General features: G+C 40.9%; 1 protein-coding gene across 1 annotated transcript; it reads left to right on the forward strand.

The window, feature by feature from the left end:
• The first annotated feature begins 11,710 nt into the window (after window positions 1-11,710).
• On the forward strand, window positions 11,711-48,062 carry LOC147898799 (equilibrative nucleotide transporter 3-like). Its single transcript, XM_087378888.1, has 9 exons — window positions 11,711-11,848; window positions 12,018-12,122; window positions 21,582-21,737; window positions 21,912-22,055; window positions 22,148-22,253; window positions 37,174-37,349; window positions 46,467-46,627; window positions 46,873-47,131; window positions 47,678-48,062. Exons 1-9 carry the CDS (start codon window positions 11,813-11,815, stop codon window positions 47,783-47,785), a joined length of 1,251 nt encoding a protein of 416 aa, XP_087235014.1. The 5' UTR covers window positions 11,711-11,812; the 3' UTR covers window positions 47,786-48,062.
• Window positions 48,063-71,687: the final 23,625 nt, after the last annotated feature.

Genomic DNA, 71,687 nt, shown 5'->3' on the forward strand with positions numbered 1-71,687 from the left:
ACGCGTGCTACACACATACACACACACCCCCCACTTTTAAGATATTCAAATTGTTCGACACATCCAGTGTTTCTATATGGTTGCCATTCGTAGATATACGTCAATATATATAAATCTATGTCCTATACCCATCTATGTCTATCTAACCCATTGGAGACATGTCATGCTACTCGATGAGGCAAAACGATTTCTTGCAAGTTTACTCAATGAGTTAAAAAATGCATTGTAGGTTTTCCTTTAATTTCAAGAAACAACATTTTACATTTCACTATGAAGCTCAATATCTAAATTCTCTTTAGGAAATTTTGAATAAGACCTCAGTTAAGCCTAAGCATTTCTTTTAGTCAAAAAAAAGGTTTTATGGATGTTTAAAAAGAAAAGTTAAAAAAGGAAATATACATGTGTGTTGTACAATCAAGGCCACATATGCAAATATAGACATGTCTATATTTACTTATATTCTTTTATTAGGGAAGCATATGTGGATCAAAGGGGAGAGCGAGCTTAAGTTTGAGTGTTGGTGTGTGTATATGTGCATGTCTCCTAAGTTTGGATGTTTGTGTGTGCATGTGTGTCTGTGTGTGTGAGGAGAATACTTTCAACAGAGAATTTGTTTGTGTATGAGCGTGAGAGGGCCTATAATAAGGATCTGTGCATGTATTTCTATGCAGGTGTACATGAGAAAGTGCAAGGGGGAGGAGGGTTCAAGCCCATGTTTGAGTGTCTGTGTGTATATGCATCTCAAGAAGTCACTCAAGGGAGAGAGAAATATTATATGTGCACTAAGAGAGAGTGTGTTTGTGATAAGCACAGAGAGAGAGAGAGAGAGAGAGAGAGAGAAAGAGAGGGAGAGACACTCTAAATGTGAGAGGTTCTCAAGATAAAATATTCATGCATATATGTATCTACCATAAAGAGAGAGAAAGAGAGAGAGAGAGAGGTTTTAGTGCCTCCCTTGTGTGTGTATGTGTGTGCGCGCGCATGTGTGCATGATGTAGACAGTCAAAGGAGGAGAGAGAGAGAGAGAGAGAGGAGAGGTTTTAGTGCCTCCCCTGTGTGTGTATGTGTGTGCGCGCGCATGTGTGCACAATGTAGATAGTCAAAGGAGGAGAGAGAGAGAGAGAGAGAGAGAGAGAGAGAGAGAGTGGGGGGGGTGAGAGAAGAGTGGGAAGGGGGGGGTGAATGCTTCGCCCCTTAATCAATATCACAGGTTCTTATAATCAAGCCCCAAAAGATAAGAATTTAAGACTCTATGATAGGTTAGGGGGCCACCTTCACCAGATGTCATGTTATGAATGAGATTTTAGGTTGTATTTGTAAATCTCAATATTTTATTGACTTTTTGAGCATTGAAATTGGATCTCCACACTAATCATCCCCATGAGTACATTAGGTTTTACTTCATTGGTTGGTTGAGGCTATGATCTTAGTGGGAAATCCATACATGCATGCCTAACTCCACACTCTCTGCACACAGGTTGAAATGTAATGGGGCTTACCCTTATGTGGGTATTCTGCAATGTGGTGGCTTTCCCCACAACCAAAACACTTGATGGGTGTTCGATATGTGGTTGGCCTTACTTGATTTGCATATACAGGAATGAGTCCTTATGTACTTCCATGTAGTACATTGGGTACTCATGTTCATACTCATATTGTGGTTCTAGATCTTCAAGTTGGAGTTGTTGCACTGGAACTACTGGAGCAAGATTGGTGGCTCGAGGATACTACGGAGGATTAGGATTTCTCCATAGTTGAGGGACTTGTGTCCTCACTGGAATGGGATTGAGGCGTGGCACTTGTGCATTGGGTGCCATTGTTGGCTTCCTATATACTGGGATCCGGCACCTGTTGGTACTGTTGCAGTTGGGGTTGTGCAATCCTCATATTGTAAAAGTAGCTGTTTACCTCATGGCCCCCAACATTGCAATGACATGAGATACATACATATACATACATACAAGAATATATAGATATAAATAAATAAATAATATATATACATATATGTATGTATGCATGCATGCACACACACACAGACACACACAAACACACATATGTGTGTGTGCATACATACATACATACATACATATATACAAATATATATATATATGTGTGTGTGTGTGTGTGTGTGTGTGTGTGTGTGTGTGTGTGTATGCATACATACATACATACATACATACATACATACATACATACATACATATATATATATATATATATATATATATATATATACATACATACATACATATGTATATGTATATGTATATGCATACATATATGTATACGTATATGTATATGTATATGAATACGTATATGTGTATGTATATGTATATGAATATGTGTATGTATATGTATATATACATACATACATACATATCTCTCTTGAGCGATCTACAAATTCTTAAGAATAGCTGAGCAGATGATGGGTTGAACCTTTTGCAAATACTCAAACCACTAAAATGCGTCTTTGTATTGGCCCAATATGTTGAGCTGTGGAACTTTTGGAGGTAAATTGGGTCTCGTCCATACAATGCACAGAATGGGCATATTCTTGTCGAACTCTATATTGATGTTTTGTATGCATGTAGGACATACAAGAGGATTTCATCCCAATGCTGGTGTAGGGGGTCGATAACATCCTTTTGATCTTTTTGTTGAGTCATGCTGTGAGTCTGTTGGTTTGTGGGTGGTACATGCTTGTAAAAGTTACCTTTACGCGGAGTGCTTTTGTGATGATTTGCATCACTTTTGACTTCAATTTTGCGCCTTGGTCCAAAAGGATGGTGTCGGGATATCCATGTCATGGAATGATCCCGTTCAAGAGGAAATCTGTAAAAGTTAGCTTTGTGTGGAGTGCTTTTGTGATGATTTGCATCACTTTTGTCTTCAATTTTGCACCTTGGTCTAAGAGGATGGTGTGAGGATAACCGTGGCATGGAATGATCTCGTTCAAGAGGAAATCTTCATTGAAATTTGCTGCCACACCTAGCAAGGCTTTAGCTTACACCGATGAGTGAGATATTATGTAAACACTATAATGTATTTGTTGCCACTTGTGGATTCTAGAAATACATATCTCTCTTGAGTGATCTACAAATTCTTACGAATAGCTGAGGAGATGATGGGGTTGAACCTTTTGCTAATGGTCAAACAACTGGATTGCGCCTTTGTATTAGGTTGATATGTTGAGCTGTGGAACTTTTGGTGGGAAAATTGGGTCTCATCCATACAATGCACAGTACAAACCTATTCTTGTCGAGCTATGTACTGACGTTTTGTATGCATGCATAACATATGGGAGGATTTCATCCCAATGCTGGTGTAGGGGATCGATGAACATCGGCAACATCCTTTGATCTTTTAATCTATAACAAATAAATACACATCACAAAGTACATCTTATTAAAAATTTTGGTTGATAAATTATCAAGTATTTTAAAATTACCTCTTTCGTTTAAGAGATTTCATTTTAAGAATCAATTATTTTTTAATTTTAGATTTTTTAAAATTATCCCCAAAGCAAAAATGTATATAAAACTATTATGTTTTTAAATGGATAGGTTAAACTTTACCTCAATTTCAAAATTTAGTTTAAATCTGGTACTATTTTAAGGGAATCATAAAAGTTGGTAACACGCAATAGCTCTCACTTAATACACAATAGTGTTGGGGTAGTATGCAAATTTGTTTGTGTTCAAGTTTAGAAGGAATAAGAGCCCAAGTACTCCCACAAACAAAATATCATGAATGTGAGTGAAGAGATACATACATATACATACATACATACATACATACATACATACAAGAATATATAGATATAGATATACATAAATAAATAATATAGATACATATATGTATGTATGTATGCATGCATGCATGTATGTATGTATGCATGCATCCATGCACATGCACACAGACACACACACACACGTGTGTGTGTATACATACATACATACATACATACATACACACACACACACACACACACACACACACACACACACACTCACACACATATATGTATATGTATATGTATATGGGTTAAACCTTTTGCAAATGGCCAAACCACTAGATTGCGTCTTTGTATTGGCCCGATATGTTGAGTTGTGGAACTTCTGGAAGAAAATTGGGTCTCGTCCATACAATGCACACAGCAGACATATTCTTGTCAAACTTCGTATTGATGTTTTGTATGTATGTAGGACAAATGGGAGGATTTCATCCAATGCTGGTGTAGGGGGTTGATAACATCCTTTTGATCTTTTTGTTGAGTGATCTTTGATGATGTGGCACTCGTCGCCCTTGCTGATGTCACCCTATGTAATTGCCATGTGTCATGGTCTATTGACTACCATGTGTTAGTCTACTAGTTGCCATGTCACTCCAATTGTCTACCACGTGTCAGTTTGCTATTTGTTGCCATGTGTCACTCTCGCCAACTGCCACGTGTTGGTTGCATCCTTCTGATGTGGCATTGTTCAAGGCTTTGAGGGATTTGAATGCTTGACCTGTCTTTTAGCAAAAAGGATTCGTTACCACTAAGCTAATTACTTTTCATATAGTAACTTGAAAAAATAGAAATATATTGTTATTTAGGGGAAGTTTAGAAGGGCTATAACTTTTAACTGAGGTGGAATTTGAACATGCTATAAAAAGGCAAAGTGTTCAGCTTTCAGAGCTCTACAGATCCAGATTGTCAAAACTAGGAAGTGGGTTAGTGTTGCATGATCATTGTGATGACGGTCAATGGCACATCCCATGGGCTTCAACAACTCGTATCTTGTGAAGCATTCCTCGGTTTCTGGTGTTGTAAAAAGGAAAAGTGCTCAATTTTCTGAGCTCTACAAACCTATTTAGTTAGAACATGAAATTGGGTTGATGGTGTAGTACATTTTGAGGATGGTTAAAGTTTGAAGTACTTCATGAAGCAAGATTTAGGACGTCCCCAATAGAGACGAACCAACCGCATGTGAGTCATATATTGTAATTATTGTGGGGCATGTGGCCACTGCGAAACAAAGTATCCCAACTACATCATTGAGGTCCTTTGGCTTAAGGCCATCATTCAGAAAGTACTCCATCAACTTGCCCAAAAGAAGAAGAAGTTGCAATGCCAGACCGCATGCCGCTAGCAGAAATCTCTTGGAGATTGCAAGAGCTAGAGGAAGTTGAAGGTGATGTGCAGGATTTGCATCTTCTTGCCTTGGTAATGGCTCTCCTCTTTGCTTTGATGAACAATTTGATGCAACATTGTGTACCCCGGCAATAAGCATCCTTGTATAAATTTTTCTTTCCCTTTGGTTTCAATCTCTCTCTTTTCAAGCTATGGCAGATATTCCTATGTTTTGTGTTCAAATGGATGAGAATCCAAAAGAACACCTGGTCTCTTTCAAACGTCAATGTGTGTCTTTGAACTTCCTTATGGAGGATCAATGGTTGTTGGTGCTTCCTACCTTCTTAGATGGTTTTGCAAAGGTGTGGTATGAAAAGTAGACTGATGTAGTTCGACAAAGCTGACCACGTTTGACTGCAGCACTGGTCGAGTATTTTAGCAAGAGTGAGGAGCCTGAGAATGTTCATATGTTGATAGCAAGGTTGAGGCAAGAAGAAGGAGAGACAGCATGTCGATATGTGGATTGAGCGGTCGGGCTCTTGGATTGCCTAGTTGCTATGCAACCAGATAACGAGGGGTTCATTGCTAGAATGACTCACATTGTCTTGAGCCATATGGTGATTGGTGCAATGGATGCGTTCCGTCTGAAGTTAAAATGGAAGATTCTAACAACCATGGAGCATGCAAAGGTAATTGCAGTAAAGTTTGACAGAATGTCCAATGATTGAGTCATCATTCCCTCTTTCTTAAATGTCAAGGTGGTTCATGGTGGTTCTACCTTGATAAAACCTCTTCCGTCCCTGTCTCCTCCTCCTCCTCCACAATAATCCTTGTTGGTTTTTCACAAGTGCAATCAAAAGAAGCACTACCACCCGGAGTATCCAAACATTCCTGAAGTTCATCTCATAGAGACTTCTACTACAATGATCAAGGGGTCTAATCATGATGAGACTGAATATGGCAATGGTTGTGAATCACCTCTCCCTGAAAGTTGTAATGGGTCTATCAATAATGATGATGAGCAACATACTGCATTCACCCCTTCAGGTGTTCTTTCTCCTTCCTCATATATTTCTTATGACAAAGAGTTCGAAGGTCTTGATGGATTGTTTGATGAAGAAAGCATCGATGAGCTTGAAGTCTTGGTTACGGGCATTGATGCCAATGAAATCCCTGTCCCTCCTTCTCCACTTGATGTCATGAGTCCTCTAGAACCTAATGAGGTGGTGTGTGATGATAGCTTTCCAAATATGTTTGAATGTTCTTAGAAGATGCTATGATGAACATTGAAGAAGAATGTAACCAGTTATGGGCTAAGCTAGTTGATGGATGAAGTCATTGTTCTAGATAAAGTATTGTGCACTGACCATGATGTTGAGGTCGAGAAGTTGATCAATGTGATTCCTGTTGAGGATGTTTTGAAGGTATCCCTTGATGATTCCACAAGGTGTGATCCCATGATTGATTTGGAGATTAGCTTGCAACAATTCTTACAGGAGTCAATGTGGGATGATGTTTTCAAGGAAATGACACATTCCCCTACATACGGGAGGGAGGATGATTTGGAGGTCTTTTCCTCTCTAACTGGGGGGAATGACCAACTTTTGTACCTTTTGATGCAGCATTCGGGTTTTGTGGCCCTTTTGAGTAGTAAACGATTTGTAATGGATCAAGTGTGTGTAGATATGGCATCGACATCGTGCATTGTTTTTAATCGAGGCAAGAACCTAGACTGTTGGGTCTGTTGAACACATGGAAAGAAGGTGTTCAAAAAGCAACATCTCAAACTCTTCTTTGTGCTTGGTTGTCCCAGGCATGAATGTAAATAAAATAAGTGGAAGTATTTTGTGTACATGTGGCATTTGTCATATGAAATATTGAGTAGCCAAGGCCCCATGGTTGAGGTGGCAAGAGAGTCCATGTGCCACCCTTCCATGTAGGAGGCATCTTGGAAAATGATGCCATATAGTCCATATTACTAGCCATATTTTATGTGTATATTGGCTGAGGTGGCAAGGCACCCCCATGTGCCATGCCACCACCTAAGTAACATTAAATGCGGCATGGGACAAAGCCAATGGGTACTAGAATATAAAATGTGTGAGAGGTAGAGGTGGCAAAGAATCTTTGACCAACCCCTCCATGTAGAATGGACCCATGTGGGGGGGGGGGGGGCTTGTAGATAGTCCAAGGGATATTAGTAAAATAAAGGAAAAGTAGGATGAGGTGGCAAGCCTCTTTGTGCCAGCCCTCCACTTGTCCTCCTAGATGCTTGAACATATTATAAAATTGAGAAGGGACCAAGGGGGTATCTTAGACTTGGGATATGGGGTTTGATTTATGTGGAAAAATTAGGCAAAGGGCTGTCGCACACAATTGAGAGTGCGTACCCACCTAGCCCACATGAGAGATTCCTCCACACACACCATGCATGTGGGGGGAGAGCCCCCTCCTCTTGGTTATAAAAACAGGGGGCTACTGCTTGATGCAACACGCTCATTCTTATATAGCCACCATGCTCTAGCCTCTAATATATATCTCCATATTTTCCATGAGTCTCTCCCTTTGTTGTCTATACTATCATGCCTCCTCCTCCTCCTCCTCCTCTTTTCTCCACACTCACCTCCTATTGATGTTCATACCCTTCCCATTCTCTCTCCTCCTTCTCCTTCTTATTTTTCCTCTACTCATGTTGCCACTCCCACATCCTCTTCTCCTCTTTCCATTTTAGTCCTCCCATGTCGCTGTTTCATCCTCTTCTTCTCTCCCTCTCCCAGTTGTGGGCGTTGAAGGCCTTTGACGAGTGTTGATTGATGGAGCTCAAAATCCCACAACAACAACACACACACACACACACACACACACACACACACACACAGACGTGGTTGAAGTAGCACTGCCTGTTTAGCAGTGCTATAGTGGATGATTGGAACTCTTTTATCATGTAATTTTTATGGTAGGTAGCCTAGGGAAATGTTTGGGTTCTCTCACACCTCCTTGATCCACGTGTCATTGATATAGGCCCTTGATTTAGTTTGATCTTTGGTTTGACTTTAAGGCTTGATTTGGATTTGCTTTAAAAGCTAAGTTTTTCACTAAAGCATGAAAAGCATATACGTGCTTTTCAAATGAAAACTATATAAACACTTGAAGCTTCATTGCAAGAGGCATAAGTAAAGAGTGACTCAATTTCCATCTTTGGGCTTACAAGTGCAGACATCTATTTGCAGCATCTTGGAGTGTCTTTAATCGAACTATTTTTTTTGGCTGTTTTGTTGAGAATTAAATAATGATTCTTATTTTGGATGTTTCATAGAGAATTATGCTGTGTATTCATTATAGAGGTTGGTAGTCGCCATATTTGAGAAGTTTGTAGAGCTTGCTTATAAGAGTTTTTGGATTCAAGGAAACAAATAAATATTCAATTGCTGTGTTCATTTCTCTCTCCCTTCCTACAATGATCAAATCTACAGTGATGTTCATCATTTTCCCTGTACCATAATTATTTCCCCCTATGCTAGAGTGATGCAATCCGAAGCTAAGCTTGTCGTTCTCCCTATACCGTGTTCCTCGCTATCATAGGGGCTTCCTTAGTTAGTGGTGTTGTGTAGGGGTGTTGTATTTGGTCGCTTGGTTCCTCTAGCTCTGGGCTCTAGATTCGTTTGACCTTGAGAGTAACCAAAGATGAGGTCCTCTAATACAAGCTCAGATCTCCTCAAGAAATAGACTTGGGGTATTTAAGATTATGGCTTTGGAGCTTCGAAGGCTCAGGGATTTGGTGGAGTGCCGCTCTGCTTCTAATAATTCATCGGGAGCATCCAAAATTGTCCCTAGTCCTTGCTCTACTGGTGGGACAGATTATACAGCTCCACAGTATGTTGGAGTCATGTAGAGAGCTTCTAGATTGTGTTCCCAGGCGACGAGCTTCAAGGTAGAGAGGCATCAACAATCGATTGGGAGGTGGATTCGCACTGACATTACAATCCATCCATATAAAAATAATACCAGTTCCTATAAGGGATAGGCTTAACGTGATTGCATAATATATTGCATCAAATATATTGCATTAGGCATCTTCTCATCCCTTTAATCTAAATATTTTGCTGTCCGCCAGCTTCTCATTGTCTTGCATCAGGTGTAGACCATAAAGAAAAGAAACAATGATAAAGACTATGATCAAGATATTGACCCGCTGTTAAGATCGGTAACTCTTTCTACATACTTACCAACATGACATCTTCAAGAGGAGATTGTAAAGGCATGTTACAAATACCAAGATGATCTCATTTCTGATTGACCCGATGGGTCACAAAACATTTTTGTTTGACATAGAATTGAGAGATGCAGAGCTACCTCCATCCAGTTGTTAGCGTGCACCACCTCTTTAGCACTCCATTTCTCATGGACATTTACCAAATTGAATCAATCCAACAGTGAAAATTTTGTAGCCAAAGATTAAATGAAGGTTTCTTTTGGCTACGGCAGGCTGTCATGATTTCAGGTAGTACATACAAACTATTTTTCTTCCACAAAAGTCATAGAGGGCAGAGTGTTGGGAAACCTCTTTAGTGATTATCTAAATGCTTTCGAATTTGTTCACGAGCCTAGTCTTGTTGTCTAAAGTGGTACAATTGCATAGGAGTCCATTCGTTTCACGAGACTTACAACAGGAAGACTATATGGACCATCAAATTCATCGAAGAATATCTCACGAATCATGAGGATTACACTTGCGGGTGCGACTGTCCATGATATATATGGCAGCACAATTTCAGCGTGAAAGGAGTATTTTTGTAAGGCAAGTAGCTATGAAATAATTATAAATACAAAATGCCTATTGTGAAAGGCTAATGGCCTACATGTTACCCATTTATTCTTTATACTAATGTTGATGCTTATGACATGGTCTAGTATCAATTATCTTGTGGCCTATAGTTTAAACACTTGGGATATCATAGAGCATTCTTGGTTTAAAAAATTTGTAAGTATTTCATTGAAAGTAAAGAAAAAAAGAGAATAGATGCATGCTCTCAAACATAACGTTTTTGCACACGGTATCAACTTTGTATCTTGGAGTATTTTCGTAAGTTTTTGCTCATATGTTATATTGATCGACCATGTTTTCAACATTATAATATTTTCGTATTTGTTATGTTTACGACAAGCAGCCTAGGGAGAAGTTTTCATTTTTTGAGCTCTTGTTCAACCATGTGTCACAATGAGAGACGTTGATTTCATATAGATCTAAGGGTGTGAATTTGGCTTTCTTTTGTCTAGACTCTACTGAACGATCTGAGAATGTTGGAATCATCTCGCTCAAGGACACATGCAGAGCCTCTTAGCCTCACATTAGCAAGTTTTTGGGATATTGTCTCTAAGATCAAAGAAATTGCCAAAAGATGATGAGAAATTGAATTGCGCAGCTCATAGTGATTTTACCGGCATTCGACTACGATTACAACTATTGGCATTCAGGTAATATGCTAGTTTCTTATCCGTTCACGAGACTTATCCTCGATGCTAATATTCTCAACGTTTATATTCTCAGCATTATCTCGGCACCCAGGGAAGGGACCGTTCCCTTGGATTAAAACTCTTTGGGGAAGGAAGCGCGCTGCCTCCCCACCCACACTATGTGTTTATAATAATTCTATATTATATATTATCATATAAATATTTTCAATTACTCGTCCATTCAAAATTTTTTGTTTTCAATTTGAATTCTTACAACATTCCTCTCTTTTAATACATGTTATCGATGTAAGGGAGCAAGGAAATCCAAGATGGATGCAAGATCGAAGGATGGCGACACCTTTATTCATACGGTTATACTCCATGTAACAATATTGTACAGACTTCAATGAGGATCAGTTATTGTATCACTTTATTCATGTATTTAAAGTTGGACTTCAGCTTCCAAAATATGGACATCATGAAAATCAATAATAAATCACCACCCCTGACATTTGCAAGGAGGATCGGGCCCTAAAGGGTCTCATGTCCATATTTTTACTCGTTCGTTGTTTTCCTTTAAAATTTTGAAAAAATGCTAGGATTGAGGTTCAATTTCGACTTAGTAGTTACGTCTTCCATGAGGCCAGCTGCAACTGAAAAGCTACTTGAGGATTCGGTATAGGGAAGTCCCTTCACTACAAGGGAGAGGAATGTGCACACCACAATTTAGTGCAAACATTTGCGAAGGAGCGAAACTAAACCCAAGTTCATAGCGGCATGATGACGTGGAGAACGAAAAAAGCAAACAAGATGAATATCATTCATAAGGCTTGCCCGAGATCGAAAAAGAAGACGAATTGAATGTGCAGCATGGAAAAGGGGGAAGAAAGCTGAGAGAGAGAGAGAGAGAGAGAGAGGATTTGAAGGGAAGAAATTAGGAATGAGAGAGGGAGAAAGAGAGAGAGAGGATTTAAAGGGTTGGTGTGGCTCCACGCGGCGAGAATCCCACAAAAACATGAGCTTTGTGAAATGCCCAAGAAATTGACACGTGGGAAGCGTGCACTAAAGGGGCATGTCAGTGATGACGAGGTTGGAGTGTCTTGCAACAACAGTCTTGCACATGCATCATACATGCGTTGAAGTTGTCGTCCACAAGTCTACCTCCTTGATTGATATCTTCCATTCGACTACAGCTCGCCATTCCCTCCACCTCTTCCTCTTCTCACCTCCTCCCTATCGGCTATGCAGCCCCACGACCCGCCCCCTGCTAGTAAGAAGGTCAGTCCCCTCTTCCCTATTCGCCCACCTGCAATGGCTTTCCTCTGAATCAAGTTTGCTTTGCATGCAACAATCCATTACGCATAGTTGGAAAGTGGTAGTCGACTGAGTCTCTTGAGTCCTTGCATGCACCACTGAGCTCGAGAACTTATGAAAGCATTTCCAACAGGGGATCTACGCAGCTTATTTCGTTTGCTGGCTTCTTGGAAATGGCTGTCTTTTCTCTTGGAACAGCCTGCTTACAATTGAGGATTATTACTCGGCCATCTTTCCGGTATAGTGAACATCTTGCATCACCTCTCGTCGTGACAACTTTCAGCATTCTTTCTATGTTTAATGTCTAAAATTTATTATGGTAGAATCGGTTATTGACCATTTGAATGTACGTAACAGCCTCGAGTCAGTTTCTCTTTGTACATTCGTATCCTTCTAGAATGCAACACAATCAAGAGTTTCCACAATTCAAAGATGAAGGTATAATCCAGGGGAAACGAAAGTCTTCGTGTACAAGGTCTATATACGGGTTGGCTTTCCATTGAGCCATAACGTTCATACATATTTTGCGATCACATCTCAAGTTATGATATTTACCTTTCCATTGAGTCATACCTTTCGATTGGGCCTTATGTCTGTCCCTCGGCCATAAATCATAATATGATGCAGTTAAGGTCAGTTTGTAATAGACCACCTCAAAACAAAGTCCCGCCGCAATCAGCTCTCGTCTACGCCCTCAAAAAGGCCCGTTGGGATAGAAATGACATATGAATATTTGTATATTTCTTGAACACATAGCCATGCGTGTGTCTTGGCTGATATTTATGACTCTTTATGGCTCAATATAGCTTAGGCTGGTTTTAAGCGTTTCTTAGGACACGTATCATTGTATGATACTTAAGGCTCTATGGTATAGACATCAAGACTTAGCAATGTAGTAGAAGTCTTCGAAAGAACGAAGGATCTATGAGACAGAAAGAAACATGATACAATGAGCTGAAAGGGTGGAGCCTCTAATTGGGCATCATCACCCACAATAAATACAACATATGGATGAGGAAAAATCCATAGCCAACAAGGGGGGCCCGGCGATGAATGAGGCTGTGATGATAGAAAACCTGTGATAGAGCACTAATAGTGATCCATGCATGTGACCCCGCTATCGTCTCCTAGCGTTGGCCCTACGTCTGACAAGAGCCACTGTAACGGCAGTGTCCCCGATCTAGTGAACCTAGTGAACATGGAGGGAAGATCCCCAAGCGTGATCTGTGCGTCGACCCACTGCCGATGCTATCGTGTCATTGGCTCTAGATCTATGTCTCGCCGACCACTTGTGATCTGCTGGTCCGTACAGTCTAGCTAGAAAAACTCTATGATCATGCTCTAGGTAGAGTCTGGCTGTGTGCCCTGATCCCACGTCTATATCTTGAGCAAGTGCTCTCTGTGTTTGACAATCTCATGGATGAAGGCAACGAGGCATCTCTGATTTGGGTAAGATAAGAAGCTGGAGAGGGGTCCCAAACCGTCTTTCAATAGATGAGGATAACAACCTTAAATCTCATACAGGGCACTTGAAAGCAAAATGCTCCTGCAACTCAATCTCATGGCAATCACACAGGGTGTAGATGCTGCTCTCCCGAGGTATGCCCTCATCTCGTCCTCTCTCAATGAGGAGTCGGTGCGATGAGACAAGGAACTGCTTGATTGATATACTCAACAAATGTGGGTGGTGGATTCGAGGTGGATCAATGAAGCTCCTCCGAAGTAAGTAAATGGTGGTCTCTGTAGAAGCTGAGCTTCACTAGAAGCTCGTTGGATGCCAACCAAGTCCTGAATGTGTAGCTGTAGGAGGTCCTCTCGAATGACCTGGTTGACCTCGTGATACATGAGCAGACCGAAGGAGCCTCAATGCTATACTATAATCGATCCTGTAAACTCACAAACCACTTGCATGTATGCGCATACCAACATCTCTAATCACCTTGAGCTGCTAAGGCCATGGAGGAAGATAGGGCCAGCCATTGTAGTCTATGTCATCCTGAGGTGCAAGAGGCATAGTTCTTGACTTGGTAAAGGTATGTGATGACCTGACATGCCAACATCAAGCTGCAATGGAGATGCACCAAACTCAGCCAGCACAATCTGATGTGGGACCGATGGCTTGCTTTGCAGATCATCCATGATGACATCAAGAAAACCTGGAGTTGCTTTACTGGAGCCCAATTAGCCTCTAATAAATTAGACCTCCAACAAGCGCTGCCATACATACTTGCTAGGTGGACTAAGGAATAAAAAAGAAGACTTGGTCTAGGGTGTTAAAGTTGTTTGCATCTCTGATGGATTCTGTGTGGGTGTGCTTGCCCTATTAAGGATAGGTTTGATTGAGTATTTACACCTATTTATGGCCTGTTTGGTAGGGCACTATGGCCAAGTTTGTAGGGCAAGAGGGCTAGGTGTGACCCTAGTGAGGTCAACTGATCAATAGGTTGGGTCAAGTGACCCAGCGTGGGTTGGTTGGCTGGCCTTGGGGTCGGCTATGTGACAAGTCTATAAGTGGCCATGCCTTCCCTCATTGTACGACATCTTCATAGCTTGTTTGATGCAATCTTCTTGATGAAGTCTAAGGTTCTCCATGACCAACTTTTGTTTATGGGAGCTGCTTCAACATCCCTTGAGTTAGTAGCATTGATTCTCACCAAGCTAAAATTGGCATACGATTCTCACCAAGCTTCCACTCCCGAGCATTACAGTGCCAAGTCACGTCGAACCAGTTGGATTTTGATAACCTATGCTCCTTGTTGCTTGAGGATGAGTCAGTGTTATTGTCCTAGGGCAAGTTGCAGGTCACTCTAGGTGGCGGTGAGGCCCTTACATCTCAGCACAAGGCCAAGAAAAATAGGGGCAGGTGCTACAATTGTGGCAAAGAGGACATTTGGTGAGGGACTGCAAGTCCAAGGGTAAGTCTCCGGACCAAGACTCGTCATCGGACTCTGACCAATTAGGTGGATCCAATGCAGTAGCGGTTGCCAAGGATCCCAAGGCGGTACCGCCTTTCTAATAGCAAGAAGTTTCCCCCCATGGGTCACAGCTAGAGAGGGCATGTGGGCAAGAGAGAGGGCTTCTTTTGGCCCTAACTAGTTGAAAGTCTAGCAGGCAAGGTAACAGTGTGGAGCTATGGGCCAAATGCGTTCGAGGTTCATTGCTTAGGAGTTTGAGTTTATTGTATGGGATTCCTGAATGTGATGAGTTCACCGTCAACATACAGGACGTGGTGTGTTCTACAACTCCAACGGGAAGTGCGACTACCTTGGGAAATCACAGTTGAGTATGACTCTTTCATGGTTCGAGGTGGCACTTCTTCAAGGATCCAAGCCATTTGGAGCTATCTCCTCGGACACTCTTGTATGTGCTATGCTAAAGCGCCCATGGTGGCATCTTCATCAGCTTGCTTCTTTACTCATTTACTCACTTTGAGCTGCAGAGAGGGTGTTAAAGTTGTGTGCATCTCACAGTGAGTGAGGGATTCCGTGCCCACCCTGTTCAGCATAGGTTTGACTGAGTATGTATGGGCTGTTTGGCATGGCATTATGGTTTGTAGGACAGGAGGGCCAACCCATTTTTGGGCTTGACCTAGATAGGTCAACCAATCAACAAGTCAGGTCAACCAACCTAGCCTGGGTCCATTGATTGACCCAGGGGTTGGGCATGTGGCAGCCCTTGGGTCAGCCACTGCCAGGCCTATAAATGGCCATGCCTTCCCTCATTGTAGGGCATCTTCTGGAGCTTGTTCTATTCCTCTATTGGTCTTGCCAAGCTTGACCTTCAAATCGTGACTCCCAAAAGGTATGCATCACATCCAAGTGTCTCTAAAGGCCCTCTACTAAGGATGCACATCATCTGCATATAAGAGGATCTGAATCAAAATACTAGCGAGAGAGCATCCACACCCCGATAGTGTCTCCATGAAACTCTCAAGCTCGTGCTGGTATGAACCCTCCCTGAAAGCCTCTCATAGAGTGCCATAACGGCCGAGATGATCTCGTTATCATAACCCAGATCCTGCAAGCGTCTGATAAGGCGAGCTCTCAGTATCTTATCAAAAGCTTTGCAGAAGTCCACAAAGCAACAATATAGCCTCTGTCTTTGTGTCGTGGCCACCTCAACGACACACCTGAGTGTGAGTATGTGACCTAGAGTCCCATGATTGTACTGAAATCCAGCCTGCCCCTTTGCCTTGAGACCCTGCATCTCTGCAAATCGGCCGACCTTTGTATCAAGCTCCGATGCATAAATCTTGGACATTGACATGCCCAATCATAATGGTCCTGTAGTTTTCTGGACTCATGGGGGTCCCTTGCCTTTTGAATGGGACTGATGGTGTTAATGGTCCATGTGTGAGGGGATGTCATAGTAGCTAGTCCGTGCTATGCGTGATGAAGTTTATGGTTTTCAACCTTATGAGTGACTATCATGAGATTGAAACTGCACTATGTTGTGTTTTAAGAGGATGAGCTTGGTAATGTTCCTAGATTGATCTAGGTACATGTGTGAGGGAAGCCTAAGCAAACTTGCTAAGATCGGGGCCAAATTATCTATTCCATATGCAATAAATTTAGTGCATAAGCCCTCATGATCTTTCATTCGGCCATTTTGAATCTTCAGGGCTCCGTGCTTGACACCACCAGCTGTGAAAAGAGTGCCGGAGGTAGGACAAGGCCAGTGTGAGAGATCCAGAGATGGATGGTGGGGGATGTCATCGCATATGTGTACCATGTTTGGGTGTCTGTGAGAGGGGATGAAAGCTTGCTTCTTCCTGTGGCGAAGAGTGTTTCTGCCTACCAGAGTCACAACTATCAACACGTCATCTAAAGGAACTTATATAATGAATACAGAAGCATTATGTGAAAATGAATTTTTTGAGTATTAAGTGAATGCATTTCGAATTGTGATAAGTAGTGATAACATGTTACTTGGAATCCATAGCGTTTGCTTCTTACTGCAATAGAATTTCTTGCCTCGCATGTCACTTTTTAATTTTGCTGTAAAATTCCTTTAGTGTAGCTTTTGTCCTATCCTGTAGTCATGAGTAGTTGAACCTCTACATGGGCCCATGGGTGTCCCGCCCGACTAGTGCCCCATTTGACGTTAGTTTTGTCGCTAGCATCCTCGGCTCCTCTCCGTGGAGGATGACATGATGCATCAAGATGCTGCAATGATGGTGCCCTGGATTGGGCGGGTGCTTGTAGGACCTTTGTCTAGTCTTTTGTTGACCTGGCGTACCTCAAAACCAAGGTTTCAATCTTGGCATCTCGCGGCAGTCAGCTCTTCCTATAAAAAAGTATGAGATCTACTTTTATCTAGGCTTGTGCTGATTTCGACCTGTTTCAAGGCTGGTCGACCTTTTTTTACTGTTTCCAGCTGGTTTTTGGCTCCAAAACTGGTTCGCCTCTCTCCTGTAGCTCATTTTCAGCGAGGTGACCTGTTTTGTGCACCTCTAGAGCTGTTCGGAAGCAGGGCAACCTGTTTTTTGTGGGTTTTTCCACTGATCTTCAGTTGTAGTAGCTGTTTGGATGGCTGGACACACATTTCAAGGTGTTGTTCAGGACTATTTTGCTGTTTTGAAGCTGTTCCATCACTCTCAGGATTATCTTGCAGTTTTGAAGCTGTTCCATCACTCTCAGGATTATCTTGGGGCTTTTGGAGATCTCTTCTTGCTGTTTTGAACCCATCTCAAGCGGTATTGTGCAAGGGTAGTCCATACTTTGTGCTTTTGGGTGCATTTTCAGTCCACTCAGTTACGGAAGTTGCTGTTTTTTTTGCAAAACACTAATAAAAATCAGCATTTTGGAGCTTCTATTGCATTGAGAACAATCTTCACCTTGCTGATAAGCTTTTTTGGTGGTTCATTATTTACTATTTTTGGCCCTGAATCCCGGATCATTGGTTGAACCATACAACCAAAAGCCACTACCACCTTTACTTCATCGCGCATCGGGCCGACTCCCATCTTCACCTTTCACGCGTTTACTTTCTTGAAAGGAATAGGGCTCTGTAATTGGCTATTGGTTCAAGATAGAAGTGTCTTTCAGTTGGGTTTATGCGTTGAGCCAAGTATTGGTTGGCTTTTGAGAAAGAATTCTGAGATTACAATACATATCTCAGCACAGGCTTTGTTAAGGATTTCTTTGTCTCTTTTTGTTTACTCAAATGGCACGACAAAATTCGAATTCTGTTTTTCGGTTGCTTGCCCAAGAGTATCGTTAGATGGCACCAACTATCCTCTTTGGGGTTTTTTGATTTGCAATCTGTTGGTTACCAAGGGCGATTGGGATTATGTTACAAGTGATGAGGCCCGTCTGGGCTCTATATCGCCAAGTTGTCCTCCACAGCATCATGGTGGTCGTGGTACAGGTCGTGGGCAACAAGCTGCCATTACTCCTGAGCGAAGGAGGTGGGATACAGGTAATGCTTAAGCCTTGTCTTTTATTTCAGTGAATATCAAGAGGTTTATTGTCCCTCATCTCAGGTTTTGTTGGACTGCTAAATATGCTTTGGATATTTTGAAACATATGTGTCAAACTTGTAATGAGGCGAGAGTCTGATATGTGCACAGAGTGCTACGTAGGAACATGTCACTAGGATTCAAGATTTGCAAGAGCAACTCTTGAACATTGATGAGATCATTCCAGACTCAGAGGTTGTTACCATTACTTTGAACTCCTTGCCACAATCTTATCTTTCTTTGCATGTGTCTCTCAACCTTTTGGTCGCAAGGGAATCAAAATCGCCTCACTTTTCAAGAGTTGGTAGCACTCTTGTTGTTGCAGGAGGAGTAGACGTGAAAGAATATGGCTTTTTTAGCGAAGGATAAGGGCAAAAAATAAGTTCAGCGAAGTCATGCTTCTAGCAGTGGTTCTGGACATGCACATGCAAGTGGGAAAGATAGAAAGGATGCTTCAAAGCCTTTTAAGAAAGGCAAATGCCATTTATGCAATAATCCAAGAGGCTTGCAAAAGAGAAAAAGAAAGAGTTTGGTATGGCAGTTTTAGGCTCAGCTCATCATGCAGGTTCGGATGATACTTCTGCTCATTTTGTTGGGCATGATTGGGCCTTCTTTACTTGCAGCAATGATGTTTCTTGGGAGTCATGCATTTTCAGCGTTATGAGCCAGCTCAGACAGGGTACTTTGATAGCAGTCCTTCCCGCCATATCACCTCACATAAATCTTTCTTTGAAAAGTTATCCAAATGCACTGGTTGGCAAGTCAGTTTCTTGTGCCAACGTTTCTTCTTATCCAGTTAAAGGGATTGGAGAACTTTCACTCACAGTCATGGAGCACGTGGGCTCAAAGATCTAGAAGTGCTTGACATTTAGTAGGAAAACCTTTTGGTATTGTATCCTGTCCTACTTTGTGGAAATATAAAGAGTTGCTTCTATATTTGTTTCTGAGCATTGTCTGTTTACTGGCTTGCACATCTTTACACATTAAGTTAAGAAGTCTGTGATTCCACACCCTACACCATACTGTGTGAGCTCCTGGGCAATACTATCAGTCTTCCATTGTGTGTACCCTCTGTTGGGTCATTTCTAACAAGAGGGGGTCGACTACGAGATGTGCAGTAGGGCTGCGTGCCAGCCTTGTATATAGGGCAAGGGGGTCGGCTATAGGCCCCCTTGCAAGTTGGCTAGAGGGCAGATCCCCTTATGTAGAGCAGAAAGGGGGCGTCCCTTAGGGTTGTGGGTGTGCCCACAGAGCAAGCTGGTCAGCCCTGCTTCATGCTGAACGACTAGGGGGTTGGGGCTATATATAGGCCCCCCCACTTGTGTTTGTGGCATCTCATTGTGGAGCAACGTTGAGCATCTATAGAAGAGGTTTTCCCCCAGTAGTTGGTGGGGTTTTGGCCTGAGATCACTTACTGTTCTCTCCGTTTTTCCCTCTCCCTCTTAGTGTGGTGTGTGTGTGAGGCGTGCTCTCTCTCTCTCTTTCTGTTCATTTCCGCTGCACTTCTCACAGTTTCTCGTGTCAAGTGATTAAGGCAAAGTGGTTGAAGCCACTTGGCCTTTTGCAGCCCTTAGAGAGATGGCAGAGCATTTCCGTGGACATCTGGTAAGAAATGACGTGGATATGGTTCTATCCTTGTGATGGTTGACCGTCTTAGCAAGATGGCTCACTTCATTCCACCTAGGAAGTCTACTAGTGTTCAGCAAGTAGCCAATTTATTTATTAATCGTATATTTCGTTTGCATGGGTTACCAAGATCCATTGTGTCAGACAAGGATACTAGATTTACCATGCATTTTTGGATTGAAGTATTTGAAGCATGAAGGACTCAGTTGGGATTGAGTTGTGGAGATCCACCTGAAAGGAATGGCTAGATAGAGAGAGTCAACCATACTCTAGAAGAGATGCTGAGAGCATATGTATAATTGAGGCACCATACATCGAACAAGTTTTTGCCATTGTTGGAGTTGATAGAAAACATTCTTCCATAGGAATGAGTCCGTTTGAGTTGAATCATGGCTATAGACCAACGAATCTAACTATGGTTAGAATATCTCATAAAGTTTCTTTTCAGATGAGGGAGATGCTAGCACTTGTGAGAGCAAACATCCGCCAAGTTATGAATAGAGCTAAAATGAGTGTGGGTGAAAATAGATCTTTCAGAGAGTTTAAGAAAGGAGAAAAAGTTTTCCTAGAGTTCCCTCACACTCCAAGTCTTGGATTGCTGGGTAGTGTGCTCAGTTATCACCCCGCATTGTGGGCCATGGTTAACTCTAAAAAGAATAGGCAAGGTAGCCTATAGATGGAATTGCCACGAGGTTGTAAGGTGCACCCCGTGTTTCATGTTTCTCATTTGAAACAGTTTTTGCAACATGTGACTCAGTAATCGAGGGTGTTTTGTTTCAGGAGATAGAGGATAATGCAAGGTGTAAACCAAGGTGATTCTTGGACCGAGGAACAATGCAAGTATGCAATCATCGCCCAGATTTCATCATCGAGGATACTGATGCCTAAAGAGGGAAGGATGTTATGCTCAAGCTGAGATAACATGATCTTGAAAGGGTCAATCGGTATTTTCCCCTTTAGAGAACCAACAAGTGTAAATAATCTATATTGCAGTTCACGTATCATGGTTAAAGGGGTTTAACGTCATGGTCGTCGGTGATGGTGATTTGCATGACTCGGTGAGTCTAAAGGCAAAAGGCCTTAGGTATTCCTATTCACGAATTGCGCTTAGGGAAAAGGGTTTTAAAGAATCCCTAAGGGGAGCCTTACTTAATGAACATGTGGCATTCTGGACTTATCTAGGGAGAATGGGGGCTTTGCAAGTAATACACGTAACTGAAATGCATGATTAGTCGAAAACGCGAGTTTGCACTGCAGTAGGAAGGTGGGAGGAGATTGCTTTTGCAGTCACCCATGATGTCCCAAGAAGTCAGAGAGTCAGTTTTGTTTATGTCACAACATTACATACTATGTCCATAGCCATCGAATTTCTGACAACATATGTGCAAATCAATCTATGGTCCTGTTGAATTCTGGATGTATGCTAACAATTTTCTATAGAAACATTTGTTCCATATTTTGCATTCCTATGTCAAAGTCTGTGATATGCTATGGAAAATTTGCATCCGTTTAACTGTTGTTCTGTGCCAAATGTGTCTTGTCAGGCCTAGCTTATACTCTAATCCAGAAGGTGATGTAAATTATTGACTTCTTCAGTCTGGTTTCCTGCAGCATTTTCACCCGACAAGGGTGTTGACACTGGTATATCAGCCTTTTGCTTTGTTCACACTTTCTATACTGGCGTACAATGAAGCTCGAATCAACACTCGATTGCGTATTATATTTGGATATTCTCTTTTTTTTTTCAGTTCTCTATATGTTCCTGTTGTAAGTATGTCCAACTTACTCCTATTTTAATGATATTGCTCTTGTTTTAATCTTCGTACTTACAGTTTGATGGATTCCTTTCGAATGGTGTCCACTGTCAAATGCAGTTATTTTATCTACATGTCAGGTTCAAAAATAATTTCAGAAGTGTTCTGTTAATTTTCTTGTGCACAGTTGGACTTAGCAACTTCTGGACATGGTGGTGTTGGAACATTTGTTGGGATCTGTCTTGCGAGTGCTCTATTTGGGATTGCAGATGCGCACGTTCAAGGGGGCATGACTGGAGACCTATCTTTCATGCAGCCTGAGTTTCTGCAGGTCATAACCATTAAGTTACCAACACTTGGAATGTTTCTTATTCTGTGAGTTTGTGCATCTCTGCTTGATATACCTCACTTGGAATAGTGCAGTCTTTCTCTGCAGGATTAGCTGCCTCAGGGACTGCCACATCCATTTTGCGCATGATCACGAAGGCATCTTTTGAGAATTCACAAGATGGGCTTCGAAAGGGGGCTTGTGAGCTTCTGCAACCCTTTCTTTTATACATGTTTGATTTCACATGCCCTGCTTGTGTCTTTTGCATATCATATTTTGTGCGCAACATGGTTTGAATCCATTGAGGGTGATGAAATAAATCGTGTGTCTTCTTGCTATGCTGACTGTACTGCAGGTATGTCTGAACAGGGAGCCCTAATACAATTTTATTTGGTTAATAAAAATTGACTTCTATTTTCCTTTTACTCATTCAGGGGCTAGATCTTCTTTGTGTCATGCTGGGTCTGAAAATCCAGGATCCCTGCTTGTAGATCCATTCGTCCTAGCAGTAGAGTCCCCAAGTACAATATATCTCCTATCACTGCTCATCTTCTGCCAAAAGAGGAAATAGAAAGCATATTATTTTTTATGCCTGGAACATAAAAGATGTCTAGAAGACACAAGTTAGTATCATCTAGCGACATAATAATCTTCTCCCTTCACAGGATAAGAAGAGTTATTGGCATAAGAGACAGTTTTGCCAACAGGAGCAGGTTGCAAATCAACAATTGGAAGTAATGTGCTTTGATGCACCATTGTCAAGATACCAAAGTGCATTTACAGTATTGCTCACACTCGTTGAACTATGCTTTAGATTGGGTTTATAGATCCATACAAGAAAAGACTACTCTTCAGCCACATTGTTTGCTGAAGCATTATCTTTGTCAATTAAAGCATTAATTTAAAAATAAAATCACGTCCTCATGACATACCCCCCTCTTGACACAAGGCAAACGTCCTTGATTGCCATCCAATGAGGAAGTACATGAACAAAGGAATTGATCAGATTCACATATGTTCGCATGCACCTTAAAACCAACATTGTATATATAATCCGTAGAGCCATGGACAACAAATAATACATCAATGCAAACACATCCAACTGACTGGTCATAGAGGTCCCACGGTAGATATACTCTTAGATCAGTACCTCGGGTGAAACATAGCGTGTTACCAAGCGACTTCTAGACATCTAGGCATGTCCATCACAAGGAGGCGGAGGTACTACTCCCTCTTGAGTATCAGGAAATACTCTGGACGTGCGCCCTGTTGAACCTGAATGAGCCTCAACCAAGGTCGACTCAAGCTGAAAAGGTTTGAAATAAAGCTGCAAAACCTAGGGTACATCTGCCAACTCTCCTTCCTCCAACCACTTTGCATGTGTTGAAGAATATTTCTTAAACTTCACCAAATAGTGACGTGATACTTTATCTCGAACTTTTCTTTCCTTATGCTGCAGCATCTGCTTAGGAATTAGGAGCTCATCCATTTCCTCAACCTCTGGCAGCTCCTTAACAGGCATGTCCTCTAGAATAGGACCATGGAATGGTTTCAAGAAACTCAAACGAAAGGCATTGTGAATTCTCTAACCATCCGGCAATTCTAAACTGTAGGCCACGTCATTGATCTTTTCAATGACGTTAGAAGGCCCATAATATCTTAAACTTAGCCTAGGGAATAACTTGTCTTTTCCTTTGCTGCTATTCAGCCTGCTCTTAGCAAAACGCAGCAATACATAATCACCCTCAATGAACTGCATATCCCTGCAGTGTTTATCCACAGCCCTTTTCTGCTTCTCTTGAGTTTTCTGAAGAGCAAACTTGACCTTTTATAGGCTTCATCCCAGTTTTCCACAAACTTATCTGCCTTAAAGATTTTGTCTTTGGTATGCAATATGGGTGGGACTTTCTTCCCCCCTTCAGCAATCTGAAACGGAGCCTTTCTTGTGGTGGTATGCACTGTATTGTTGTATGCAAACTCAACCAAAGGCAAATTCTGCTCCCACTTATTCTTATGGTCAGAGACATAGCATCTCAAAAGATCCAGCACTGTTGAATTTGCACCTCTTGATAGAGGTAAGGGGGTTTTTTCTCCTTCTCCCTCGGGTGCAGGGATTCTTCGCACTCCTATGCCAGTTCCCACCTATAGGAACTCTTTTGCAGTACTGGCAGATTTGGTAGAGTTTGAGACAGAGGACGAGTTTGTACCCTCTACCCTGGGGGAGCCAGTTATTGGGATTCCGTTGGACATGGTTTCCACCTTTGCTGGAGTGGGTTTTCTTCCACCAGTTTATTTCCCTCCACTTGACAGGAGGTGTAAAGACTAACTATCTCATTCATACTGCAAATCACGGGAGCAGCACCATGTCTTTCCTCCCAGCCAACCTTGCTGATGCTAACGAGCAGACAGAGAAATTCCGATCGCTAAAAACATACGTGAAATCCTTCTCCTCTCTCTCTAGCCTCAACAAGCCCCATCTCCCTAGATAGATCTAGATGCCACATGTCATCCATATAGGGCCTTCCTAATGCAACATTTCACCCCTCTCTTGGGATGCATTAAATCCTTTGCCCCTAGGCACAATCTTTGCATTAGGCCCTTGGCCTTAGATCTACCTAGTCTGGTGCTATCAGCCCTCACCTAGGACCTTGACATTAATTCCCTCCCGATCATTTACATGAAGCACAAACAAATATATTACAAAGATAGATCCTTTAAGGGAAATGTCGACTGATTCTTCCGAGGTCATGCTACCTCGGCTAGAGCGTAACATTCCTTCCCAGCGTCCTCGATGATAAAATCTGGGAACACTCTCCACAACTGATATACGGATTCCCAGGTAGTTTTGGATAGAGGCTGACCATGCCATGCAACCAACACCGTGGGTATCTTCCGATTTCGTATTTGCATTGTTCCTTGGTCCAGGATTCTTGTTGGTTTGCGCCGCGCATTATCCTCTATCTCCTGAAACAAAACCACACCTTCGATTAGTGAGTCACCTGTATGTGAAAATTTCTTTAAGCACGAAACATGAAAAACCGGGTGCACCTTACACCCCTGTGGCAATTCTAATTTATAGGCTACACTGCCTATTCTCTTTAGAATTAACCACGGCCCACAGTATCGAGGTGATAACTTAGCACACTCTCCTGAAGTCAATGACTTCGAGTGCAAAGGAACTCTGAGAAAAACTTTTTCTCCATCCTTAAATACTCTTATAGACCGGTTTTCATCCGCATACACCTTGGCTCTATCCATAGCCTAGCGGATATTAGCTCTCGCAAGTGCTAGCATCTCCCGCATCTGAACTACAAAGTTCGCGGCACTAGGCACTTTCTGAGATACTCCAACTATAGTTGGATTTGCTGGTCTATAACCATAGTTCAGCTCAAACGGATTGAACCCGGTAGAGGAATGTTTTCTATCATTGTAGGCGAACTCCAACAATGGCAACCACTTGTCCCACGTATGTTGCCTCAATGACACATATGCTCTCAGCATATCCTCTAAAGTCTGGTTGACTCTCTCCGTCTGACCATCCGTCTCAGGATGATCCCCACTACTCATTCCCAACTCAGTCCTTAGTGTCTCAAATACCGCTGTCCAAAAATGACCGGTAAATCTGACATCTCGGTCTGACACTATGGATCTAGGCAATCCATGCAGACGAAATATATGTCTAATGAACAAATCCGCCACTTGCGGGGCACTAACAGACTCTCTAGTCGGAATGAAGTGAGCCATCTTGGTTAGACGATCAACCACCACAAGGATAGAATCATACCCTCCTTGTGTTGTAGGCAGCCCTATAATAAAGTCCATGGAAATGCTCTCCCACTTAGCTAGTGGTATCTCCAAGGGCTGTAGAAGTCCGAGTGGCTTCACCCGCTCGGCCTTATTTACCTGACACGAGAAACACCGTGTCACATATTCATGAATATGCTTTTTTATCTTTGGCCAAAAGAAATCTCGCTTCACGAGATCATATGTCTTCTCGACCCCTGGATGTCCCGCACATGGGCTATCATGGCACTGTCGAATGACTCTCTGCTTGAGATCATTCTGACTAGGTACTACAACCTTGCCATTTCTTTTTAGCATACCATCCCTTATGGTATATCTTGCATAAGTTTGGCCTTTTCTGGATGCCAGGTCATCCTTTTCATTTTCCCCGGGTTTTAACACATGAGCCTTAGGCCATAAGCTCCGGACAAACTCGTCCACCTTTTGAGTTTCTCTAATCTCGGTCATTAGAGCACTCTCTAATACCATGAAACTCAGGTTGTGCATAATGAGAGACAACACATCAGCAACCTTATTGTCTTTTCCTCTTCGGTACCGAATCGTTAAATTAAACTCCTGCATGATAGCTTGGCGGCCCCTCAAGTCAGGCTGTTTACAAAAATGTTTCAGAGTATCATGATCCACATCCACATAAAACTCTGAACCATACAAATAATGCCTCCATGTTTTCAAAGCATGGATAACAGCATACAACTCCAATTCATGAGTTGGCCAATTCCTTGAGAGGGAGAAAGCTTCTTGCTTTCAAAGGCTACTGGCCTTCCCTCTTGAAGGAGAACTGCTCCTACCGCAATGCTACTTGCATCGGTTTCTAGGAACAACGGTTTCTGGGTATCAACTATTTTTAACACCGGTCCTGAGACCACGGCTTGTTTTATGGTGTTAAAACTTTCTTGTTGATTCTGTCCCCAAATAAAAGGTACTTTATCTGAGGTTAGATCAGTCAATGGCAATACTATTCCAGAATATCCTTCGATATGCCTTCTATAAAACTGGACAAATCCCAAGAATGATCGCAACACGGTTAGACTCTGAGGGATTGGCCAAGTTAGTATCGCAACCACTTTCTTCGGATCCATTTCTACCCCCTGTGGAGTAATTATGAACCCTAAATATTCAAGCCTAACCATACACAGTATAGTTTTCTTTTTATTTACATAAAGAATGGCTTTCCTCAAAGTACTGAACACTACTCTTAAGTGTTGACGATGCTCAGTAATACTTTTACTGAATATCAGGATATCGTCAATAAAATGTACTACTAACTTTCCGATATACGGACGTAGCAAATCGTTCATAAGCATGACGAAGGCCGCTGGAGCATTGGTAAGTCCGAAGGGCATTACCAAAAACTCATAATGACCAAACCTGCTTCTGAAAGCGGTTTTATGCACATCCTCGGCTCTAATCCGGATCTGATGGTAGCCACACTTAAGATCTATCTTGCTGAACATGGCTCCATGTAATGCATCTAGCAAATCATCAATCCGAGCCATCGGATACCTGTGCTTAACAGTGATATTATTCAATGCTCTGTAATCTATACAGAGGCGAAACGTATCATCCTTTTTCTTCTTTAATATCACTGGCAAAGCAAAAGGTGAGAAACTTGGTTGAATCTGCCCCAACTTGAGGTATTCTTCCAGTTGTCTACGCACCTCCGCCTCTTCAATAAAACTCATTCTATAGGGAGGTCTATTTACAGGTTCTGCCCCTGGGATCAGTTCAATCTTATGCTGAACTTTCCGCTCTGGAGGTAACCCATAAGGTAGTTCATCCCTAAAACATTCAGAGAACTCCTCTGTTATAAGATTAGCCAGCTTGGCCATCTCACCACTTTGCGTAACATCAGTGCTAGCCGAAGAATCATCAACCGGCTCTACCGATGCTGTGCAAAGGAATAAAAACTCTACTTGAGCTTTTTGGATTTCCATCACGGAAACCAACGGTCCCTGAGGTATATCTTTTTCACCTCGCAAGACATAAAGCACATCATTCATCTTGAATTGATATACGTGCTTTTTCCAATCAATGGCTGGATTCTTCCTAGAATGCCACGCCATACCCAGGGCTATATCCGCATGAGCAAGCTTGGTAATTTCAAAATCAAGCTTCTCAGCATAGTCCTGAATTCGAAGCTCCAACTGGGTAACCCTTTGGTCCCATACTTCAGTTGAACTTCCATCTGCCATCCTGACTGTATACGCATAGTCAGATGGACTTGTTTTTAATTTCAGCCTCTTCACAAGCTTGGAGTTAATCACATTGTGAGTTGACGCCGAGTCAAACAACACAATGACATCATGATTGGCCACTTGCCCTTTCATTTTAACTAACTCCATATCATTAAAGGCTGTATACCCCGTTGCTGCGGGCTTAGATAGGATGTTATCAGGTGCACTCGTCACTAGCTTAGCAACAGACACGCATAACAAACAAGGTACTAACCTCTGAGAAGATCCCGCTAGTTGAATCTGCATCTCTTCAGCTCTGGGACTTCCCTCCATCTTCAGGTCGCACTCTGAGATCACCATCTCAGCCATCCGACGATCTTTGTTACGTGGACAATCCTTCCACTGATGAGGCTGAAGGCAACCAAAACATAAGCCTTCTCTCCTCGCTTTTTTCCTTTGTTCTGGGTTCAAGGGAGACTTGGACCAAGCCCGGGCTGCCATTGGGGTTACTTTCCTCTTCACTCCAATGGTGGTACTTGGTTTAGGAGTTTCAGCCGGTTTCGCCTCCTTGGCTTGACCACTCGGCTGAGAACCACTCCCTCTACTAGTCCATTTCTTCTTAAACCCAGATTTTTTCGGATACCCATACTGGGTTCCGACCTGTGCAAACCCACTTGGCTTGCTGCCCTTGGCATCCTCATAGTTCAGGGCTATAGCTATTGCATCATCTAACGTGTTCGCGTACTTAGCCCGAACTTCCATTTTTATTCGATCATTCAATCGAAATATGAAATCTTTCATTTGGATTGATTGAGGCAGGGGTTCGTCAACCTTCATTACACTCTCTCGAAACTTATCAGTGTATTCTGCCACTGATAAATTTCTCTGACGAAGGTTCCTATATTGATCCCAAGCTCGGGATGCTTCGTCAGGAGGTAAGAAGTGTTTCTTGAACTCTCTTTTAAGCCCCTCCCAGGTAGTGGATGCTATACCATCTTTTTGTTGTTTAATCCACCACCGATCCGCTGCCTCACTAAACATGTGGGTGGCCTCGCGGATCTTCTTGATGTCATTTCTGATTTCACAAATGGCGAACGCCTCGTCCCATTTGTGTAACCAGGTCTCAATGACATCGGAGCTACGGTCGTTCATCTGACCATAATACTTTTCCGGTCTGTAATTGGCAATATTTGGCACTTTAGCCTTCCTAGGCTCGACCGTATGGACACTAGACTCCGGTTCCATGGAGCCTTTCCTTTCTCCTCTCGAGAAGGTCTGGCAGACATACTGTGTATCGCTCTCCTAAGTTCGGACTGCCCTGCATTGGCCTGTAATTGCTGCGCTAACAACTGTTGCAAGGCATCCTCCAGCAATGCAATCCTGCCAGATAAAGTGTGAGCTACTGGGCGCGACACCTGCTGGGTCGGCCGGACTCTTGATTCACCAGGGTCCCTCCTAGAAGCTCCTTCTTCTGCTTCCATTCAGTTCAATGGGTGTTTTACTTTGTTTTGTTTTGTTTTGATTTGTGGGTTTTTTTAAAAAAATAAAATAAAATAAAAAAACCACTGCTAGAAAGCTGTATTTACAAGCTGACACAATTCAGTGTACTAACAGTCTGACACAATTCCCTATACTAGGGAATTCCTGCAATCCCACATGCACACTGACTAGGCATTTGACACAGGCATATATCCCAAATGGCGCTTTTCCCTATCCTAGGGAAGCTCCTGCAAATAAACTCAAACTGTAGCACATAGGCATATGCACGGGCATAATCTGTCCCTGCTACAACATCAAAGCCTCATGCAGGCTGATCACTCTCAAGATCCTATCTATGAAAGTAGAGCATCACCCGACTAAATCAAGAAGAAAAAAAACACGAAACTGATGGAGGTCAAAGAGAGCTCCCTGGTTATCAACGGTTTCGTCACAGCCTTTTTGATTCCATGCAGATCCCGCCAACAGTCTGCAGTCACAGCTTCCCCGCTTGCTAGCCAATTTCGGAATACGTGGGACAGTTGTCTGTCGACTAGCGCTCCACGCTATCTGCGTCGCCTCTGCGCTCCAGGTCACAGCTTACGTGCACCAATCCCGAACACACCTCTGCTATTCTGCGTCACCTTCGCTGAATCATCGAAGGCCTCTTCCTTTGTCTGTTGGGCTATTCGTGTCAAATGGTCTCCTTGCTCACGAGCTGTTGCTGTCCGTCGTCACGGGCAATCAACATCGAAGGGTCTCCCTAATTCTCGAGTTACTGTTACGCCCACCCCTTCCGTTGTAGTTACGGGAGCGCCAACAGTCCCCTTTCTTAATTCGTGGACGTCGCAGATTACTAGCCATCGAGTCGCCACCTATGCTATAGGCCTTCCCTCTACTAGCTTGCGTAGGCCCGTTCGTAGGCCAGCGCCGATCGATGCCTCAGCCAGTCCGTAAGCCGGCGCCAGAGGACCACCGCGCTGTTCATTAGTCCTTTCCTGAACTCCTAACCTTGAGCTCTGATACCAAATGTAAAGACTAACTATCTAATTCATACTGCAAATCACGGGAGCAGCACCATGTCTTTCCTCCCAGCCAACCTTGCTGATGCTAACGAGCAGACAGAGAAATTCCGATCGCTAAAAACATACGTGAAATCCTTCTCTTCTCTCTCTAGCCTCAACAAGCCCCATCTCCCTAGATGGATCTAGATGCCACATGTCATCCATATAGGGCCTTCCTAATGCAACATTTCACCCCTCTCTTGGGATGCATTAAATCCTTTGCCCCTAGGCACAATCTTTGCATTAGGCCCTTGGCCTTAGATCTACCTAGTCTGGTGCTATCAGCCCTCACCTAGGACCTTGACATTAATTCCCTCCCGATCATTTACATGAAGCACAAACAAATATATTACAAAGATAGATCCTTTAAGGGAAATGTCGACTGATTCTTCCGAGGTCATGCTACCTCGGCTAGAGCGTAACAGGAGGACTCTTTCTTAGGAGAGGATTTTCTCCACCACCAGGCGGGTAGGACCTTTCACCCGGCCTCCTCCTCCCGTCGATGAGGATTGTTAGTTGGAACGTTCGGGGCCTCGGTGGCATACCTCATTGCCGCCGTAGACAGCTGATTCGTAACCAACTCTATCCAGGTATTTCAGGTGGTTCCATTGATATCCTTATGCCCCAAGAGCATAAGCTGGATGGTAGAGATTGTGCCAAATCAGGTAAGCTTCTTTCTGGCCATACTTTTTGGTCACCTGCCTTGGGCACCAGGGGAGGTATTTGCATTTCTATCTCTTCTTCGATGCTCCCCTTGGTCATTGGACATGAAGTCATAGTCCCCTCTAGAGCAGAGTGGGTTATTTTGATCATTGGTGGGCGTAAGGTTGGCTTCCTTAACCTACCCAACTTGAGAGGGGATCATGTCCTCCTTTGGAAGGAGTTGCTCTCTTGGTCACATATTGGAGATTCTTGGATTATTGGGGGTGATTTCAACATGGTTGAAATGCCTTCAAACAAAAGAGGGGGTAGGGAAGGTGGCATTCACTCCTTGGAGAGAGCAGCATGGGGGGATGCCTTCCTTTTTCAGTTGAGTGGTAGAGATATTTGGTATGACGATGCTTTTGACACTCAGCCACAGTCTCTTCTGTTTTCTTGGTCGAACAGGAGAGTAAGGATGCCTATCCATGCACGGATTGACAGATTTTATGTGGATGATTGGGCACTAGAGAGAGGTGAGACTGTATGCATAAGCATAGGGGTGTCACTTCAGATCATTTTCCGGTGGTTTTGGTGGTTTCAGAGCCTCGGGCGAGAGGCCGCTCTGCCAGTATCAAGATTTCAAATGCCCTCTACGCAGAGGAGGTCCTCACAGAGGCAGTGCTATGGATTGGGAATTCTCACCTGCAAGATGGGCAACTGTCGCCGTCAGATGTGGCTGCAGCCGTCACTAATATTAGCAGCTTTTATCATTCAGTTACTAGTATTAGGAGAGATGAGATTCGTAGGAGACAGATTGCCATTTGACAGCAGCTGGCAGCTCTTCAGAGAGGAGCAGAAACAGCCTACAGATGCTTGGATTCAAGAGCGCCTTGCTGCAGCAAGGGCTCCATCAGCAGTCACTTTTAGATCAAAGAGCAGAGTATGCCTTTCACGCGAGAGAGTCTTTCTGGACGCAGATTGGAGGTAGAGTCAACAAGCAGTTCTTCTCTACTCTCGGCCCTAGACATAGTAGAGAGAGTGTTTCGCAGCTTGTTGACTCAGATGGGATACTTCAGACACATCTAGATGCCGTCTTGCAGATTGCTTTAGATTACTATGCCTCCCTTGTGACTGCAGATCCTGATTCACTGGCCAGAGATGATGCTAGACAGGTTATTTGGCAGCTTATTCCTATGTCGGTGGGTAGAGGTATGAGAGCCTCACTTGATGCACGCTTCACCAACATAGAGTTCAGGACCGCTCTTACTGCCTGCAGTGGTCTAGATGGGAGTTGGGACCTGCATCCACGGTGGGTGCTTGGAAAGCTTTCAGGATGCTTCCAAAGGATTAGAGAGCTTGTTCAGTTAGTCACCTCAGAGGAAGTGCAGCCAGGATGCAGCAGATAGATGCAACCATACCAGTGGAGTGGATGGATACATACCATTTGCCTATTTCTGAGTCCACCTGGTTGGGGGCTTTTTCGAGGACAGATATCCCTTTGCAGGTTATAGCCTTGCGGGATGCACATGAGGATACCCTTGTCTTTCAGGTTCATGTAGGAGGCAGACTCCACAGATCTTCAGAGGACATTCTTTTGGAGGCTCCTTTTCAGCCTGCCAGGATTGCAGGATACATGGAGATGGGGAGAGACTCACACTGGTAGCTTGATCCATATCCCGTTCTCTTGGCTATTGGATCTTGGAGGCTTTGCCTGTATGGAGGTTCCCCTATTAGATCCTCGTAGTGGGATCCAGGGGAATGGGAGTGGATAGTTGCAGGGCACCGAGAGAAGAGCATCCCTTTCTTTCGTTACACGGTCAGAAATGCCAGGAGATTCCAGCTCAGTTATAGGGACTGGAGGCCCTCTAGAGCTCCTCATTGGGATACTTTTCAGATTTCTGCAGAGATGCAGAAAAATTTTTGGAGGAGACTTTGGAATTCCCTCAGGAATAGGAAAATCACGTTATTCATCTGGCTTACTATTCATGGAGGGATTGCAGTGAACCTGTGGAGATCTAGGTTCAGGGCTGACTCTACATGTCCTCGATGCCACTCAGCAGTTGAGTCAGTGTAGCACTGCCTTTGGGAGTGCACTCAGGTGAGGACAGTTTGGAAGGGTGTTGCTAGGATACTTTGCACTTTTCATAGAGCACCCTTCTTCATGACCTAGGGATCAGTTGCTTGGTTGTCACTCACTGGTCCATAGGCTTTCTTTGAGGGACATGACACGAACACAACTTTCTTTGTTCGACGACATCTTGTGGAGTCATGCTTCCTCCGGGATGTTCCGTTTACTCCATTCAGAGCTCCCTACGCTTCTGTAGACACATCCTGGGAGATTCTGGCTAGTATCATAGCATGGCATATTTGGAGAGCCAAATGTACAGAGACTTTGGAAGACTCCCAGGTTCACCCTTCTCAGACTATGGCCAGTATCTGGACAGATACTATACACACTTTGATGGCCATTTGGGCGAACATACAGGGAACCTCCAAGACTGCTACTGCTAGGAGGGTTGCTTTTCTCAGAGTCTGGAAGGATTGTCCTTTCTTCTCTGACTCTCCTTCAGGGATGAGGTGGCATTTTCAGCTGCCACCCGGGATTTTTGTTTGCTCATTCTGAGCTGTTTTTTCTCATGCTTGACATGATGTACTCTTGCACTTGAGCTTGCTCTGCGGTTTTTATTCATACTTAATGAAGTACTTTTCTTGGGGAAAAAAAAAAGGTTAGAAATGTTAGAAACTTTAGAAACCTGCCTTAAAATTTAGGGCTTTTGCCCAAAAATTGCACCTTGGGTTAAGATCGACGGCTGTACGTCGTATGGCGCCATTTCCAACACCTCGAGCTGCTTGACGCATGAATCTTGCAATCCTGTGTGTTGATCTTGGAGCCCTGTGTGCTTTTAGCCTGCCCTCAGCAAAGTTTTGAGTACTTGCCTTGGATTTTGTATATTGTATGATGTATCATGTATGTTCTAGTAATAAGTGCAATGTGCATGGACCATGGCACATGCAGCATGATGCATTTCAGTATCTACTATAAATTACTAATAACTAATAAGATATCTTATATATATATATATATATATATATATATATATATAATTTATTTATTTATTTATTTATACGTTTCTAAAGTTTCTTAAGTTTAGGTACTCGACCCTAAAACGTACCTAATGTTTTGCACCTGACGTTTCTGACAACCATGACTGGGATGAATCAACCCCTTCTCCAAAAGGTCTTTGACCTGACTCATTATTTCTGCCTGTTGGGCTGCACTAACCTTGTAAGGTGGCTTGTTAGGCGGGCTACTGCCTGGCACTATATCTATACCATGGTCCAACAGTACTTCTCAATCTATTCAGCCAGTGTCACATGTTGATATGAACTAATAGGCAACAATTCTTATTATACTCTTCGAGATTATGGCAGCTGGCTGCGTTTAAATTATGCCAGGCTGTCATAACATCAACCTCAAAGGTGGTGTTCAGCCATGAAGCTGAAAACACCTGCTTGAACTCATTCCCTTTTAAGAAAGTAGCAGCCTTTCTAATCTTGGATGACTCTATAGAATTGCCCCGTGAATAGCCTGCATCAAATTGTTGCAGGAAAATTAAAGCTTTCAGTCTTTCTGCACACCGTTGGAGGTTTCGAATTTGACGGCAAAGCCTCCCTCTTTGAAATCTTTTCCTTTTCCCTTCGGAGTTAGATCGTCATACACAGGGGGTTTCAACAAAGGAATCAGGATAAGCTGGCTTTGTCACAACCCACTGCTGTGTTATGCACGACAGTCCCAGAACTTGGCATATTTGGCACACTAGCAGGATTTCCCATCATCCCTTGCATACCTACCTCATATTGGGCTGCATACCCCCAAACATACATACTTTGCATACCCTGATGGAAACCCATTGCATAACCACCGATACATACCAGGCCTCCTCCAGCTTGACCAGCCATAGCTTGAAATAGATCCTCCCCCAAAATATCTTGTGTGAGCTCCTGCATAAGGAAAAGCTTGCTGCCCCATGTTTGCAAACTGAAAATTCTGATTTGGGCCCTGCATGCCAACTCCAAAACCTTGCATAGGCTGCTATTCAGGGACTAATTGTGCCATCTACTCAGCAGTCCATTGTCCATCCTACGGCACAGGCCGAGGAAATATGTTTGGATTACCCTTGGATCCCTTTTCTTTTAAGGAATTCGCTCCTTAGCCTTTTTGGCCTATCCCACCTTGAGATTTCGTGAGATTTCTCAAACCTCTTAAATGGACGTTCAAAACATACTGGGGTTGAGGCCACCTCAAGATGGATTGAGAAGGACAAGATTGATCTCCCCCCATCACGTTGGGGTTTTATCTTACTTGTGAAGTATGCATTGGGTTGTAAGACAAGTTATTTGAAGCTGCTTGTTCCTTGTAAATTTTGAGGCGTAATATACTTTCAATTCATAAAAAGAAGGACAATATCTATGGCTGGTGAGAACCATGTGAGAAATAGTCTTCTCATAGATCAAAGGGTTCCAATTATAGCATACTTCAATGCAGTGTTCCTCTAAAGCAAAGACGACATTCGCCATTATAGGTGCTGAGAAAGGCTAGGCATAGTCTTCTCATAGATCAAAGGGTTCCGATTATAGCATACTTCAATGCAGTGTTCCTCTAAAGCAAAGATGATATTCACCATTAGAGGTGCAAAGATGTCGGCCAATTGGCCAACGATCACAATGGCCGTCTATGCAATTGAGCAGCGACTCACAGTGGATTTCTACTATTTTGGTGCGGAATTTGGTGGTTTTGGCACCACCATTGTGTCCGGAGCAAGTGAAAACCCCTGAAACAACTTTTGAATCACTCATTTTGGCCTCCTAGAGGGGTCAAAATGACCAAAACTGACGCCTGACAGGAGTGTGCTTAAGAAAGTGATTTGGGCAGTTGGCCCTGCTTTTGGCATCACCATTGTGTCCGGAGCAGGCAAAAACCCCTTAAATGACTTTTGCCGTGGATCGCTTTCTTAAGCACACTCCTGTTAGGCACCCGTTTTGGTCATTTTGAATCCTCCAGGAGGCCAAATTTAGAGATTCAAAAGTCATTTTAGGGGTTTTTGCCTGCTCCTGACACAATAGTGATGCCAAAACCACCAAATTTCGCACCAAAGTAGTAGAAAACCATTTGGGTCCTTGGACGTAGCATTTATGACACTAAAAAATGCTCGAGTGAGAGCTTCAAATGTTAGTTTATCTGTTTCACAATTTATATTTCCGATTGAATGCTCGACCGTATAAAGTTGTGCTTCTCACTCTAGAACTTTTTAATTTTGCCAAGAAAATAAGAAAATCATGAATTTCTTACAAGGCCCCAAAATGAGGTCCGCTTTTTTCTAATGGGGGGGTGGTCTGCAAAGGTGGCGTAAGTGCAGAGGGGATCGCAGAAGGGGGGTGCAGCAGCCAGTGGGGGTTGTAGATAGGTGGATGGGAGTAGAGGCTGTGAGGTTGAGCAGGGTAGTTGGAGGCTGAGCTGGGGTGGTGAGGATTAGCAGAAAGGCTGGGGGCTGAGCAGAGCGGCTGCTGGTGGCTGTGCAGAGGGGCTGGGGGCTAAGGGGAGGGGCTTGGTGAGGCTGAGTGGGGTGATTGGGATTGAGCGGAGGGGCTTGGTGAGGCTGAGTGGGGGGGGGGGGGAGAGAGAGAGAGAGAGAGAGAGAGAGAGAAAGGGAGGGGGGGGATTAGCTGCTCTCATCATCTATGCTGAGCTGGATTGCCTCATTTGCACACACACACACACACACACACACACAGAGGTGTGAACAACAAGAAAATAAGATAAAGGGGGGCCATGGGATTATTAAATAACAGATCTTCACTTGGATTGAGATTGATTGGGTGGAATAGACATCTATAAGGAATCTGATGAAGGGTGGATATGTGTTATGCTAACCACGTTGTCTCTGTGTGTTGCATGTGCAGTGACATTTTTCTTCATTTCCACCTTTTTTGTGTTAATGTGCATAATACTTTATGCATATATCTATCCACGTCTTGAGATAGTGAAATACTATCGAGCAAAGGCTGCATCTGAAGGGGCAAAATCTGTAGCAGCAGACTTGGCTGCTGGAGGAGTTGTGTCAAATGGATTTGAGAAAGTAAGTATCAATGGGATCATTTGGCATGATAGGCTTGAAAATGTATTAAATTGCTTGCATGAGATATGGTCATGCGCCCGTGCAAGCATGCATGTAGACACACGCACACACGACATGCATTTGTGCACGTGTGCCCAAACATTTTCATTGTAAAGGAAGAGAGTTAAAGTTTTGTCAAATATAAATTTACAGATTTGCCAAGAAACTGTGCGCAACAAGATTCTACAAAAAGGTTCTCTTTTGTATCCATATGTCAAAACGACCTTGATCCTCTAATCCACTGTTATGTCTCTATTGTCATCTTGCCTTGACCAAGTGTGATGTGTGTAAGGTGGGATAAGCCCCTGATTGCCACGTGTAATTTAGACAATTCACACTAAATACTCTAAGCCTATGCTACTCTTTAATCGTCCCTTGAATGTGTTTGTATGCGAGGTGAAGATGCATGCCTTCCACTGTCCGAATTTTTGTAGTGCTAGGACGAGCCCCCAAGCTATCATCATTAGTACAAGATACATGCTCAAACTTGCCCATTTAACTAGCGTGATTACAGCAAGCATGGATTTATTGAGTGCATCCAGATTTCCATTTTTCAAATTGTTTTGCTAATATAATATTCAAATCATGGCAGCAAGAGATTCAAATGACTCTAAGAGAGTCTTAGTTGCAAGCCTCCAATTTCAACCTCTCATCCCTTTGAGAGCTCAACTCTAGATCATTACTATCCAGTCTTACATCACACCCAAGGGTCATTATTATTTTCTCTTTATTTTGTGAAAGTTTTTAGAAATATCCTAGGATTGGGCACCAATCCTACTGAAGGTATGCAACCTCGTTTGCACCCATCAGCGCCGTGTTGAAGCCCATCATCACCAAAACCATGCTTGAGCTGAATGTTTCCATCCAGCATTCCTTCTGTCCTATCTAGGCTTGGTTGCAGTTAAGGTCACTCAAAGAACCAAGAATCCAATAACCAATGTGGTGTAGGATGGTGGCGCTAGGCCCAAAAGTGAGTTTTAACTTACTATACAGAATGGTTATGCTTCTCTTCACATTCACCCATAACCCATTACGTTTGTAGAAGGCCTTTAAAATCCAGCATCTTCTTGTAATTTGGCAAGCAGTCTATAGGCAGACTAACTAGAGTACAGTAGCTTCATTACTGACACGTCCCAGCACTCCTGAAACCTCTGATCTGCAAACAAACACACACAACGTGAGAAACTGAGCAGGCTGCTCACCACCCAACCATTACATCTACGGGATGTGATCCCGAATTAGGAGATGTCCCCTCCGAGCCACGAGCTGAGCTACTGGCACGAACTCCCAACCAGATCCAAACCAGCCTGGTGTCCCATACCACCAGGTGGCGCTGTGAAGCCTGGGATCTGCTACTGGGCCTTGGGCTATGCTAAGATGCAGGCGCACGTCCACGACTCAATCCAAGATCAGACCTAGCACCTGGGAACGAAACTTGCTCCCATCAGCTCTCTGAGAATTGAACCCCTGGGCCCCTTTTATAGACTTGGGCCCCAAGCGCCAAAAATAGCGAAGACCTCAAACTGGTTCGTACCCTTGCCACTCAACCCGAGAATCAAGCCTGCCTAGCTCTAAGCCTCCCCAAGCTACCTGAGCTAGTCTTGTGTACCCAGTACACGTCAGATACCAATCTGTGCACGTGACATACTTCCCCTCCTCTAAGAACTCACTCCTGAGTTCGCTAAAAAACCCGAAAATGTTCTTTGGAGGTTTTGTAATGTCTCCCATGTTGCATCCTCCTCAACACGATCCTTCCACTTGATCTTGTATTCCGTGATAGATCGATTACGAATCTGTTTGTCACGAAATTCAAGAATACTCTCAGGTTCGTGTGGAATAAAAGTCAAATCTGTAACTTCTATTATCTCTTGAGGAGAAACAAGTTGATCATCCGCACCCAAGACTTCTTTCAGTCTACTGACATGAAAGACTGGATGTACTTTAACATCAGGAGGCAATTCTAGTTGATACGCAAACTGGTCCAATTCTTTTAATGACCTTGAATGGACCACAGTATCTGGGGGATAATTTCGGAACCAAACCAGTACTTAGGCTCTTGGATTCCTTGGGAATTCGCAAATATACCATCGTTCCTTCAGAGAACTCTCTAGGTGAACGATGTCTATTAGCATAAAATCTGTCCCGATCTTGGGCACTTCTAATAGATTCCTTGGCAAACTGCAACATTTCCTACATGTCTTACAAGAAGTTCTTAGCAGCATCATTTTGAATCCCTTTTAACCCAACCATAACTGGTGACTTAGGTTGAAACCCGTACATAAGCATAAAAGGACTGTAACCAGTACTAGAATGCTTTGCACTGTTGTAAGCAAATTCTATCATAGGTAGATAATCTTCCCATGAAGACTGTCTCTTAGATACATATACCCGAAGCATGTCTTCAACCAACTGGTTAACCTTCTCTGTACTGCCATCGGATTGTGCATGATCTGAGGAACTCATACTTAGAGTAGTTTCTAACTTCTCAAAAACAAGTGTCGAAAAGTTACTTGTAAACTTTGAGTCCCTGTCATTGACTATGTCAGATGGCAAACCATACAGCTTAAACAAGTGGTCCACAAACTCGTGAGCCAGCTGAACAGCTGAAATAGTTGTTCTAGTAGGTAAGAACCTAGCCATTTTTGTCAAACGTAGCCATTTTTGTCAAACGGTCGACTATGACCCAAATGGAGTCATGACCCTTGCGCGTTCGAGGGAAACCAGTAATAAAATCCATGGAAATACTTTCCCATTTATTACCTGGAATCTGTAATGGCTGTAATAAACCCGCGCTTCTAAGGCGTTCTGCCTTAGTAACCTGACAAACCCGGCAACCTACTACATAGTTTTCAATAAATGCACGCATCTTAGGCCAATAAAAGGTATGTTTCACAAGAGACAGAGTCCGATGTATACCCGGATGTCCAGCACTAGGAGCATCATGACACTCCCAGAGAATCTTGGATCTAAGGTCCAGAACATCTGGTACACAAATCTTTTCATTCTGGAACAGTAAGCCGTTCCTAATCATCCACTGACCTCCTGCCGCCTGTACCGTAGGTGGCACAATCCCTGAGTCCTGGTCAACCATGGAGCTCCCATCCTGGACTCTCTGCCAATAAGAACTGAAATGACTATCAGTTGCGTATAGCCCTCTCAAGGATTGAAATAGGTCTGAGGATATTTTCGTAAATGACATAGCATTTACAAACTTGACTCGACTTAAGGCATCCTCCACACTATTCAACGAACCCTTACGATAACGTATTTCAAAATCAAAATCTTGCATTAACTCTGCCCATCTAGCTTTCCGTCCCCTCAATTCAGATCCATCACACACATACTTAATTGACTGATGATCAGTCAATACAAGAAACTTTGAACCATACAAGTAGTGTCTCCAAACCTTAAGGGCATACACTACAGCATAAAGTTCCTTTTCTAGTGTGGGCCAACGATATTGGGTGTCGTCTAGCTTCTTACTCTCGAAAGCTACAGGTCTGTCCTCTTGGAATAGAGCTGCCCCAATCGCAAAATCACTCGCATCGGCCTCTAGAACATAAGGCCGGGTAGGATCGGGTAATGCAAGAACGGGTGCTTCCTTGATAGAAGACTTCAAGGTTTCAAAAGCCTTGTTCATTGCATCATTCCAAGAGATTGGCTGGGTAGACCTGCGTCCACGACGGGGACGAGCATTTTCCGAGCGAAATCTTCCGAGCGTCCGAGCGAAGGAAAAAAAAAGCTTCCAACTATGCAAAAATATGACAAAGATGGATCAAAAGAAAACATAGTTTTACTTAGAAATATGAAAAGTATTATAGGAATGCCTATTTTATACACGAATATTTATGTGAATCTTTGGGAATGGTGAGAACATAATGGGATGGCTTTTGAAGAAACCCACATGTAGAGTAGACTTCTCTATGAAAATTCCCTTATGATTCTTCTTACAACTTTTTACTTAATAGGGGGTGACATTGAGAAACCTCTCTCAACCTATCTTCATGAAAGGGTTTCTCCAAAGAAAACTCATTGAAACAAGCCATCAAGGTAGTTTCGCCAGTGAAACCCCTTTGAACAAGGTTTTTCAAGGTAGTTTCGCTAGCAAAACTACCTTGGACAGCACTTTTAAAAGTGACATAACTTTCACATCCAATGTCCAAATATAGTCATTCAGCCACTCAAATTGATTGGAAAATCCCATTTGAGCACATCTATGGGGTTATATTTTGGAAAATCTTGCATTTATAGTATTAAATATTACATGTATTTTATGAGAGTGATATATAAGCCCAAGTTAATACTTATTTACAGTAATTGAAACTTTTGTAGAAACATGTCCATAAATATCTTGTTATTAATACTATAAAAACACTTGAAAGATATTGCCATATGATATAAATGTGTTTAATAAGTAATTATTTATGTATAATATTATTATATTGAGAGTGATTATGAGGGACGTTTCTTAAATGAATTATTTTTCAATACTTTTTTAAGGTAATAACAAGGGTACAAAGGGATGTCTATGAATAAGAAGATTTATGTTATGTAAAAATGAATGAGTGACTAATCTATATATTTTTATGATAAAGGGATCTAGTTCTAATGAAAATAAAAGTGTAAAAACCATGTTTCCTAAAGAAATACTATTTTTAAAATGTCTTGAAAAACACGCTCGTATAAACCTGCTCATAGGTTTTTGCTCATAAAATTGACGCATCCATCCACAACCTTTCAATATGTTTGTCAAGGGTGCCGTGATATGTGAATAATCACGCACAGACTTCCGTAGAAATACCGTAAATCCTAGGAAAGAACGAAGTTGTTTCACAGTCTGAGGGATAGGCCATTCTAAAACCTTCTGGATACGATCCAGATCAATGCTAATACCTTCAGAAGAAATCTTGTGTCCTAAGTAAATGATCTCCTTCATAAAGAAGTCACATTTACTCATCTTGGCATAGAGCTTATGCTGTCTTAGAATAACTAAGACAATCCGGAGGTGTCCTATGTGATCCTCAAGCGTTCGGCTGTATACCAAGATGTCATCTAAGAACTCTACAACGAATTTGCCCAGAAAATCTCGGAATAAATTGTTCATCATCTGCTGAAAGGTAGCAGGAGCATTGGTCAAACCAAAAGGTAATACAAGAAACTCGTAGTGACCATACCTAGTTCGGAATGCGGTTCTATCTATGTGTTTAGCATAGATACGGATTTGATGATAACTCGTACGCAAATCAATCTGAGTGAAATACTTCGCTCCGGCCAAACGGTCTATCAGATCATCGGAACGAGGTAGAGGGTATCGATTCTTAATTGTCACTTTATTTAATCGTTTATAATCTATACACATTCTCCATGTGGAATCTTTCTTCTTCCTTAAGAGGACAGGTGCACCCTAAGGTGATTTACTTGGGCGTATATAGCCCATATTCAAGTAATCCTGTAGCTGTGTAGCTAGCTCATCCTCCTCTAGCTGGCTCATCCTATAAGGTGGTACACTAATAGGTTGAGCCCCTGGGACTAAGTCTATGCGATGATCTTCTGCCCATTCTGGAGGTAAACCTTCCGGCAGTTGAGCAGGGAATACATCCTTAAAACTATCTAACAACATTCTCAATTCACGGTGTTCAAACACACTTAAATCATTCTTGTTAATTACAGAGACAACAAATGAAGAAAGCGGAATCAAAACACACTGATAGACATCATAATGAGAAGTGTTTAATACATTCCGGAGCTGCATCGCAGATACAATAGGTCCCTGAGAAGAGGGAATTTTATCACACTGAATACAAAATTGGGTGTCCTTATCTACAAAAGAAAGGGTATGCTCCGTCCATCCAATCCGAATATTGTGGGTTTTAAACCACTCTATTCCGATTAACAAGTCTACATGCTCCAGGTGCATAACATAACATGTAAGAGCCGTTGTGTAAGCTTGAATCCAGATAGGAAGCGCTTCAATCTTGCGATCCCAAAACTGCTTTCCAGCTGGAAGCTGCACCTCATAGGTGTGATCGCTAGGTATCGTGGACAGCCCCATCTTCTGCACAAATTTGTAACTAACAAAGTTGTGAGAGCTGCTCGGGTCAAAGAGAATGTGAACCTGTTGGTCCCTAACTTCTCCATAAACTCGGAAAAGATCATGGGAACCAAACAACGAAGTATTGAAAGTGCAATTACAAGAAAGTGGGCAGGTAATGACATTTACAGAAATACCTGTCATCGAAACTTGGTTTGCTCCCTTGGCTCTGGTTCCTGGACCCGCCTGGAGCTTCGGTCCGAGCGCTAACTTTTGATTCTTGCGCTTTGGACATTCATTCTTGGTGTGGTCCCACTCCTCGCAGTAGAAGCAACGTCCTTCCTTCTTAAGCTTTAATGTACGAAGGAAACGGGCTCGATCATTCTTTGCCTGAGTCAAGTGTTTCTTGGAGGCGTTGTCTATAGACTTCGTCTCCTTGGTACCAATTGTAGACTGAAAGAACTTACGTTTGTTCTTTCCACTCGTGTCGGAAACTGTAGTTGCCTTTGCACTGGCCATGGTATCATCATAAATACGCGCGTAATTCATGGCCTCTTGCAACGTTGTACATTTGTTGTTCTTGATTTGCAACTTGTACGAATCTGGCAAACCATCCACAAAGAAACCTAACAAGGTCACTGGATTCATCTTTGTGGCCCTGGTCTGCAGATCTCGAAACCTTTGAAGATAAACTTCAAATGACAAGTTCTGCTTGGACATATCGAGGACTTTAAGCTTGCCAACGATATCATAGTCGTCCTCCTTCCTCAAGATCCCTTCGAAATCTATCCATGTAACCGGCTTAGGTTGGAGTTCCTTCCACCATAACAAAGCCTTTCCTGACATGAAACCGGCTGCAGGTTGTATTTTCTTTTCATCTGGGTACGGGTGGAACTGGAAGTGTACCTGCCACTTGTGTAACCAAGTGTCAACAACCTCCTTAGTTCGAGACTTTTGATCTCCGGGAAAAGGGTCTGGAGTTATGTTCGGACCTAGCACTGAAGCCATGGCATCCACATGCGTGAGTGCCTGCACAGTGCTAGTCAGAAGGGTGAGAGTCGTCTGAATCCCTTGGAGTTGCTATGTCAACCCCGTTTGATTCGCATTAACCTGCTCGAATTTTCCATCTAGAGCAGTGGTGAATTCACTGAAGGCCTTCTTCGTAATCAGATCGTCATAAAGACCCTGGTCTTCCTCAACAGGGTAATCCAAATCCTGATCTCCCATGGCAAACTCAGGATTTACTGAATCAGCCATGTCTGAAATCTGATCTGAAAAGAGTATAAAACTGAGAGAACTAACTGGGGAAATCGAAGCTGGAAGGAGAGTGGAGCAGAGAAAAACCGTCCCAAGAGATGCTGACGAAAGAAGATGCTGGAAACTGACAAACAGCAGGCGTAGATGATTCCGGAGTCTTTCCTTCCTGGTTTCGCTGCAGGCTGCAGTGTACGAAAATCTGCAGCAGACCGTACCGTACGGAATCCTTCCGCTGGCTGTAGCGGTTCTGACGCAGTCTGTACGGATGCTATCGCAGGCTGTACGGATGCTTGGCACCACAACCCAAAGGTTGTGTCTTGGCACCACAACCCAATGCTTTCAGATACTGGCTTGTGCTTTTGCTATTTTATCATTATGCTGTACCCATTGTCTGATTTTGGATTGCATAATTGTGCCAAAGACCTTGTTCATGGCCAAGCCTACCACAATGGTCCTACGATTCTCATTTCAATATCTATGGAAGCCTCGCCCCATTGTTTATTTTCATGATATACCTCCTGCCCAATTGACATCTCAGCTGAGAGGTTCAAAACAATCCGCTCTCCAAATTCTTTATACTTGAGACATATCCTCCAATAAGGAAAGATGCTCCACAGCCATCATTATGTCCACTAGTCCTTAGACTTCCCTTGTATCCCACATTGTAGGCACTTGCATCGTGTAGTCTCTTCCATATAAGGAACTGTTGGGCGTGTGTAAACCATTGTTCCAAGGTGAGGTTCTCAGTAGAATGTTCTTTGATCTCTTGTGTGCCTTTATCCTCCAAGGTCACTCACCTCCTTAAGCCCCTTCTCCACTTCCATGTTCTTGCAAAGTCATAGCCTCTGCAGTTCTAACTTCTAATACATTATTTTGATCATGTTTTCTTGTTAATGGGCTCTATAAGGGTAGTGTCCTATCATTAGTTAGTGTTTTTCCTTGTTGTGTGCTCTATGTGGGCTGTAATTGTTCTCCTTCTCTCCTCCTATTGTCATAATGTCAGATTCTCCTAGGCAGCCTCTGCCAAGAGGGATATCTTTCTTAGGGAATGGAGGAGCCCTCCCTTGTTCTCAGAGTCTATAGCAGGGTTGAGGTGGCACTTCAGCCTCCTCCTTGGTTTCTTTTTAGTTTGGACTGAGGTATCTCGTCTATTCTCACAACTCTTCTGATTATTATATTATTAGCCACATAATTCTCTTTCATCCTTTAATCTCTTTTTCTCCCTTTCTATCAAACCCTTGATGCAAGACTGAAGGTTTCCTCCATCTTCCTTTTGTATGTATGCGATACTGTCATCCCTCTTCTTTACTGCATCGCTTAGTTCCTCAATAACAATCCCCTGGTCTGCAATGTTCTTTTATATGACAATTCTCACTTCCCTGCTGTGGCATTTGCACTTACGATCAATACAGACAGATCCCAATGTTACATCGCATTTGACACTTACAAGCAGGGGGTGAAAATACGTATGGATTAATAAAGGACACAAGCATGGATTTGGTTGTCTATTCTATAAAGAAACTTTACATGAATTAATCTAAATTCAAAAAAATCACATCGAGTGTATATCCAGGCTGTGGATCTTCCAGCTCTGTGATCTGTGTGTTAAATGTTTTGAAGGGAGGATGTGGTTCTGAGAGTCTCTATGACCGAAACAAGTGTATGAGTATGAATTCAGTGCACACATTTTGAGGCACCGGACCTATTTTGTTGGTAATAATATTTATAAGCTCTTAATTGAGATGCCTTTTCTCTTCTGAATTTTACAAGTTTTCTGTATTGCTCTGAAGGACACCGAAGATTCCAAACTTATGGAGCGATTGAGTACCTTACAGCTGCTTGTTCAAAATGCAGACTTTGCACTTGATCTATTCTTAGTATATGCACTTACATTATCGATCTTCCCAGGGTTTTTGGCAGAGGACACAGGGAAACATAGATTAGGTTCTTGGTATGTATTGCCCTTGCAATCAAGGATTTCAAAAGCAATAGAGCTTAATCTTTGTCATTGGCAATTGGTTTTACTAGATCTTTGTTGAAATGTGTGTTGGATGACATGAAATGCCATTATAATTTTGCTCATTTACTTTACTTGCAAAGCAAAATCCATGGAAATGATATAACTATCTTGCTTCAAATGTATATCAAAGCCAATCAAAGCTTATGTGATCAATGCTACACTATTTTTCTACACAGGTATGCTGTCACTTTAATTGCAATGTTCAATGTGGGTGACTTTATGGCTCGATATATACCTTTGATTGATAAGTTGAGGCTGGAATCACGGATTGGATTAATGTCTGCCGCACTCTTCCGCTTTGTCTTGATACCATGCTTTTATTTCACTGCCAAGTATGGCACACAAGGGTGGATGCTGGTGCTTTGCATTATTTTGGGTCTATCTAATGGTTACCTCACTGTTTGCATACTTGTGACTGCACCAAAGGGATATAAGGTGCCTCTCTCTCTCTCTCTCTCTCTCTCTCTCTCTCTCTCTCTGCACCAATCTATGTGTTTGAGTATCTGTTGATTTTAATACAGTAATACGTTTTTTTCACATGACCAAAAATTACAGGGAATATAAATTAATGTAAGGAAATCAAGGCTATGACTATTCTTCACACAAACAGTTTGCAGTCATAAAAGATGGTGTCTGAATATTCCAAAAGATGGTTGGCATTGGGATTTTCTTTACCATCTCTTCCGTTAAGAATCTATCTTGGCTCTGAAATGTTTGGCACATTGTTATAGCAGATCTTTGGATCTGATTTCTGGGCATCACTGTAATTGTGGCTCAGAGGGCAAAGCTTCACCTTTGGGCTTGCAATCAGCATGGACCTTTAAAAACAGGATCTGTCTGTTAGTTTTTGTAGCCCTTTGGCATATGATCAAAATGGTTCTTTATTAAGTTTGGACGTCTTTTCATGCTGATGCTTAAAACACTTATACTGAGTGACTTTGTTGAAATGCTTATATGTCAACACTACTTGATGACATGCAGGGACCGGAACAGAATGCTTTGGGAAATTTGTTAGTCCTTTCTATACTAACTGGGATCTTTGCTGGAGTCACACTTGACTGGCTTTGGCTTATAGGCAAAGGTTGGTAGGTTGCTGGGCTTGATAGAAAATTTCAAGGTCTTTCATTCTGCTTCTTACAGGTTGGGCAGGTTGTATATTCATTAGTATTAATAAGCCCCCCCCCCCTCCCTTCTCCCTCTTCCTCCCTCATCCCACGCCACTCTCTCCTTCTTTTCCTCCAATTTTCTTATGCACATTGAATGTCGAGGAAGTGAGGAACAAAGATTGGTGACATCACTCAATTGTTTGAAGCTCTGTATTTCGAGAACCATAGAAGGAACATGATCATAAGTTGCAAAATTATTTGTAAGGAAGGGTGCTCTGTGTGTGTGTGTGCGCGCGCGTGTGTGCCCGCATGCACACTTGTGCCTCCGTGCAGCATGCGTATTGTATCACATTGTGTGCATGCATTTGTGTGCACACATGCATACGTGGATATGTGTGGGAATACACATGCATGCCCGTCGTTCCGTATATTTATTTCCACCAATTCGTATCAATTTGTCAAATCTGGTTTGACTTTTGATTTAAAAGAACAGATGGATTTGATGTATTCTCCTTGGATTCAAGTTAATGTATGGATTTTGATTGGTTTGGTACATATTTTTGACGTTTGGGATTGAAATAGTTATTTGAGTCAGAAATAATTATTGTTTAAGTTTCTAGGGTACATTATTACTTGTCTTCTGATGTGAAAATTGTCAAGAAATCTGATTAAATTGTTTTCCACGTGTCCCTTTATCCCTTCCTTGCACCCTAATACCACTCCCTAGTTATTTCAGAAAGTTTTAAGCGCACAGCTCATCTCCTAACCAGATCTGCATTGCTGTATTTGGAAAAACGGCGGCAAGACAGATAAGTTATTAAAGTAATCCATGGTCAGTTGGAGAAATTTTGAAATGGTTTTCGCAATCATTTTTTATAGATTGCCTCTTGCGAGCTGCAACAATTGAAACTATGCATGAAGAAACAACGTACTGTGCCAGTGCTCTTTCATTCCCAGATTTTTACCAAGATCATCTTAGACCTTTTTGTATAGCAGTTGAACCCCTCTGAGACAGGTGATTCCCAATGACAGGCTGGAAAGGTCCCTCTTTGATTGGAAAGATTGATAGCAAGGGCGAGAAGCATTGGGAAACCCTACCAAAATTTGAATTGACATTGTCCATCCTTAATCCACATTCTCCACCTACGTGTTTCTTGAAATATTTCTCACAGAAGCCTTGGTTTTTGGGAAGATTGCGTGGATGGGATGCATAGGCCACCAGCCAGGCTGTACACGCATTTCTGGTAAGAAGATCCTATGGAGAGCAATTCATTTGCATAGACTAACCGAGTCATAAATGGAAGCTAGCACAGGGGGGTGCAAGGCAGGCAATGAACAAAGCCAAAAACGGGCTGCAAAGGGCCTGTAGCCTGAGATGGGACATGAGCCTTAAGGAGGGAGTTGTTAGAAGATAGGGTGACAGTGAGAGAGGAGGGCACCTGTATGCTAATTGTACACTAGATTGCAAATGAATGGAAATGTGATGTTCATACAAGAGAGAGGTTAAGGCATGCTCCCTTTAGTTCACATAGTTCTCATGGGATTGCACTATGTAGTGCAATTCAGCATATGCTCTAACGCCTCTTAAATTGCACTGGATAGGTATAGGGTGATATATAAAGGCATTTTAAATATTTTGAAATAAAAAGGTTGCATTATGGCATCAAAGGTGATAAAGAAGAAAGTGTAGTGAAAGTATGGACATAAGGTATGACTTAACTCTGTGAAATTATAGTTGGTTCTAGCAAATGCTAGGCTGACGTTGAGAGTAGTTGAACTTCTCTAGGGAGATTAGCTTGGTGACTATATTTGTAACTTGCTCTTGTGTTGAAACATGGACAAGAGCTATCTCAACATTGATGACATTTTCCTGGATGAAATGATAGTGCAGCTCAATGTGCTTTATTCTCATATGAAGAGTGTGATTCTTTGCGAGTCGTATGCCGTGTTGTCATAAGTATTATGGATTCTCTTCAATCTATGAAAGAAGTCTTCTGAATCATACTTTTTCACATGCGTCATTTGTTTATAGCTTGGTTGGATGATACAGCTACAGTGGGTTGCTTCTTGCTCTGCCATGATAAGGCTATCGAGCCAAGCCGTACAGAAAACCAATTGTATATCTTGTGTCATCTATGTTTTGACCCTGTCTGTATTTGTAAAGCCATAAAAATCAAGGTTTAACAAATTTTCATATTTGAGTCCATAATCCCATGTGCCTTTGAGATACCTGGGAACTAGTCTTGTTGCGTCAAGATGAGGAGAGAGAGATCCCTATAAGATAAGACAAGGTAAAGTAACAATGAGACACAATACACTACTTAGAACAAGATCCTAGGGGAGAGCGGAAGGCAAGCATTTGAAAAGGGGTGCTTTTTAGACCTTTCTTGTCCCTTTCATAATCTTCCCCTTGTTAAGGCTATAACTTAGTAGCTCTATCCCCATTGCCATTGTCATAGCTCTTCTTTTCCCATCACAATGAGTCCTTCCCCACCAACATAGCCAATTTTGACTTTCAAGTCAACCTATTTTTGTGCTCTAATGTTTTTTTTCTTTGCAAAGGAAAGGAAACTTTTGTTAATGCTTGAGAAAAACCCCACATAAATCAGCTTGCCAAATTAGGGCTGATGATTGTAAATACAAGGAGAGAAGTCTGGCTGTCCCAGTCTAGCTCGCCAAAAATCATAGCTCACTACCTAGGGACTATCGGAAACATGCGCTAATAGCCAAGATGGAGGCCTATACATCTCTCTCTCTCTCTCTCTCTCTCTCTCTCTCTCTCTCCCCCTCCTAGAATGTAGAAGGCCAACTTCGTAGAGAGAACAATAATGTGAAAAGAAGAAAGAGGGCTTCACAAAGCCTACATGACATGATTTGGGGTGATTTCATTCCCCTCCACTCATTCAACTCATCTTACATTGCATCACACAAACACACACACACACACACACATGCAAGCGCGCACACCCACACCCATTCCCTTACATAGGGTCATCTTTCCTTGGATTAATATGTATTGATGGGAATAATTTATACACACCCATGGTAATGAACTCTACATAAATTGGATAAAATAACCAATCGAATAAGAAATGTCTAGTTGGGTAATTGTCAAATAGATCAAGCTACCAATGAGATGTCTATACTTAGGCGAATTGCAAGAGAACTATCATAAGCTACTAAGTTGATGTTTGTTTCCATAGGAGCTGGCAAGGGTTTCCAGTCATGCAAGTGAAATTGTTTGAGGACTTTTTGAGTATACTACTTTTTGTTAATATGTTGCCATCTTCATTTGTCTATATTTTTATGCCGAGACATCTCTTGCATCTTTCATATCAAATTTAGATGTAATCTGGCCTTTGACTTTTGAAATAAGTTGGCTACAACAAGAACAATGTCTTGTGCTATCTTCTTGATGTGGAGTGATGGATGTGAATCAAAATTTTATATAAAGAAAATGGTTATGAATCTTTGCATACCATGCTCTTGTTACCCATTTTAATCCATAAAGGGATTGAAGTAGCTTGCAAACTTTTGCTCTTGGCCTTTGATAATATATATAGTTTATTTAGAGGTGTGCATGGCATATCCACTCCACATGTCGCCTAGCCACTATGAGTACACTCTCTATTCTAGCATCATACCAATCATCGCTACATGGCAATCCCATAGATACATGGGCTTAGATTGCCCATTAGAACTTGTATTTGAGATTCCAATCTCTCTCCTCAATCCAAGCACTAGGAGGAGAGGGGTGTTTACTCTCCTTGATAAAAATTGCCACGTGTTAACATGTAGGAGTAGGAAGCACCACCATTGGTATACATGTGTGCAATGTCTCGGGGAGTAGAATCAGGGCTCATTACGACTTGTTTGTCATGGGATAAATGCTTGTCCACTTCTTAACCCTCAGCTAAGCATGCTAGTCGTGCACAAACGCCTTGTCACAACCACATTGACGGTCATGAGCTTTGAACATGTATGAGTTTCTACTATTTGTGTGCTGCCTATTGGTGCCACATTCTAGGGTTGAAAATCTGTAGCACATATGCTTGCTTTTGATGCATCATGTGGGCTTGTTTGAATTCAAATTGCTTGTTGGATCTGCTCGATTGCCATATGGCGAATGCATTGCCACTAGTTGTGTGCATGAAGCACCCATGCCACATCGCCTAACCGATTTGAGAGGACTCTACTCTCCAAAACATTATGGGGCGAGGGCCTCTATCTACAATCTAAGCCTTACATGCTTAGATCCATGCCACCCCATTTTGTATGTGGGACCATTCATAAGGTATCACTGCCCCCATAGATACATGGGCTTGGATTGTACATTAGATCTCATATTTGAGGTTCTAATAGGAAAAAAAGGCTCTTATCATTAGCACTTGGAGTACGTTGAACTAAAAAAGAAGGGAAATTAGGGGAGACATCACAGTTTAAACGAGGCTTCGATATTATCAAATGCATTTGATTTACTTCTAAATATATTTGAAAGGTCTAATATTCAAGTGTTGGAAGCTCCAATAAAATAGAGTTAAAACAAGGAAAGAAAACATGACGATATAAGAGTATTTTTGAAAGGCTATTGTGAAGCCTTAAACGTGGAGCAATATTTGTAAGAAGTCCTTGAAACAATTTTAATTGAAATAGACAGTTTTTGGAGAATAATATTGAAACTTGAAACTTGAAAGAAAATTTCAAATTTGGGGTTTGGGCTTTATGCTTTAGTGCTTGAAAGATGAAACTTGAAACTTGTTAGTAGGTCTTTGGTTTGTGCTCTTTAGCTCTTCAAACACTGCTTTTTAGTTTATGATAGTATGTTAAAGTCTATACATATGTATTATTTCTTTTAGGGAATCCTAGTGTGAACCGAGCATACATTTGGAAACATCAAACATTTGAGCCTTTCATACATTTGGTAGAACTTAGTCAAATTTCATAAAATCTTAATGGTAGGCTTGGAACTAGTGAGAAATAAAAAGACACTAATGGAAAGGACATGCATTATAAAGGCTGCCACATCATGCCATCATACCAAAGAGTGCCATGCCCTAGGGCATGCTCCCCAACCATCATGAGACAGAGGCATGCATGGACCTTACGACAACTGTATGGATCACATAGATCTTGATCTCTAACACCTATTGAAAAATGATATTTTCGCACATGTAGATATAAGACTTTTTGTGTAGCACATGACAATACCTAAAATGTGATACATAATGCTTGACACTATATGCATTAGTTTGTTTGGATGCATGATACTTGACATTTTTTCCACGGGTAAGGGCTTCAATTGTTTAATTGTTTTTTAAATAAAAGTTTCTAATTGTATACATATGGAATGTTTTCATGATACATGAGGCATGATTGAATAGATGACAATAATAGGCTTGCATAGTATCTTGCCCAAGGTCTTCATCACATGCAATTTAATATGCTAAGGCATTTCATGACATTACATGATACTTGGTTTGAGAGAAGCAATATTAGATAGGAATAAGATTCCTCATAAGAAGAAATACAATGTCTTGACTTATTAACTAGATTGTTTCTCTATATGGCTCTATGGATCATTTGCTAAAATCTCCTACTATAACTCTTATATAGGCAAAAATAGTTGTCATAACACCCCTCTTGTTTAGATTCTAGCTGACCTTAATTGCGTGTCTTTGACTTTATGAGTAGATGAGCTTAGGATGATTGCTTAACTATCCCTAGAAGATCCTTACTAGGATGATCAAAGACTCAAGGGTATTTCCAAGAGGTTTTTAGCACATGTTAAATTATCTACATCATAACATCATGGAAGATCTATTATATTTATTGCTTTATATCGTAACATATATTTTTTTTTCATAAATTGATCTATTGACAACAGAAAAGATACATGTATTTTGATGTCTAACAACACCAAGAATTTGATTTTTCAAATTTTAGAATAGGTTTGACTTAAACTCTTGGTATCCAATAAGGATTTAACATATATCTTCTTCTATACCTAGAAAATGCATACAAGCATAATCATTTTTAGAGTTATATATGAATCTTTATAAAACTATATATATTTTTGGTGTTGGAGAAAACTTTTGAAATTTGGAAGCACGACTTGGGAGATTAATACAATCATAATTATCATGATGGTTTGAATCATGGCAATTTTTTCGAAGTTGTAGTTGTCAATCATTTTTACTCTCTTACTTAATGAGAATGTCATTATGTAACTTAGTCAACTGTATGGTTTTTCTCTGAAGCACATTTTGTTAAGTTTTATTGATTAAATTCCATGGCATAAACTATACTATAAAGAAAGAACAATACTTTATCACCTAAATGATTAGAATGTTATCATGCTAACATGTTGCACAAAATCTATATATACGCTTTATTTATATGTTGAGATATCTGGGTGGCCATATCTTACTCCTTTTGTTAGGTTTTATAGAATAAATCCCATGGCATAAACTATATTATAAATAAAGAACAATAATTTATCACCTAAAGGATTAGAATGTTATCATGCTAACATGTTGCACAAAATCTATATATACGCTTTATTTATATGTTGAGATATCTAGGTGACCATATCTTACTCCTTAGAAGACCTATGACACAGCTCTACCTCCGTTGCACTACACTACGTGATGTGTGAACCTATGACACAACACTAGTCGAAGGTGTAATTAAAAGTACCAACTAATCACCATAGGTCATCTTAAGTATAAAAGAAAATTAGTGGATTACAATGCAACACATTATCTAAAGCTTCTCTAATATCAAAAATTTTTTATATAGTCAAATTGTGTAACTCTATTTTTATTTTTATGCATGAACGTGTAGACTTTTTAAAAAAGAGAGAATAATAAATGAATACTTTGGACAAATAAGTATGCCCATAGTTGATGAATCCCATGTATTACAATTAAATGTAAGAATTTGGGTAAAAGGGAAGATAGACGTGGTGACTCGATAGTTGTGGGTAGACATCAGGACTATGCAAGTATCATATTTTGTTTAGAGGACATGTTTGACAAAAAAGTCAGTGTTTGTCTAGTGTACGAATATCAACCCAGATGCAGATACTCAACAAAATTTCAGTTTTGATCATGTAGTTTTTTAGCAGGTAAGTCCTGAGTACAAGACACTCACATCTCCATGTGGAGATATACTATGCCACAACGCATTCAGCTCCTTAGGTGATTCCATTCCAACATCCATCATTGATGCTTTCACCTCTGAGATAGAGCACATCCTAAGATTAGCAGATTAGTCTTGAGGACATTCCAGCATCGGCTCAATCTTGCCTCATTGCACCACCCCTGGATCCAGTGATCACCAACCACCACCTTCGATCATCAGATCATTCCTCAGCATGAGGCTCCAACTCTCCCTGCAAAGAAAGAAAAGCTAGATAAAGCGGACACCCCCATCATATCAAGGATGTGGAAACCAAACGTAGGAGAAATAAATTTTTAAAGATTAATTACAGATGAGGCTCTCACCCTACTTACAAAGAAAGCAAAACTTAATAAGGAGGAAATTCCCATCATAGCAAGGATTGTGGAGACCTATGAATTACTCCCAGACAAGTATGCAAACATTGCATTAGATAAGCGGATTAAAAGTGAGTAGTTTTTTGCAAGCAAGGACAAAAAGCGCTAGATGGATGATTGCATCAATGTGGATGTCAAAAGGGATGCATGTATTCGTGACATAAAATTTCTTCTAAAATAAAAAGATAAAGCCTTTATCAATCCAACATAGAGATGGATGTGATTAAGAAAATTTCTTGGCACTCTTTACATCAACTTAAAGGGCATGGGCACACAAGTGGGATAAGGTAGCAGAGGGGGGGGAGATGAGCTCATCAATGTTGCCATGAAGAGATATGTGATTTATGCTACAAAGCGGAGTAAGAAGAGCACAGATTTTAGGTCATTATACTTGAATATTCCTCTATATAAGGACAAGTATTTACAAAATAAAACATGAGAAATTTTGGAAACGTTATGATATTTGGTTGAGGGACATGAAGCCCCATGAACTCAACATTAGAAGCTAGACTTTTACAAATACCCAAAAGTGATGGCTTAATATTGAGCATGATCGATTATATCTACTATTGCCTAGACAAGAGATTACACTATGAAGAATTATATATTTATTTGAAGAATGAGAGTAAGTGCTACATGCTTACCTTGAAACATGGCTCATCTTACAATTACAATTATGAGAAAGAATACATGGATGAGAATAATCTTGAAGACTTAGACAAAGTCTAAGAGAAAGGTGAGCAAGGTGAATATGGGGTTGAGGATAAAGCGAATGTCATTGACAAAGGAGGAGACAAATGGTGAGGATGATGATGACTTTGAGAATAGGGGATGAAGATGAGATGCCAATGATTCTAAGGATGAGAACCTTCGAGGATGGCATCAAACTTATTATCCTATTAATTATGAAGAGGAAGGTAGAGACAATGAACATGTAGAGTAGGTATACTACTTTTTGCTTTCTCACTTCTAGTGTGATCCATTTTCTAGTTTCATGAAATTTATTTTTCAACCTATGAATACAAATGCTTTGTCCATTAAAGCAAGAAGACTAACTAGCAAAAGGTAGACAAAGAAGATGTTGCATCTTAAAGCAATGTAGAAGAAAAGGTGGCATAGTTAAAAGTTCTCAAGCATTATACCAAACTAGAGGACATTAAACCAAAACAAAAAAGTAGAGGACATTGAGCTTTAAAATAAAAGTATCTAGTTTTTGTCCACAATAAATGTAATCACAAAGCATTAAAGCACACTAATATAAAGGAGGTGAACAACTTGCATCTTTCGGTAACCACCTCAAGTGAACGACATGCTACACATTTATACATCAATAGAGCATGAAAAGGTATAATGCAATGATGGGTGATGCAAATAAACATTTGGGTTCATGAGTAGAGAATACACCTACCTTCTCTTCTCACTAGCTTTAGTTGGTTATGTTGCTCACGTGGTTATATTTCTACTTCAAGGGACTCATATTCTTGTGATGGCTATATTGAAGACACCAAGTTGATAATAATTTACGAGAAAATCGTGGTTAAAGTTTAAAATTGAAATTGACTTTAGAAAACATCCACCCCTTACACGTTATCTTGTCTCCTGTGATAATGTATTGCACATATCAAAAGAATATTTTCACTTTTGAATTGTAACCATCATTCTCCCATACCATATTAGGTATATGAGTGGATTCAAGTTGATGTATTGGACATAGCCATCACAAGCATATGAGTCCCTTGAAGGAGAAGCATAGTGACATGAGCAACATGAACCAACCAAAGCTAGGAAGGAAAGAAGGTAGGTGTAGTCTTTAGTTGTAAAATCAAATCTTTATTTGTGGTCCATCATTGAATCATACAACTAAAATGACTTTTAAGGATAGATTTAATCATCATAGTGCATTTATTTCACAAACAAATTTTGGGTCAATGATGAGAACTCTTTTGATTAGGTGCTTTGCTTGGGTTTAAAGAGATCTATCTATTACAGGCTTACACTGTTAAGAGGGCTAGCATTTCTCCCACATAGTAGCTTGCTCCTTTGTTGGAGAGTATCAAGAGGGAACTCATTTTTTAGAGTTGAAATAGAGTTCAACCATGCTACACCTTCTAGAATGGTAGTCATTAACAAGCATTTATGGCCACCATTGCTACCTGGTTTGTTTTCATTGTTGGTGTCACTCTAGAATTTCATTGTATAGCTCAAGAGTCCTACTAGAAACTTTATTTGAAGTAGTTTTTTTGTTCCATACGAACCAGACTTCAACCAAGCTAGACATTGTAGATTGGTAGTCATTATCCAGGTGTTAATGGCTACTAGTTTGTTTGCTGGTTGGTGTCACTTTGGAATTTCTTTATATAGCTCAAGAGTCCTAGTATAAACTTTATTTGAAGTAGGTTGAATGGGTCCATACGCACCAGGCTTCAACTAAACTAGACCTTACAAAGTGGTAGTCATTAATCAGGTGTTAATGGATAGCAATTGCTACCTTGTTTGTTTTCTTTCTTGGTGTTACTCTGGGAATTGCATTATATAGTTCAAGAGTCCCAGAAGAAACCTTCTTTTAAATTTTGTTCAATAAGCCCATACATACTAAAGTTAGAGTGGCTTGGGCAACTTTGATTCTTTCAATCTAAGAGGGAGATTATATGAGTAGGAAACTATATAATTGTTATAAACAATATGAGGTGCATTGCACATGGCACCTTATTGAGTGAGGACCATAATGTAAGGTGTCATTGAAATAGAATTTTATGGGGGATGAAAGCTCTTGATCCGAAAGTAGCATTAATGTCAAATGCAATATATTGGTTTATGTGCATGGCCTAAATTTGCAATGGCCAAAAAGTAGAGTTAAAGCTCTTGATCCAAAAGTAGAGTTAAAAGTATAGTAATGACAAAGGAAATACATTGGTGCATGTGCATGGCTGAATTTGTAATGGAAAAATTTTATTGTAAAGAGGGAATTTCTACGTAAGAACTAAGAAAAATTCATTAAAAAAAAAGTTATGCAAGTATTTCATAATTCATTCATGATAGGTATACTAATATGTAGATAGAACTTACTTGCTTTCTCTCTTTATTAGGATACCTTTTGGTACTAATTAGTAATAATTAGATAGAATTCAATTGCTTTGCCTTTTCATAGGTACATCTTTTGATACTAACAACTAAATAGAATACAGAGGCTTTGTCTCTACATTGGCATATTTAAGTTAAAAGTAGCAATCTCTAGAGAGGCTTTGTCTCTACGTTAGGATATTTAAGTTAAAAGTAGAAGTCAAAATTAAGAGGACGTTGACTGTCATAATACAATAAATCAAACACACATTTAATGATCTCAAACAAGACATGACAATATAAGTAATCTTCTAACAACAATAATGTAAGTAATCTTTTGATGACACTTGCATCAAGAAGGAAGCAATTTAAAGTGACATAATCAAACTCAACCTAATTATATTTTCAATGAAATTTATTATGCACTCTAAGTAATCTTCTACAATAACTCAAGTAACCTTCTGATGACACTCACATCAAGAATGAAGCAATGTAAAGTGACATAACTAGGTTGATATTTTGACATAGTATCATTAGGTTGGTAATTCGGAAATGAAATCCAATAGTAGATTATCCATTGTCTTATAAGTGATAATACATCTCTCTCATCTTACATTCAAGGTTTCTTCTTACTTCTCTTCGCCCCTTTCAAAATCTCCTTCCCATCGTCGAAGCTCATTATCTCAAATTGTCATTTTCATACTCCAAAATCTTCATCGTATCCATGGAAATCTATGGATTTAAGTCCATAGTAGAGAGAAAAATAATAAAGAACTATAGTACATTATAGAGATCAAATGAAATCATACAAAAAGAAGGAAAATGAAAGCATGGCAAAAAGAAGACATTGCAAAGAAAGTATGTGAAAGCATGCAAAAAGAAGATGCATGAAGAACCATTCATGAAAGTCATAGAGAGTTGAAAGATCAAACGAGAGAATTCTAAAAGGACATAGTGAAGAACCACTTGAGTTTAATAAGCAAAAGAGAGACATTGGCAACTAAGGAAAAGGTGAGGCAAGAATTTTACCATTTTAAAGTAAAGAGAATGGAGTTCTAGAGTTCACATGTGTTTTAGATCACTCATTATAGAAAATATCCTCTTGATAAAGTGAAAGACATAAGAAAAAGACAAAGAAAATACAAGGAAACATCTCAAACTAGCCTAGAAGAAATTTGTATTTGCACAAAGTAGATAATGATGAGCATGTGAAGTTGGTTGAACGGCAAATGGATTTTGATGTCGCATGAGTCACATGAGAAAAGTACAAATTAAATTACCAAGCAGATTTACTTTCTTATGTGGGGTGATCCATATAAAGAAAAAAAGTAAATTATAAAGAAACATCTAAGACTACTTAAGAAATTTGTATTTGTGCAAAGTAGATAATGGTGAGCATGTCAAGGTGGTTGAAAGGAAAATGGATTTTGATGTGGGGTGAATCAGTATGGGAGCATTGTAAATGAGATTAGTGAATGAAAGTGAAGTTCGTATTTGCAATGAAATGTTAAGAATCATCCAAGTATGCTTTGAAAACACCCCCAATAAAAAACATCTTAAGATATTACTTGTAGTGATATTGTAGCAATAAGATGCTAAAGCGTGCAAAAGTAGGAAAAGGTGCTTTTTCAACTCCTTAAAAAGTCCATTTATTTCTTTGACATATTGCTAATAACATCAAGTCTTTTATAATGATATACTTCTATAGCTTTGTCACTCATATTTTTTCCAAAATACAATTTAATTTAATGCATCATGAATGCCAACATATGCTTCACTCAACAAAACTGAATAATATCTTATGTGGAGGTTGACAAGTTTCTAAGGAACATAAATGCAAACAATAAGCTATGCTTATGCTATGCATAGTAGAGAAAATTTCTTTCACTATGCAAAGAAGGAAGACATTTCAAAAAAATTGGACTAAAAAAGGGCCCTGTAAGGGAGCCCTTGGGTTGGTGACATGGAAGAATAAGGTGAATAAAATAAGGTGAATAAAACCCAATAGAATATTGGCTGGTGGAGGGAATAGAATATTGGAAGTGGCCTGACTTCTCTATTTCTTTATTCAATGGCCCAAACAATGAGGTGGAGCACCCACTTGCTGCCACGTTTTTTTAACTATAACCAAACTCAGAAACCTAGTTTCTCAACCAAACTTGAACCATTTGACCTGAACCCAAATCCTCCCATCCAACTACCACACTCCTTTCATTCTCTCTCATTCCCTTGCTTCCCCCTCATTTCTGAGCACCATTTTGAATTTTTCTTTGCTCTAGCCCTCTTTTCAAATTTCTTGCTGGCTCTTGACTGGGAAGCTTCTTTCTCTATTCTCCCTCTCATTGGATGGACTCTCATGCTAAAATCTCGTCACTTCTCTTTTCTACCTGCATTTCCCTCCCATTTCAATCTCATTCTTTCAAAACGTTCAAGATTTGTGAATAAGATTCAACCTACCTTCTTCTTTCTCTATTTTGGGCGCTTCTCCTTCAAATCTTGCCACTTTCTCTCTCATCTGAGATTCTCCCACAATCTGAAATCATTTCATTCAGGAAGGTAAGGCAATCAATGTTCTGAGCGAGCCATGAATGATGCAAGGTGTTTGGAGCTTAGAAGGAGCTACTGGACGAGATTCTTTGTGAAAGGATCAAAGAAGATTGACTTTCAGGCATTGTAGTTGCTTATGCATGAGAATCAATCTTTCTTTTGCCCATCTATCAATACTAGTTACTTTCCCTGCTGCAATCTCTAAGGGTGCATGATTTCGAACCATTTGTGAAGGTTTGGGGTCCATCCAGATAGCTTGTATGGAGGTTCAGGTGAGATAATCTTTGGAACAATGCAACACAGTGGCGAGATTTGTTTGTTAATGATGTAACTTTGAAGAGACAAATAGTTCGTAGTTCATATTGTGTAGTTGTGTTATTTTGTTTTATTTCATGATTTGAAAACATTGAAAAATTTATTTGTTTTGTAAGAAATTCCATGAGAAATGAGTCTTTTTCACTCTTACTATCAATGGTTTTCTACAGAATGTCGCTTGAAATAGATTTCGAGATGTTTGGGAGCATATCATTTGTTTTCAAGCAAGAACCATCAACTTCATCAATCTTGGAACACATTTGGGACCACTGGGAGGGACAAGTTTGATCACATTTTTCTTTCAAAGAACCTTGCTTCAAGAATCAGGTACTATCATTCATGTAGTTCAGAATGTTTTTAGTTTTCAACTCAACTCAGGGTCTATTAGAGCAACTTGCATGGAGATTCAAGTGAGAACACCTTTAGAACAATGCAAGACAATGAAAATAATGAGATTTTATGATGCAACTTTGAAGAAGCAGTTAATTTGTAGTTTGTTTTGGTAATTTTGTTGTTTTCTTTTAATACATAATTTAAAGAGGAAGAAAGATTTTTTTGTTTTAAAAGATACACTCTTACTATTGAGGTTTTTTACAAAAATGGTTTGAAATAGATTTGGAGTTGTTTGGAAGCATATAATTAGTATTGGAGAAAAATCCATCAATATCAGCATCCTAGATTACAAGAGGGACCATTGAGGAGGACAAGTTTGATCATGTTTTTTCTTTAAATATCCCTATGAGGTATTGTTCATTCACATAGTTTAACAATGTTTAATGATAAGTAAATGTTTTTTTGAATTTGTAGATCTCAATCCTTAGATTTCGCATGCAATTGGGGTTTTCATTTTTGCTTGGTTTGATACTTTTCTGAAACATGTCATGTTTGTATATTATTTGTTGATGTCAATGTTATATTATATTAGGTGGAAAGTGCATGAAATCATGCAAGCCGCTTGGAATTAAAAAAAGGTGGATATCCATTTTCAAATAGATGCAGAGAATGCACCACTTTTAAAGAGGAATGAATCCTTCTTAGCAAGTGAAAGTGATTTAGTTGCTCTTCGAAATCAAGGAAAAGCACATATGGATTTGTGGTTAGAAGGGAAAATATATCCAGTAGATCCACAAAGTTGTTAGACTCCTCAATTCCATGGATTGACCAGCTTAATAAAGTTCCTATGTAAGGGTGAGAATGGTTTGTTAGGATATTATCGAAGGTTGATTGGTCATGGAGCAAGTAGCCTTCACAGCCAATATCAATCTTTGCTTAATGAAAGAGACAAAAGGATCACAAGGTTGGAGGCTTGGAATCAACATTTGGTATCATCTATGCAAGCTACAAGTGTTCAAATGTCTACATATGATGGCATAGAGAAGAAAAATTAGGAATTATAGGTAAAGGTTCAAACATTAGATGCTCAATTGGGAGAGAGCACTATAAGTGCAATTCACTTACAGATGCAAAACATAGCTCTAAAGGATGAGATCAAGAAGTTCGAAAAAAACATTATCATTCATGAAGGATACTCCAATGGGTCCAAGACTATGTAAGAGGAAATTGCATCCAATGGATGAAATATCCAAGAAAAGTGGTCACTGGAAGTGTCGAGTGAGAGCTTGTAGGAGTGTTTTAAAACTCATGTTTATCCTTGATGAACACTATGGTGCTATGGGTGAAGTGTTTACAAAAAAAATGTTGGAGTTTGTTATACAACATCCAAAATTCAAAAGTCTAAAATCAGAGATAACATCTAAGACAATGAACAAAGTTGTGGAGCATTTCAATGCAACTAGTGCATAGGGAGTTTGAGATACTGCAGGGATAAGTACAAGGGCATATCAGCTCATATTTAAGAGGTTAAAAACAACATGTCTTTCTATGGGAGCAAAAGTTAAAGGCCCGTTTCCACTGATGTTGATAAGGCCAGGCATGCACTCAATTTGGGCATACTTGATTTAGTCAGTGAGCCCCAGCATGTATGTAGTACACTAACTTTGAAAACAAAGGCTGGAGAGACTAAAGAATTGGAATTGACAGTCAACAATAACTTTGTGATGGATGTTCAAAGAGTTCTGCAAGCCATGGGGAATTTTTATGATATCCCTATGGAGGAATGTAATGGTACTCTAAAGATTATACTAAAGCTTGATTAAAGTGAGGTGGTCAAAGGTCAAAAATTAGAAAGAGTTAGTTTGACAATGATGAATAGAATAATGGACCTTGAAGTTGAGCTTGATGATGCAAGACAGCTCAATGTGCAATTAAAATAGGAGATTTGGTGGTTGGTTGCCTTTGAGGTATGATGGAAATTTGAATTTTAATGCAACAATGCAAAAAGACAATATTTTGAAATAATGAGTTCTTTTTTGTAGGTGCTGAAAGAGTCACATTCAATTTTGAACTGGTTTTTTGACCAAACCGATATCCCAAGTGTGATCAAAGGTCATAATAATGGTGAGATACTTGAAGTTGAGGGCTATGGATCCTACCATATACGATGGCATCTAGCTGCTGACCTCAAGACTATTAAATGTATGTTTAATGTGGCACATGGAGCATATACAAGCCATCTTGGTCCACTGATGCAAATGAGAGTACCTGCAAAGGGTGGTAAAAAGAATCAAAAGCAATGGGCCTCTGAACTTGCAGAGATAGATCAAACTAAGGCACCAGGTAGGGATGCTCTAGGGAAAGATCCATCATGGAGCCCAATTCTTAAAATTCCTCTTGAGCGAGTACACATTTGTGCGCTTCATGCAATTGTGAGAATAATTGAAAAGTTGGTGCATCTGTACATCATTGATGCATATAACTTGAAGCCCCAACAAGAGAGTGAGAGGATGATTGCAAGAATTGAAAAGGTTCTTTTAGATATGGGACTACACTCTGGGCGAGTAAAGATTACAAAAGATGAGAAAAGATCTAGAAAAACAGGCAACGTTCCTTGTAAGCCAAGCTTTGGTGGTATCAAGGCTTTAAAATTCCTTTCTGCAAAGAAGAAGAATGACAAGCTCAAATATGCTAATGAGGTTGATGGATGGAGAAAGTTACACAATGCCTGTTGTGAACGAGGGGGAAAGGGACAAAAAGACTAGAAAAGTGCAAGTGTAGTTATCTCTTGATAGCTTGGTACCTTTACTACAAAAGAAAATATTCAAAGAAGATGATGCACAGTGTTTCATCAATGTTGTGAATGACTTCAACCGAAATATGGAGATAGCTTGGGGAAAGAATCATTTCACACAATACATGGTAATCTCTAACTTGGACATTGAAATGTGCATATTGAATGGTCCTATATTTACTGATTTGTTTTTCTATTTGGCAGCACATTTTATATGCTCATGCACCATACATGGCATGGAATTATGGAAGCATCAGAGTGTGGTCCACTCAGGGCATGGAAAGATCGCATTGGCAAGCATGTTGTGCATATAATAGGGTGACCCAACATGGGGGTGGTAGAACTAAGTCAAGCCCAATGGTTCAATTGGTTCAATGGTAGTACAAGCATATCGAAATAGGAGCAGCTACAACACTAGCATTCAAAGAGTCCTTGGTGTCCCATGCAGTGCAAGATGTTAACGTAGAACATCGAAGAAGAATATATAACTCATCGAAGGCAAGACAGAATCATGCAAGGTGGCATGCAACCCATCATAGACAAGGGCACATATCGGTGGAGACAGATGAAAATGATGGCATAGAGTCTTCCAATGTGGATGCCCATGCATGAGTTTCAAAATTTCTTTGTAATTTTAGTTATGTGATTTGCAGTAAAGCCAATGTATGAGTTGCAGTATAAATGAGAAAATTTGTGTTATTGGATGTTAATTATAAGTATTTAGCTCAAGGTTGCACTAATTTTACTTTTTTAAGGTTTTTATTGAAACAAGTACTTTTAAAACTTAGGGTTTTGGGCCCTATATAAGAGAATGCGCCCTTATTTTCATTTCATTGTATAAAGAGCTCTCCAATCCAACACCACTTCCCACTTGTCCCTGACATTTCCACCCTATCTCTCGCACCCTCACCCTTTCTCTCGCACACTCTCTCCATCCCCCATGGCCAGGCCCAAGATCAAGGCACCACAAAGATTGGCATAGCCAGACCCACCTCCAAAACTCAGAGATGAAGAGTGACAGCCTCCCCCCCTCTCCCCCCGATGATCCTCGTCGAAGGGAGAAACTGCCAATCTGAAAGCCAGACAGGGAGCAAGAGGGACAGAGGAAGGCACAAGAGGAGGGACAGAGGAAGGCACAAGAAGATCATTTGATAGAGACGGATGACTTAGAGAGCATAGAGGAGGAGCATGTGGAAGAGGAACAACGAAGGACAGAGTAGAGGACCAAGGCAAGAACAGACAATCAGGGTCCACGCCAATGGGGGAGAGGTGCTAGAGCTCCAAGTGCAGGTCAAAGAGGCCCTCAACATCTAGGAAGAGGCCCTCCACATCAAGGGCAAAGAGGCCCTCCTCTAGTGAGGCAGTATAGATTCAAGCCAGGGACAGTGGCACTTTGGGAGATCAGAAAGTTTCAGAAGTCCATTGATCTACTCATCCTGATGGCTAGCTTCGCAAGGGTGGTACGCGAGGTCATGCAAGACCTCAACCTTCTCCCAACGTCTTGATTTTACAGGCGCGGAGTTGTGGAGTCTCCCTGGCATATTTCTAGAGACACCTTGCTTGCCCTGCAGCATGCAGATGAGACCGTAGACCTCATGGATGACACCCAACTGGTTGCCATCCATAGGAAAAGGGTCACGATGACCACTGTAGACATGTAATTTATCGTATGTCTTAGGAAGCCCAAGGGCACTTAGGGATTTTGTATGCTCCACCTTGTACTCTACCTACGAGCATCTACTTTGTACTCTACCTATGGGCATCAATATAATAAAATGTCTTTTTTAGAATTGTCTTTGTACGTGCAATCTCAAATTTATTTTTAGTGTATTTGCAATCTATTAATTTCTCACATGCACCCTCAATTTACTCACGAAAGACTTTTTGATGATGTATACAAAAGCAACATGAAATAATAAACATCAAATCACAATAGAACATGCAAAAGGAAATAATACTCAATTTTACTTAACATAGAAAAGGAAACAATGTTCTGTAACGGGAAGAGAAAATAATTTGAAAATGGTATTCTTTATTTACATTGAGTAGTATCACAAAGATCATCAAAGCTTGAATGCATAAGCTATTCTAGTCTATGCTTCTTCCTACTTGGCTTAGATCCCTTTTTTGCTTACTGAAGCAGAGAGGGCTGCACAATTTCATTCTCTATAGCCTGAGAGTCTGTAATGCCAGCTAGCCCTGCAATAGCTATAATACTATGTAGCAGATCGGATCGTGTGTCCGAGAACAAAAATAAAGCTACACTATGCCTAACCAGAACAACACAATCAGTACTAGGATGGATGGGCCTCATCTTCACCATCTGACTGAGGATCTTGAACTTCATGATGTCCATCTTTCCATATGGTGATAATTGTCGATGGAACACCAAAATGTGTTAAGCCACTCTATTGATGTAGTGGCCGATCGACGTCATCCCCCCACCAGAAGACCCTTCGGTTCCACCCCTACATCCGGTATACTCATCAACCCATAAGATATCCTGCAACCAACATATTACATCAAAACCCAAAGATTATATAAATTAATAAAATATCATTTTTCAAGAATGCAAAAACTAGGCTTTGGTCGCATGATGTTAGATTTTGGGCTTGCAGGGTTTTTTTTGGCATAAAATTGATGGGCATGGTTGCTAGGGTCCCAATGGCCTCCCAAATCAGATTTCTTAAAGATATGATTTTTCATCTGTGAAAAAACCATAACCCTAATTGTTTACACAAATGGAGTCGGAGGGGCAAGTGGCAGGGGCATGTGTCAGGGGCAAGTGGCAGGGCAAGTGGCAGGGTCAAGTGGCAGGGCAAGTGATAGTGGCAGGATGTCCTAGGTTTAAAATCATAACATTTGGTTGGGTTTTGTACCCTAAACCCTCAACCTTATTTTTTATTTCCTAAATCAAATTTGGGAGGCCACTGACACCCTAGCAACCATGTGCATCAATTTCAAGCCAAAAACCCCCTTGAAAACCCTAAATTCGACATCATGCGACCAGAACCTCCCAAATTTGATTTTTTTAAAATATTTTTTTCCTAAATTACAAAACCATAACCCTTACTATTTTTGAAAATGGAGTGGCAGGGGCAAGTGGCAGTGGCAGGATGTGTTGGGTTGTCTTGGGTTTAAAATCATAACATTTGTTTGGGTTTTCTACTCTAAAACCTAAACCCTATTTTTTATTCCCTACCAGTTGAAGAAAAAGCAATGATTTTTGTTGCTAAACCTAGAATTATACTGATGATTTTGAATCACATGATGAAGCTACCAAAGCTACATACCTTTTTTGCCTCATTACGGAGTGCATCAGCTACAGTGTCCAACTGGACTTCCTTTTGTGGTTGGTCTTGAACTTCATGTTGGCTTGAGGTGCCAGCTTCTTCATCTCTCTCCCTGAAAAATTCCCTCTGCAAATTCATGAACTGCTCATTGGACATGTCGTACTCTGGTGCGACATCCTCGATTGCCTTCTGTGTTAGTTGGATTGCCTCCAGATCGGTGAGGCTCGAGCATCAAAGCGTGCAATCTCATCGACTGTTGGATTGACTGGAGCATCAAAATCAATGGCATCATCAAAAGTGTCATTCGAGAACTGACATAGCACCTCATCCTCTCGGAGACCTCGGTTTCTTCCATCACTTCCAATAGGGTAAGGTATTCCTCACCCTCAATCCTGATTGGATCAACCGAAGCAAGGTATGGCTTGGTTGCTACCTCATCTGGATTAAAGGTAGAGAATGGATATGCACGAGTTGAATATGAAGATAAGATGACCTTGCTTTCAACTTGCTCTTCAGCTAGGCTAATAGTATGCTCCTCACGCTCCAGGTCTAGGTTTAGGTCATCTCCTCCACCACTTGTTGATGGACCTGCTCCACCACTTGTGGATGCAGGATCCTCGAGCTGCTCGCCAACATCCTCATCAAACTTACTAGTTGCAAGGAGAATGGTAAGGGCTGCATCTCTCTCGATCAAATGAATTGGGGAAGATGAATCATCCCTGATGGGAATAGTGTACTCACGGAGAGAGATAGGGACATTAACCATGGCCCTACCTAGTGTCTTCTTGAAGTTAGCACTCTGTTAAAAGAGCTCAAAATATCCAATGAAACCCATTAGTGAGGGGAGTTAGCAATCGCAACAGATTGCCCATAAGTCTATCAAAAAATTGAAGAGAGGGATTATCAACAGATAGGAGAGCTCTCAAGTGTGACTCAAGATGGAATGCCTTGCAGAAGATAGGATAAACATGATCTACAGAGGCATGGGAATCAGTGGATGAAATCCACTGGTCAAAAGCCTCTCTAGGGGAAGCCATGAGTGTAGGAGGATGCTTGGGAAGATGAAAGAGGAGGCTATGGAATGCAAGGTTACTCAAGAGTGAGAAATCAAAAATGTGAAAATGACCTTAGAAGTGTACTTTATAAATAGGCATTGCCCTTAAAAATGCTCTTAATTACAATATTTTTATATTTATGATTTTTTCTTTGGAAATTCTCTCTCACTCTCTCTCTGTCTATCTCTCTCTTTGTCTCTCCCTCTCTCTCTCATTGCGCTTTGCTCTCTCTCTCTCTCTCTCTCTCTCTCTCTCTCTCTCTCTCTCTCTCTCTCATAAACCCACAAGGTCTTCTGAGGATGTTAATATATCTTTCTTTCTTTCCCTTCCTTTGTGTCCCTCATTGCTCTCTCTCTCTCTCTCTCTCTCTCTCACCCGATGATCATCTTGTTGCCATGTTGCCCTTAGCTATCTATATCATGGACATTGATTTTACATATATAGTTTTTATATTTTGTTACGACTCCACCCTTTGGATCAGTTGTATCTGGGTTTTTTTTCAATCTCATAGTCTCTCAAAGACCTTAATTAACTTTCTTATTTTTCTTTCTCAACTTAGAGGTGCAAATGAATAAATGCAATCTTAACTCTCTCTCTCTCTCTCTCTCTCTCTCTCTCTCTTCCCATTCTCTACCTCTCTCTCTCTATCCCACTCTCCATCTCCCTCTTTCTATCCCCGTCTCCATTGTCATGGACATTGATTTTACATATAGACTTTTTGTATTTTGTTAGTGGACCCACCCTTTGGATCAGTCGTATTTGGGTTTTTTTTCAATCTCATAGTCTCTCAAAGACCTTAATTAATTTTTGTATTTTTCTCTTTCTCAACTACAGGTGCAAATGAATCTTAACTCTCTATGTCTCCCTTTGTGTCCCTGACTGCTCTCTCTCTCTCTCTCTCTCTCTCTCTCTCTCTCTATCTATCTATCTATATATATATATTCATACATCTAACTCTGTCTCATGGCAAGGTGCATTATTTGTGTCGCTTATTGTACTCTCAACTCCCCCCCCCCCTCTCTCTCTCTCTCTCTCTCTCTCTCTCTTGCCTGCTCTAATTGCTATCGATCTCTCTCACACACTCTCTCTCTTGCACAATACAGATATACAAATACCCACACAAATTTAAAATTATAAATATTTATCACTTTATCATTCATAGACCATAGAGAGCCATCAATCTAGAGGTGTAGACTTAATAAAAAAAATATTAATAATAAATGAAACAACGCTTTGTATTATATATGATTTCTATTCATACATGTAACAATGCCTCATTGCCAAGTGCATTGTTGAAGCACTAAGGATTCAAGAAACTGGATATCATATGAAATACCTGCCATCACGTCTGTACTATCTCTAGAGTATGGGGGGGCAACAATTCTTACAAAGGATACTTGTCTCATCCCTATATCTAACTTTGTGATTATCAAGTCTAAAATAATAGTCTTGGGGAGGGCTTGCTATTGCCAACTGCAATTCTTCCCTGGTAAATCGCATGGTCCACTCCTTTTCCAATTCCAACATTAGATCAGGATGTCCTTGCCAATAAATTAATACCTCAACAATAGGACTGTGAGTCCCATCACGCAAATCATCATCCATTGCTTCCCATTGAAGGTTCTTCCATCTAAACCTTCTATATGTGAAAGTCATGCGGAGATTTTGCCTTCCAATGAAATACCTACAAAATTTGGGATCTGTCGATACATAGTATCCTGATCATTTTTTATACAAACAAGAATTGTAAGATTTGCTCTTCGAAATGTCACATCTGAAGTGTTCAATCGACATTGTAGTAAATCTTTAGCATGACATGTTCTTGTTGTCCATCCATTGTCAAATAGCTCAAATAGCCAGTTCATTTCTAAGCTCTTGCAAGTGTAAGTAATCTTTGTTTTCCTTAATTTCCTACAACTTGTAAAGAAATCAACAAAGCATGGAAATGGAAGAAACTAGCTCAATCTAGCATTTCTTCCACTAGCAGTTGGCTTCATAGCATTTCTCACATTATTAAACATTCTATTTCTATATGATTCACTTATCTCCATGCTTGGAAGCAGCCATTTTGGACTATCAAAAGAGGGCAAGGGAAGAGATTCTAATCTACCATACTATCCTTCTTCATCTGGCACAATGAACATTGAGTCACGAATAGAAGAAGATCCCGTCCTTTTTTAATTCTGATGGTGTGCAACCTTCATACTGAAGACTCCCGATCTCAACATGGAGGACATGCAAGACCCCAGTTACGCATGCTGTAGGCTCCCACTCTTTGTAAGTAGATGGATATAAGTCTATAAAACAAATACAAGGCATAAGACAATAGTGTCAACGTCCCCAAATAAATGCAAATACTCTAAAAAGCAAATGAAGTACTAGTACACTTTGAAAAACTTACAATTGGGCCTACGATATGGAAGTCTTGCATTTGGATGCACATATATGTTTGCATGGGTAAAGACATGTTGAATATATACCTATGTCACTACATTACTACTAGGAGAAATTTCAAAATCTAAGATCCTTCCCTTCCAATGTTTGGAGATGTCCATTGCATCCTTCCGACCCACTTTGTAGCACCCACGATTAGTGGATTGCATTGTGATCCAAGAATATTTCCTATAGAGCTGAGGAATCCATTCCCCATGCTCATCCTTAACATTCTTCAATACAATAGACTATAAACTACTTCTATATCTATCATTTTCTACTTCCATAGTTTTTGCCCCTGTACCATATGATTAAAATTAGCTCTTTCTACTTCCAAAGACTCTCCAAATTTATGTCTTCTATTCTCTCTTTCTCTATCCCTCTCTTTCTCTTTCTTTGCAAGTCTCTCTCTCTCTCTCTCTCTCTCTCTCTCTCTCTCTCTCTCCCCCCCCTCCTTCCCTCTCTCCTTTAACTAAACCTCTCACAAAAACAAACTAAA

Source organism: Dipteris shenzhenensis, chromosome 9 (assembly GCF_047967505.1).
Source record: "Dipteris shenzhenensis isolate YYH24624 ecotype China chromosome 9, Dip_SZ_1.0, whole genome shotgun sequence".
In the NCBI taxonomy this organism is placed as follows: Eukaryota; Viridiplantae; Streptophyta; class Polypodiopsida; order Gleicheniales; family Dipteridaceae; genus Dipteris; species Dipteris shenzhenensis.

Excerpts from the sequence above, each read along its gene's own strand:
- LOC147898799 (XM_087378888.1), top strand. The coding sequence starts at position 11,813 with ATGCAGCCCCACGACCCGCCCCCTGCTAGTAAGAAG. Across the intron at positions 11,849-12,017 it reads CGCCCCCTGCTAGTAAGAAG|GGGATCTACGCAGCTTATTT; the intron begins GTCAGTCCCCTC and ends CATTTCCAACAG. Across the intron at positions 46,628-46,872 it reads AAACATAGATTAGGTTCTTG|GTATGCTGTCACTTTAATTG; the intron begins GTATGTATTGCC and ends TTTTCTACACAG.